Below are 72,089 nucleotides of genomic sequence, written 5' to 3' on the forward strand. Positions count from 1 at the left end.
GTTGCACCGATTTTTCCAAGTTGGGATTTTTCGGGGACATTTGTCCAAAAATAATTGGGTCAATTTTTATGTGTGTGTGCTAGTATATTTCTCAATTTCTAGTGCTATTATTTTTTGCAGTGATTTATTTGTGAGGATTACAGTGTGATTAGTTCATTGTTGTTGTAGCAATAAACTGAATAATTAATTTATAATTATAAGAATTAATTCCATTTGTTGCAACAAAAATTTTAGTAGTGAAATTTTCAGATGGTTTCAGAGGTAGATTGATTAGGTGGGAAGCTCATAATCGAAAGGAAGAAATCATCTAGATTCAGAGAGAGTTTGGCAACACGATTTCCAGATTTGTGCAAAGGTTGGCTTAGGAGATCAAAATGATGGGAAGAGGGTTCTATTTTCCAATGCAAGTGGTAGGAAAAAATCCAAGAGTCCAGAAGCAGTTCCAATAGTCAGTGGTGAAGCCAGGAAATTATTCGAGTGAAGAAGATCAATATTTTTGTTGAGCATATTCATTTCTTGGGCACATAAGGGTTTTAGAGCAGGAGAATCAGTGCCGAGTGGAAGACAAAGAGAACACATCGAGGGAAATTTCTCTCAGGGGGTTTCAAATTTTAGAAATATGATTTTCCTGTTGCACATTGTCAGGAGTTGTGAGTAGAATTTCTCACTCCATAAGGGAGTGTGTGTAGCATAATCAACAATTGAGCATGGGGAAGGAGGGGGATTTTTTACTAGATTCAGGGATGGACACAATTGGGCTTAGAGATCATGAGAGGTTGGAGGGAGCCTCCAACTTTTTCATATGGAAGGCTAGGATATCCTTCCTATTGAATGAACATGGCTTGAAACCCTATGTGGATAATTTAGTGGTAGTACCCCAGGATGAAAATTAGCTAAAGGATTACATGAAAGAGATGGAAAAGGTGAAGTGGTTGATCGTGGATGGAATCTGGGACCATATAGTCTCAAATGTGGTAGAAAAAGAAGTATCTAGGAAATGTGGGATACTCTTGTCGAGTTGTATCATAACACTTCCGAGTAGCGGAAGATTTTCCAGTAGGAGTAGCTGAGAAGAATCAGAATGATGAAGGGTGAAGGCATAGACTCCTTACTCACCAGGATTTAGGAGATTTGTGATCAACTTGTAGCCCTTGGGGAGGCACCTCAAATAGAAAATATTGTACATTTTGCCCTCAATAATGTATCATAGGAGTAGCAGGTGTTTGTCCAAAGTATCTTAGGCAGAGACACATTTCCTAGATTGGATAGGATGTGGTAAGACTTATAGTAGGAGGAGTTGAGGCAAACTCTATTAAAGAGCACCATCAGTGGAAGCAGTAGCAAGGGCACAAAGGGTGAGAAGGAAGAGGAGAATGTGGCCCTAAATCGAAAGGTAAAGGATAGAAAAAGAAGAAGAAGGACATATCTAAGGTGAAGTGATTCAAGTGCGATGATTTTGTGTTGGGACAGGGTCCCCTAGGGTCAATTTTGGGGCAAAAATCCCAAGTTTTTGTTGTATAAAGTGTAAAGTCTTCACAAGTTGTGGTCGTGGAGTGTGTAGATAGTAAAGTTCCATAAAGGGTTTACCCTTATTTTATGTAAGTTGTGTCGGATTTTATAGATCTACCCATGGTCCACGGACCATGGGATTGTATAAGTAGGAGAGTCTTAGAGAGTCTAAGGAAAGTAAGTGATGATGAAGATGAATGTAATGGGTTAGTAGAAGAAAGAGCGAAGAAGTCTTAGAGTAGAAGAGAGGCTCTACAACTGTGTGCGCAAAGGCCTAGAGTAGAGTCGCAACTGAGTGCACAGACCCCTACAGTTGAGTGCGCAGTGAAGTCTTGAGTCTGTAAGCAGAACTAAAGTATTAATAAAGAGATTATTCCATAAATTCTTGTGTTTGTCTACTTCCTTTTGTTATGAATGAATGTGCTATTATGTTATGATGAATGATGGGTTTATGAATTAATACTTTATTGATGCACGTTTTTACATGATTTATATTGTCATATGAATGCAAGTAATAGTAATTGTTTAGGCGAAGAATATCTTGTTGCATGTTAAATTTATCGAACAATTAAACCGATCTGGGTAAATAAGGGATTAAGAGTAATCACAAAGATGCGTAAGTGGTTGATTCGCCTGTTTAGGGTCCGTGAAAGACAATCATGAATGTTCGCGGAGGTATAGAAGCAGATCAAGGAAAGTTATATCGATAAGCCCTAAAGGCTTATCGATATGCACGAAGGCAGGTTTAGGGAATAAAATGACATTACACTAATCTGTGTGGCGGAAACTTGGTTCCAGCATCCCCCCATACTGCTTCAGGTGAGACTTCAGTCCGTGCTTCGTGGATTGATGCCGAAAGGGCCAGTAGTGTAGGGATTTGTTTGGAAAACTAACTGTGAACCTGGGTGAGGACCCACTAAGCCAACAATTTGGCCACTACAGTATGCTGTGTCCTCTTAGGAAGAAGGAAAAGCCAGAGAAGCAAGACCAGATGGCAGCATCCGTAGAGATAGACAAATTTTCCTATAGGTTGGAGGCATATTTCACTATGTTTGCAGTTATACCTCTAGGAGTGAGGTGGGTGACATGGATCTATAGTCTTAGAGTTGCAGAATTGGGTATGGTCCATTGAGGTGTCCTCCTCATGGATTATTACCTTGCTACAAGGGCCCACAATATTCAGTAGCAGGATGGATCAGTGTCATTTTTGCAGTCATATTCTGGAGTGACAGTTGCAAACTAGTAGCAGTCAGGTGTTGAGGAGCATAGTGTAGTGTTGGCAGCAATGCAAAGTGGCACAATGTAGAGTTAGTAGCAACACATATTATTTAGTAGACAGTGCAGTGGTGAGTAGCAATCATAACATAGGAGATAGATGCAACAAACATATTTCATTTGGTATTTAGGATGCTTCTCAGTTGCAATGGTTACAATTGCAGCAACAATAATTAAGAGGGACTAGCAACACATATGCAACATCATAGTTGAGCAGTGGTTGGTGGGTAGTGGTAGGCAGTCACAGTGGCCATACATTAGCAGTGTGAAAGATGGTGATATAGAGACAGGGTGTTGTAGCAATGGTGCAGCACTAGAACACCTTCCTTGCTAAGGAGTGTTAGTTTTTTGTAGCATCAGAGGTGTTATAGTATCAAAAATTTGTGGAGAGGTTAAAACATAGGATTTCTCCATAACCCAGAAATCGTTTCTGGAAATTTCACATAGAAGTGTCTCAATTAGATTATTAGCCTATTTTTAATTATTTCCTAAGTCTAAACTTTGGAAAAGTGGTTAATTAATAAGTACTAATTGAGATAAGGTCTGAATTATCTAAAAACTCACATGGATCGACCTAGATATGATCTTATCCCTTGATTAGGTTTTAATATTGGACATTGGAGGTCCAATAGAAGATTACAAGAAGAAGTCGATGGGTAGATGGAGAAACACACTTGAGATCAATTTCCTTAAAGAGTTCGATTTTCCAGAGAGCAGTAGAAGTTGTCAGAAGAGTTTGATCTAGAGAAGGGAGCAGAGACAGAGAGGGGCAGGGATAGTGAGGTCAGGATTTTCTCCATGAGGAAGCGCAGAGGCAATGCAAAAGCCCCAAAGGGCAGTTTGATACTTTACAAATTTATTAAAAATTAAAAATTAATACAAATTATTAGAAATTTATACTTTAAATTTGTTTAGTAATGTATTATATGAGCAGAATTGTTGTCACAATGACAACGACCCTCGAATTTTTTTTGTGTTATTCAATTTTGGAACCTACATATGTTTTCATGAGCTGTCGCTTCAAGCTACCTTGTTTCTTGTCATTTGTTCATGTTTCCTAAGTATTGACCATCCTTTCAACATCTCTAAGTGTTGCTTTTCCTCCTAGGTCAAAGATTCCTAAGTGTCACTTTCTTATATTTAGAAGTGTCATGTCACCTTTCTAAATATACAAAAAACACTAGATTTTCTTCGACTTAGTGTTAACTTTCTTCACTCAACCTTTCCTCGGGCCACAAACCTTTCCTTATATTTCTCAATACTTCCATCAACTCCATGCTTGATCTTGAATGACCATTTTGAGGTCACCATAGATTCCCCATTTGGTCTCGACACAACATACCATACGTCATTCTTCATAATTGATTCGTACTTTTTGGTCTCGACACAATATAAGGGAAGTGGAGGAAGTAGAATACAAATAAAAAAAATACATGGCTAAACATCCACCCATGGTAATGGATTCACATCCATAGGAACAAACATCCCTTTAAGGCACAAGAACAATATCAGAACTCCTTTCTTAAGGTTGTAGGAATGATGTGGATGCAAAAGTTTACCAATTCCTCTTTACATGTGGCATACCATTCAATGTTATTCGCTCACATTATTGGAATGAAATGGTTACTTCCATCAATGATGCCCATAAAGGATACAAAATCCCTAGGTATGAAAAAGCTAGAACCATGGGACTTGATTGGGAAAAAGCCAAAATAAAAAATTCTTTTGGGTAAATTCACAAATGCTTCAAATGAATATGGGGTATCCATTGTATCTGATTGTTGGAAAAATGTAAAAGGAAATCCATTGATAAGTGTCCATGGTGTGTCTTCTACTGGTGCAACCTTTTTTTCATCACATGACTGCTCAGATAAGTTCAAGGCCGACATCAACATTACAAAACCATTAATTCTAAAAATTGAAACTATTGGGCCATACAATGTCATCCAAGTCATTATTGATAATGCTTCTAATCTTAAGGTAGTGGGAGTAATCATTGAGGATATATACCCCAACATATTTTGGTCTAAATGTTTGGTTCACACAATGAACCTTTTGATGCATGACATTATTAAGATAAAGGAACTTGAATACAAATGGATTGGTTCATTGTACAAGAGAGGAAAGTACATGATAATATTTATTACCAATCATAGTAATTCCCATCTCATTTTTCACAGTCACTCAAGGTTGGAGCTTTTGAAGATTGAAAAGACTATATTTGCTAGCTATTAACTTACCTTTAAGCGCCTTTTCAAGGTAAGATAGGCATTGGCTAGCATGGTATCAAGTGAACCATGGCAAGTATTAAAGGATAGGGCTGCAACTGCATCTCATAGGGAATATTTTCAAGAGGTGGGGGACATTGTTCTTGATGGTTAGTTTTGGGCAAGTGTGGAGTATGTTTTGTAGTTCACCAAGGCCATCTATAACATGATTTGTTTTGTAGATAAAGATATGCCGGTGATTAATGAGGTGTATGAGAAGATGGATAACATGCTAGGGAAAATCAATGATATTGTTTAGCCAGAAAATGCCACCTTGTATGATCATATTCACAAACATGTGGTCAAAAGGTGGGATAATATTAATGTTCCACTCCATGCCTTGGCATATGTACTTACGCCAAAATACTACTCTTCATCTTGGTTCACCAAACCTACAGCTAGGGGTGGGATTAGGAGAAAATCCTCATACAAATCCAAAGGTAGAAAATGGGTACATGCTAGCATTAGACAAGATGGTCCCTGACAGGGAGGAGTGTGTTAGAATGTGTGAAAAATTAGGAAAATACTTCAGTCAAATTGGATTTTCAAGTACTTTGCATACAATCGATGATATAGATAGATTGAATCTTGTTGAATGGTGGAACATGTATGGCTCTTGGGGACCTTTGGCGCAATTGGAAATTAAAATTCTTTCATAGCTTGCTAATACTTCTTATACAGAGAGGTGTTGGAGCACCTATAACTTCTTCTAAAATGTCAAGAGAAACGACCTCAATGAAAACTAGGAAAACACTTGGTTTATGTACAGAAAAACTTGAGGTCGTTAACACATTTTTGTGAGCGAGCTCGGTTTGATAGAGCATATATCACTTGGGACAACAAACCAAAGGAGGATAATTTGGAGATGGAGCCTTACATTTAGAATAGATGGAAGTAGAACTTTTGGATGATGAGGATGAAAATCATCAAGTAGCAGCAATAGCATCAACAACAATGCCACACCCATCCACTAGTAGGGCTCAAGTTGCACTAGCTTTGTTGCCACCTCCATCTGCAACATTACGTGGAATTCATGTGTTCTCTGGTTCTGGATGTGGTTAGACTATGTGAGAGGAGACTCCCATTATTCATAGATCACGAGAAAAGAAATTAGAAGTTTCTCGTGGCATGAAGAAATATAAGTAGATGGTACATTTAATTGTTTTTTCTAGTTTCTAGTACTTTTTATAACTATTGACCTTTTAATATTTATTATGGTATATTTTGTAAACAATATATGACAATTTAAGTTTGAAGTTTGAAGTTGACAATTATAACTCATTGGTAGCAAATTATGAATATGATGCTTTGTGAAACATTTCATTTCATGATTGATATTCTTTGTTATAGTTGCAAGCACAACTTTAGTGATGACAAATGTTATATATTGAATTTTGAAACTTTAAAACTTTAAGGTTGATGAGAATCGAGATGTGTGTGGACGCGTGGTTGATGAAGATGATCAGTGCTAGATGATTGATCTTATATGGTTTAATCCATGTTTTTATGCTTTTCAGATCTAATTCATCGTTCTGCATGCTTTTGTTGACATATATGCATAAAAAATACAAAAAAATATTCTATAAAAAATGCTCCCAACTTGAAAGCTTTTGAAAATTGTCTCTCTCACACTCGCTCCCACTTCCAAGCAGCCTTGCATTGACTACCTACAAATTCAAATGTGAACCATTTATTAAGCTAACAAGTAGATAAAGACCACTAGATCCAAATGAATTTCCCTACACAACACATCAAAAGAATGAATTTGGGGTACTCACTACACAATAGAGAAATAAATGCTATAGAATGAATACACTATATAGTAATGAATGCATAATAACCTCACCAACTATTACCTATTAAAATACATTCTATGAAGTTTATGTCGCCTAACCACCAACCAATCATAGTATAACTACAAGTTTTTTATTTAAATTATATATTAATAAAAAAATTACCATATCAATGTTAGTAGCATTAAATAACTTATCATAAAATAACTATTATTTCAAGTTCAAGATTTAAAATGGTTGCTATATATCCCCTTGTAAGGAATAACAATTTCGCTTAAATTGTATTTATTACTTATTTCTATATCCCCTTGTGAGAGTTTCGCTTGCTTAAGTTATATTTTAGAGTTGGGCTCGACCGCCGAGCCATGTGATGTCACCAAAGCAATCGTTGCATGGAATGGGATATGGATACTCTGGGGAGGACCTACAATCCACATAGATGATTATAACTTCGCGCCTCCTGGCTAAGTATGCCGTGTAATAGAAAATGCGAGAGTACCTCCAGAATATGCCGTGCAATAGAAAATGGCGAGAGAAGCTAGAGAACCTGTCACCATGGAAGTAGAAGATGACAGGAAAGCGGGACCCCAACTCCTCTTTCTTTCTTGTCTCCTCCAACACCTTCGATTCCCCATCTCGAGCACGAACAGTTGAACCCAGACTCCCGTCTTGCTATCGATGACGACGTCCTTGGTGTGAACTCCGTGTGGGCATGCTTGTGGTCTGCAGTCAGCTAATTGAACGTTTCGCACTTTTTCAGATTCCACGGCACAATTTGCAACCACATACACGAATTACAACTCACGCCGACCCACCAACTTCTCGCATGCGTTTCGCACTTTTTCAGATTCCACCGCACAATCTGCAACCACATATTTACGCGAATTACAACTCACACCGACCCACCAACTTCGCGCATGCGTTTAGCTGCAGAGAGTGCAATTCTTCCCACGTATTACGACTGCACAAACCGTCATTCTACATTCTGAAAATTCCTTTCCTCATTATTCACTCAATTCTCGTATACCTAATCCGATGAGGTTTCTTGCCCTATCCATTCTCATTATATTTCTGATCCACACAGATAAGATATCATGCAATTCACCTCCGCCGCCTGTGAGATGCAGGCGTAACGATTCTACCGATTGCATTGTGACGAACGCCTATGGAATCTTCCCGGACCGGGCCACCTGCAGAGCCCGGTCGGCAGTTTTCCCTTCGTCGGAAGAAGAGGTGGTGGAGGCGGTGGCAGAGGCCAACAAGAAGAAACAGAAGATGCGGGTGGTCACCAGATGGTCTCACTCCATACCCAAACTCGTCTGCCCAGGAGGGAACTCCGGTCTTATCATAAGCACTCGAGAGCTAAAGCGCATAGTTGGCGTGGATGAAGCGTCAATGACGATTACTGTAGAAAGCGGAGCGTCTCTGAGAGAGGTTATAGATGCTGCTGCCCAACATAATTTGGCTCTCCCTCACTCGCCCTATTGGCAGGGGATTACCATCGGAGGGCTACTAAGCACCGGGGCACATGGCAGCTCTTTGTTCAATAAGGGAAGTGCAGTTCATGAGTATGTTGTTGGCATGAGATTGGTGGTACCTTCGCCTCCGGGTTATGCCAGTGTTGTGAGCTTCGATGAATCCCGCCCAGACCTGAATGCTGCTAAGGTTTCTCTCGGCCTTCTTGGAGTCATTACGCAGGTATCATACTCTCACAGCCTGGATCAATATTTTCAGTTATAATTTCTTAATTTATGCAAAACCTTTTATTTAAAGTAGTTATAATTTCTATTTAGGTTATGACCACATTTTTGTTCAACCATATGGTTCTTGAGACTCTATGAAAAATGTCTGATATATAGCTCTATGAGTTCTGTCGTGATAAAATGTCTGATATACAGCTCTATGAGTTCTGTCGTGAATAATCATTGTGCTGTAAATGCTTATTTATATATAATAATAATAATAAAGCAATTAAAGGTAAATTTTAATTACTTAAGTAAAATATGATAGTTACCATAATTTTAATTAAGGTAATGAACATGTATATTACTGTTGTGGAATTGAGGCTTCTGATCTATATTAAGTTTTGAGAAGATTTTTGGTGTAAATTACATTATAATGTTTTTGTCGACAGGTGAGTCTGGTTCAACGTCAGGATAATTTGAAGAATCAGAGCCTTGTTGCATGATAAATAGATAGAGCAAAACACCCAATAGCTGGTCTTTGGATGTTCTGCTCTATCTATTTATCATGCAGCCAGGATCTGATTCTTCAACTTACCCTGTCGATGAACCACACTCGTTGGTTCAAAACTTGCCCACAAAAACATTTTAATGTGATTTACCCAATTTTCTCAAAATGTATATTACTAGTTTATAATAAATTTTATAGTATTTTTATTTAGTGAAAAATTTATCTTAATTTAATTAAATTGTTAGTGGGAACCATCATTATTAACTATTATTAACTAATAAAAATTGATTCATCATTATTATTTAAAAAAAATCATATTAATTGTAATTAACCCGTGTCTTTATTTTAAAAAAATCAAACTCTTAATTAAATAAATACAGTTTTACAGTTTTAAAACATACTTGGAAACTTATATTATTAATATATCACACCTTTAATAAAAAAATATAAAAAAATTATAGAATTTCTTTACATACAATTATAAATAATATATTTTTAATATTTCTCACTAACTGAATATCCACCTTATATAAAATAGGAAAAGGATCTGGAATTACCTCTATATTGAATATGGATGTAACACGTAATCGTATATACATTAAAAATAGAGAACGTACCAGCTTATCCAAAAATAGGAAAGGGATCTGGAATTACTTCTACATTGAATATAGATGTGACACGGAGATCGTACCATCTTATCGTTCAAAATAAAATTATGATTATATATTATTTTTTAAATTAATTATTAAATTATTATTATTATTTATTATTTAAATTAATTAATCATATAAATAAATAAAAGTAATGTTATTTTTTCAAATTGTGATTATGTTTTTGTTTTTGTTAAATATTTTTTTAATATGTGAATAGAGATTATATTTTTTTTGTTATAGTTATGAAATTGTAAATTTAAATAGATTAGTTAAAGCACTGCTTTCCAATCATAAAAAACGGTAAATTTAAATAGAATAGTTAAGGTACAATATTCTAATAATAGAAAACACTTATATATGTAAAATGTATAAGTAGCTGGATGATAAATATATATTATAAAGTCTAAAACATTAAGTTAATGCTTAAAACTATTAAAGACAACTATGCATTGTAATGATATTTTATTTGTAATATGCAATAATCATATGACATATTCAACATACTAGTTCATCTAAAACATTAAGTTAATGTTTAAAACTATCCAGGAAGAGGATGCCTTCTAATAATATTTTACTTTGTAATATGCAATAATCATATGACATATTCAATATACAAGTTCATCAAAAGAGGTACTATATAGACAAATTGAATTTAACATAAATCTTTGTACTTGTGAAGATGCTTGGGGAAAATTCACACTCAACTTTGACATTTAAAAGAGTAATACATATAACTTTGAATACTTTATAGATGCAAAAACTATGATTTTATAAGAAATATATTGAGACAAAGCAAAATTATAGGTTGTATGTAGCTGAAATGAGATTGATATTAAAATATTATCCATAGATAAATATAATACAATATTGTTTTTTCAAAATCCAATATTTCTTTAGAGTTTCTTATTTACATTTATACAAAAGTATTACAATAAATGTTTGTTGCAGCAGATGCAACATTTAAGGAACTATTCTATAAAATAAAATAAAAGTTTCAACAAATTGAACTAATAATTTCCCAACTATTTCTAGATTAAATTGTATTTTGTTGATGTGATCTTGGAAGCTTCATGGATCAAACTTGACCAACCTGTCCCAATTTGCACCAATTGGATGATGAAATGTTGACACTTTTCTCTAGGCTACTTCTAGCCTAGTATATTTCTTGTAAGTGGAATAATTGAAAACAAATTTTTTACTTGAAAGAGGAGGTAAAAATCATCAATCGAATTGTCCATAATAGTTTTCCCTTTGAGAGTTCTTGCTATGTGTGAAATATTATCCACTTTATTCCCTTCTCTCCATAAGCATCCAAAGATATCAAAATCTTATTCACATCCCAATAAGATGGGAGACCGAGTTCCATCAAAGAAATAAATCTACTAGTAAATTCATCAAGATTCTTTTTTACTATTTTGCTTTAATCTTGGGTTTGCTAAAGTAAGTTTTTTTTTGCCAAGCCTTTGTTTGTTTCCATTATAATTGAAGTTAAGTTCTATTTTGAACTCCCAAATCATGAAGTTGTTCCCAAATCCTGAAATTGAGAAATTTAACAATCTTGTTAGCTATGTGTTGTTTGATCCCTAATTCATTTTGGGTTTTGGGATAGCTTGTCTTGTAGTATAAACCAAATGATTCATCTCCCACCACTTTAAAACAATTCCACATGTCTCCCAAATAATGCACCTTGCTTTAGTCAAGGCTCCTATTCCTACCAATTGATTTTGTGGCTACTTCTTTTACTGTTGAAGTTTAACCTTTAAACCTTTACTTCCTTCCTAATGTTGAAGTTGACATTCCTACTTGATGTTCTTGATTGGTTGATGTTGTTGGTAGAAACTCCCAATTGAATGCAGGGTTTCTTGATGTTTCCTCTATTGCACAAATTGGTACTTTTGTTTCTCCTTATTCTTTTGTCCCTTTCCTTCTCTTGGATTGTTGATCTTCTTTCTTTGTCTCATAAATTGTTTGGAGGCTTTGTGTATAATCTCTTTTTATACTTTTCTCATTTGATTGAGGTGTTTCTACAACAAGTGTTTGATATGATTCCACAACTTCTACAATTTTCTCTATAATATGAGTTGGTTTCATTACCCAAGTGTCTCTATTGTCCAATCTTTCAATATTTGGTTTGGCAAGATGTATATAATTTGCAAAACCATGTTAATTCTTTTTTTCTGATATAATTTCATAAAGATCACAAGGCCAAACCTCTCCTTGAGAAAAATTAATTTGTCTGATAAATTCCCCCATCTCCTGGAGAGCAATTCTAGTTTTCACTAGGAATGGACCCACCTCTTTCTTCAATTTAAACATAGCTTGATGATTTTTGGAAATAAAATGCAAGTGATTTGAATTTAGACTTTATCCAATGTTTTCTATAGAAAAAATATTCATGGTCAAAAAAGTTGAGAGTTGATATGGTGGAAGCTCACAACCATATACTCTAATCTCTTTGAAATCCTTAAGTACCAATCATTTACCCTAATATCTGGGTTGATTTGAAGAATTTTCTCTATCTCAAGAAAAAATCTAGGACGAGATTCTTCAACCATCACATAATAGAGAATTTTGATGAATTTAATGTTGTAATTAGAGAATCATGAATTCTAAGGTTGTTTTCTAACAATATGAGTCCAATGGATAACAACATTTGGGTTTCCTCCTTCATTTTGAAGCTTTAAATGTAAACTAAAAAATTTCTCAACTTGGAAATGGAGGAACAAATAAAGTAAAAAGGATTGATACCTAAAAATTCTTGGTTGAGACTGTATTGAGAAAATTGGAAATTAATGGCATTTGCAAGATACTTGCTGTAGTGAAACCTAATAAAGAAGTGTAATACCCCTTTTCTTCCGTAATAATGTTTTTCTTTGCTTAGACTGAATTATGATTAGTTGAGGGTGGAAAGGCCATAAATTGGTTAATGAACAATAAAGTGGTTATGATGTAATAGGTAAATTTTATTAATAAATAAAGTGTTGGAACTACTTGGGAAAGAGACACTAGAGTTAAGAGATTGTTGCCAAAAAAGTGCAAAAAGTCTCATTGATGAATGAGATTAAGATAAATCTTCCATAAGTGGGACTCCTAGATAAGATTTAATGAGATAGGAGATAAAGATCCATTAAATCACTTAGTTGGAGAAAAACACTAAATATGAAGTAGAATAAAGCACCACAGAAGAGAAACTTGGGTTTTAAAGAAAAAAAGAAATGAAAAGAAGAAAGCCTAAGCGAGTGGGTTGGTAGACCCACAAAAGTGGGGGCCCCGCTAAGAAAAAAAATTGCAAGGGAATAAAATGTATAAAAATACATAATCAAGGGATCAAAGGGGTTGTTGATTCCATTGGAAGGCACATCTTAGCTCGGGGGGAACTAGTGGATTATGCATGGTTGGGTGGAAAACGTGACTTTCCCAAGTGTGTTTCCAACAAAAACTACAGTTAGATTATTCATTCGAAATTATGATTGCATGGTTGGCTTGTGTATGATACTTTTAGTGAAAATAATTTGATACATGATTAGCGAGTTTATATTAGTAGAGAAATTGAATGGATGCAAAGATTGATTGTGTTGATGTCTGTTCATTCGTATATCTTCTCTTCCCTTAGATTAATACTCATTAGAAGTATTTTGTCATTTTATGAGTTGACTATATATAACAACCTTAAATGGAGTGAGTAAATGGTCTAAAGCTAGAATTATTATTTATAATGAAGAAATGTTGGTATAAAAAATTATATCCTCTCTTATCTGTAAAATATAGGGTTTTGGTATGTAGAAAATTCTTGGGGTAAGCACTAGAAAGAACGAAAATAAAAGAGCTTCAGTAAAACCACATGTTAGTCGGAATTTGTAGTTAGGCGAATTGATCGAGTAAGATCATGTAGTCTTGGTTTTTTTTAGGGATGGAATTCGGGAAAGGTAAAAGCATGTGCAAGCGAAGTGACAAAATTCGAGGGATGGATAGTTAATTATGCTAATGCTAATAAGAATAACCAGAGTCAATGCCATGATGTCATATATATATATATATATATATATATATATATATATATATATATATATATATATAGGAGACTCTTGAAGGGTAGTGCTATTTGAAACCCTCTCTGGGTAGTCCTAAAAACCACCATACCCGGTGTGACAAGTTCAAGATGTGTAAAAACTAACAAAGGCCAACATATGTGGTTAACGAATAGTTCAACCTCAAAGAACAACTTAATTTAAACTAGGTTGCAGATAAATGTAAATCAAACGAAAACAAACTTTAGAGATCTTTTATAGTATATTTAAGTTTAGGAGATGGAAATTATTGGAAATTCCTTGTATTGTTATTAGAGCAGGAAAACTCTACCCATGGTATAGAAAAAGAATAGGATAAGTAAAGTTTAATACATATGCCCAAATTCTCAAAGTGTCCTTGGTAGAAATATCTTGGGGATGAGAGGATTCTTTGGAAGATTCCTCTTAAAGCCTTGTGTCTTGAGACAACCCAAACAAACCCAATAACTGAGTGCCATCTTGTTATAACGCAGTAGAATTAACCTAGGAAAGAAATAGAATAATAGTGAATATCCTAAATTTATAATATTTGAACCATACACCACTCGCTCTAGCTTACTATTAGAAATCAAGGATTTAACAAGCCTTAGTTAGATATGCAGAGAGTATATGCGGTAGTGAAAAATAAATACATGGCTACAATAAACAAGAGAGGCTAGACGAGTTGTAATAAACTCTAATTACTCATGTAATCCAAGTAAATGACTATAGTAGTCATTTGTATCAGGAATAAATATTAAACCAAGGAACTCATCGAAAAAGACTAAAGGATTTTCCAATTCGGCATATGGAATGAACAAAGATATGTCATTTTGTATTAAACCCAAAAATTAAGTGAAAGACAAAATGTCCAGTTTTGTATATGGAAATAATTTTGATACATCCATTTGTATTAAAATCCCAATTAATTAAACGAGAGGAGAAACAATATAGTTCTGAGGCCATACAAGCCAACAATTAAATGAATAACGAAATACACAATTTTATATCTAGAACATACACACCGTTGCCCAAGTCATTAGAGGAAATTTCATCCTAAAAGTGGCCTCCTAAAGAAAAATAATAAAATAATAGTTAAAATAATAAAATAAGAGTTATGAATTTTGGAGGGAAAAGATAAAAACTATTTTTTTTTAATAGTATTTTTGGCTTATCTCCTTATAGGTTTACTCAAATTTCATGTTTAGATCCTCATTGGATGCGAAATTAAAGTCCACATCCAACGAGTACCTATTACACATATTTCTGAGAAGACTCGCATTGATAATAATTGAAGATACATTAAAAAACGTGTTCAACACATTTTTAAATATATCTTCAATTTTTATCAATGCGGGTCTTCTCAAAAGTATGCATAATGGGTAATCGTTGGATGTGGAATTTAATTTCGCATCCAATGAGTGTCTACACTTGAGATTTGAGAAAACTTATAAGGAGATAAGTCAAAAATACAATTAAAAAGAGTAATTTTTCTTGTTTTCCCTCCAAAATATTTACATGTACCTCTTTTTAAATTTAAAGGATTTTGATTGGTTTACATATTATGACATGGAAATTACGTGAAAATTTCATGGGCACTTTTAGGTTGAAATTTCTTCTAATGGAATTATACATTTACGAAAGCTTTTCTCTCCCTTAAAAACTTAAGGCTCCTCCGAAGCGAATGGAACTGGTAGGATTCATCCTATAACCATATGTAGAACAAGGTTTGAACCTAAGCATTGGTGTAGAAAAATATGCACTAAGGGTTGGCGAATAACAAAACAAGCACCGACCTGTAAAGCCACGACAATGGTTAGTGGTTGAGAATGGGTCTGGTGCCTATTATTGTGTCATGGTCCCCCAAGCCAATTACCTGTAAAATCAACTAAAGAAGGGTACACTTGTTAGAGTTGTTACCTTGGGGAAGAGTTCATTAAGAATAACAATTAAGCAAATCTATTAACTAGAAGGAAGGGATATATATCAATTTTAATATACTTGAGAGGTATAGAAACTGGGATATTCCTTACTGCGAGTGCACCATCTGAAAGATGGTAGCGCCGAAAAGGATTTGTCAAAACAAAGAAAAGCGATAAGTTTTCAAGGGTATAGAGGAATGTTACACCCATTTATCATGAAAAAATTGAACCCAACCAACTTACCTTTTTACTGTGGCACTATGAAAAAGGGTTCTTTTGACCAGTTAAATAATCTCTCCTAAAATTTGGTTGCCATCCTGATATCACCAAAAATAGGGTTAACTTGTGAGGAGGAGGTAAGAAACGACACTGCAAGAGTAAGGACACACAACAATTATGGATAACTTATCCGAAATGTGAGAAAAACAAAAAGAAACATAGACAAGAATAGAGGATAGAAACACACCTAATAGTGGAGGATTGCAATTTGTGGAGACCCAACGAAACACGAACTTCCTATGACAAGTAAGTTGTCCGGTAGTTTTCATCCTTCAATTCCATAGACTCCAACTTCTACAAATAATGGACACGAAGAAGGTGATTAAAATTACATCTACATATAGCCAAGAAGGGTAATACAGGGCAGGAAAGAATAAGTCTTTGGATTACACATGCCTGAGCGAAAAACAATGTTGCCACACATAGCTGGAGTCAAGAAGGGATACACCACAACCAACACATGGCTATCTTCCTTGGAGGCACTATGAGCATATGACACTTCCTAGAGGAAAGAAAATTTGACAAAGAACCATATGGAAGGGATAGACCCCATGAGGAGAATTAGGGTTACCAAAAGAAATCTCCACCCTTCGATTGTATGAACCATTTCAACAGTTCACGGTTCCCCACCTTTGACACATCACATGGAGGTCACTTGCTTTGCGAGGATGTGGCACCCCACCTTTTGCACACAATTTCCATTGAAAGCCAAGAACACCTTGTAAACCATGCCAACGTATCCCATATATAAATATAAACACAAGTGAACATAATTAAAATCAAGTGGAGGTACAACTATCAGATAGGATATCTAACCAACAAGGGGACTCAACCCTCATTGCTAACACTTCAATAAATTTTGAGTATCAAAGTTGAGTTTAATATTAAATAAGGATTTAATTATTTGTATTCATTCCCCTAGTATCAATGTTCCTTAGTGGAATTATAAGAGGCATTAAACAAACAAATGGACACCATGGTGTTGAAATGAAAAAAAAATCTTGGGTAAATTAGGGTTGTGATAAGGGGGGTCCTTTCATCAAGTGACACTTCTCTAACTCTTACGTATCCCTAGCATTTTATCGCCTCGACAACATATCAGATTCCCCATGTTAACCTTCCTTCATGTTTTTTTTTTTTGGGGGGGGGGGGGAGGTTCATAAATGATTGTGGGTTGTTGATTGTGATTGTTGGTGATACATTTATTTAAGTAACTAATTGTTTAACATACATAAATGACAAATTTTTAAGAATTTGGAATTTTATTTAATGAAAAATATTTTTTTTTCCAAATTTTAAACAATAGAAAACCATAAATGTTAAAAATTCAATGCCACAATAGTTAATAAATATTTAACCATTTATTCATATTATTGATTATAAAATCAGATTATTCATCAAATATATAATAAAAACAAATATACAATGATTACTTTCTCTATTAAATAAAAAATATAATATAATATAATATATTTACTAACCAATTTAACAACACTTGAATTTGAATTTAAATATTTTTTGAAATGGTGTATACCCTATTACCAATTTAAAAACATGTGAATCTAAATAAATTACAATGAATATATTAATATATAATAAGATTAACTATCTTAATTTGATCAAATGATATATTGAATAAGATTAAGTATATTAAATTTATTAAGTATAAAGTGAGTTTTGATTACCGTTTTTTTCAAAAATTAATATATTAATTTTTAGTGAAATTATAATAATTTAATATTGAAATTTGATTTTTAAATATAAAATATATTTATTTTTTGGAAAATTGTTTGGCACTTAAATAATATAAATATAATTTAAAAATAAAAATAAAAATAATATTAAATTAAATAAAAATGAAAATAAAATATTATCTATCAAATTTAAAATTTTTGAAGACAAAAAACAAATAAGTTTTGTATTAGATAAATAAACTATTTTATAAGTCTGATGCATCTAATAAATAAAACATGAAGCTGAATCTAAAAATGTATGCATAGAACTAACATCTCCTAAATATACAAATATAAATATACCATTGTCTTTGACGCCGCAAATTAGCTGTCCATTAAAGATGTACCATATGTCTTTGAAAAAAAATAAGCTAGGTATTAAAGATCTAACATTCATATTAGCAACTAAAGCCTCTCAAGAAAGAGAAATGTTTTTTTTATAAATAATATAGTAATGTTACTGCTTTTTAATATTAAATGAATAATAATTTTTATGATGAATTATATTTTATTTTCATACATTTATATAATTTTATCTTTTAAAATATTAATAAAAGAGGTTTTTCCTATTTTCACATTTGTGGGAATTTATGAATGGGAACAAAATCTCTCTGATCGCAATATTTTATGTAATAACAATGTTATTTTTTAAGATTAAATGAGCAATAATTTTTATTTGTGTTATTTTTTATAATGAATTATATTTTATTTTCATAAATTTATATAATTTTATCTTTTAAAATATTAATAAAATAAGTTTTTTCTATTTTCATATTTATGAGAATATAAAATAAGTTTTTTCTCTTTTCATATTTATGAGAATTTAGGAATGGGAACAAAATCTTTCTATTTGGTTGGAAATAGATTTGGAAAATTGGGAGTTTTCAAGAAAATGGGAATTGGAAACTAGTTTTTGAATATAAAAAATTTTAAATTTAAATTTTATTTTTAATATAAATAAACATTATTTTTCAATTCTATTAAATTAAAATTAAATATTTTTAATCTTATTTAATTATTACATTTATTTTATTATAAATATTTTTTAATTGTATTTATTCAAAATATTATTATAAAATAAGAATTAATTAATTAATTTTATTTTGGATGGTTAAAACTTGGAAAAAAACCCGGATGCGGGTGGTATCAAGTCATATCAATGACGAGCCGCATACCAAAGGCAGTTGGCAGGGCAGACGACAGGTGGAATGTTTGCCGAGGACGCGTAGCAGGTGGGCAACAATGCTTAAGGGTATGTGAATTAATTTCTTGGCAGTCTCGAATGTTGGTTCTGCAGGTCGGAGTTAATGCAGACATGCGTGATCGGCAGAGAATTTGTTATATTGCCATGGATTGGTTCATCACACCTGGTTCAGTCACTGGAGCGATTCATAGTGCGACAGAGCTGTCTCAGAACCTCTGTCTAGTGTTCCGAATCTGGCTATTAGCGTGGATTGGTAAACTCCTCGAAGCTATTTGCGTTCCTCAGGTAATTGATCTTCTCTGTTTCAATCTTTCTGCTAGTCAATTTGTGCTTTTGAGGATGCCTCGACGCCGCGGTGTTCCTTGCAGAGGTAGTCATACAGGGAATAGAGGACAACCTTCTCGCCCTGTTCCTCAAAATGTCATTCCTATTGCCTCTGCGTCTCCTTCTTCTCCGCCTCTGGAACAAGCCAGGCCCATTCCGAACAGTTCATTCTAGACCGCCAGATTCACTTTCCAAAGCCAGCTTAATAGGCCCATTTTGACTGCAAGCCTCACTATTGTTCTCGCGGAGGAAGACAGTAATCAGGGGAGCTCAGCTAATACTACCCCCTCTCAGTCTCAGGGAGACAACGTGCTTCTCGGGGACCTGACAGGGATGGTGTTCCAGGCAGATAACCAGCAAGAAGGTGGCCATGTCTCGGAGGTGCCACAACATCCCGTGGATCCGGCTCAAAGTGATATTGTGCCTTGCGGCCCGACTCAGTGGGCAGGTGGTGTTTTAAATTTGGTGACCACTCCTGATGGTGGCGAACCTGTTTATGATGACAGTGGGTTTGTGACCTGGGTTGCTTCTACCAGTCAAGCGGAAGCGGAAATGCCAGACTCATCAAAGCATGCAGATTAGAACTGTTTCCTCTCTGCTGGGGGGTCTAAGTAATTTTGGGTATGTGTCATTAATTCTGAGGATAGATGTCTCTGTCTGTTCCATACTCTGGCTACGGAGAGGGGCCAATGCCATTTCAGTCTCTGTTTTCTGTTATAGATATGGTTATGTTAGCTGCTTCTCAATTTTTGTGGTCAATACAGGGCATGATGAACTTAGTTTGGGTAATCTTTTTAAGTATGTCAGTGCCCGAACCAAAAATTTTGCAGTATGTTTTGTAAATTCGGCATCAAGCCTGAACTGTAAGGTCCATGAGTTTTTGGTAGAGGAATGGCCGCGGCCTCCTCAGAGGTTCTAACCTCTTTGTATATATTTTTATTTTTCTTCAATAGAATTAGCATTTACGGAGAAAAAAAAAAGTTGGAAAAAAAAATGGAATTTTTTCGCCTAGATTCATTCTCATATCCGATGTTGAAAATATTAACCACATAAGTATATTCATCGTATGAAATATACATTGAGAAAAATAAAATAAAAATAAATTTTAGTTTAAAAATTATTTAATTAATAATATTATGATGAGATTTCTTCCCCTATCCATTCTTGTTATATTTCTGATCAATACAGATAAGATATCATGCAATTCTGCTATCCATTCTCCTATATTTATGATGTGGTTTCTTCCCTTATCCATTCTCATTATATTTTAGATCAATAGAGATAAGATATAATGCAATTCACCTCCTCCGCCGGTGAAGTGCATGCTTAATCATTCTACTGATTGCCCGATGGACGGTTATGGAATATTCCCAGATTGGGCGACCTATAGAGCCCTGTCGGTGGTTTTTCCTTCACCGGAAGAAGAGATGGTAGAGGGCAGCTAGAAGAAATAGAAGATGGGGGTGGTCACCAGATGGAATCACTCCATTCCCAAGATGGTTTGTGTAGGAGGGGACTTTGGTCTTATCATAAGAAATCAGGAGCCAAAGCGCATAGTTGGCGTGAACTAAACGTCAATGACGATTATGATAGAAAGTGGAGCGTCTCTGAGGGAGGTTATAGATGATGTTTCCTAAACTAGTGACTATTATCCTTTGACCACACAAATTCCCAAACAAAATTTCCCTGATCTTAGGATCTACAAGATTCAACTCTCCTTGTTTGAGACCAGGGTTGCGGGGGAGCCCCCCCCGCTCCCGCTCCGGGTCGGAGTGACTTCAGAGTGCCTTGGCGGTGTGCTCTCTAGAATGCTCCCGAGGAGGGGGTGCTTTCAGGAGCATGCTCCCTAAAAAAAATGCTCCCTGCCTTTTCGAGAGCATTTAGTCTTTTTTGCATTTTTTTTTGCAGTAATATTCCAAATGCAGTTTTTTTCAAAGAAACAAATAATTTTTGAGTGGGGTAGCCTAATGATCAAGGCTATGGCCCTAGTATTAATATGCGATTCATGGTAATGTTAAATTATTAAAGTAAAAGTGACATTCTCCTTAATATTCATTTTTATCATTTTACTTAAATTTTTAACATTACCATGAAATGACTCAGGATGTTTGAGAGTGGTTTCGACCTCATTGGATTTCATATGGAGAAAGTAGGATTTTAGATTTCATTCAAAACCCAGCAGACTTATCAATTTTTCAGGATTTCAAGATTGGGTGTTTGCAATGTGTCCATTGAATTTTGTCACATATTAGGGTATGGAACTCTTATTTAATCAAGAGCACCAATCCCTCTATGTACCCTGATGTTAGTGACATTGGTTGTCAAACTCCTCTATCATGAACCTCCTAAAAATGTACGCATCACTCAAACAAAATCTTGACTTGACATGCTATGCTTTTTCTATCTTATGTTAATGCTTAGAGGGTGATATTAATGACAAAGATCCCTATACAGATCTAGAGGTAATGACAAAGATACCTATGGATATTAATGCTTAGAGGGTGATACTAATGACAAAGATCCTAATTTTCCAACAAGATTATAAAATTAGATATTTCTCGTGGTGGCAAGAGGCCCAAGCATAAGCAGTAGATAATAGATTTACTTGTCTTTTTCTAATTTCTAGTAGTTTTTATAACTACTGACTCTCATATTTACTAAGATATTTTTTTAAACAATATATGACAATTTAAGTTTGAAGTTTGAAGTTGGAAATTATAACTCATTAGCAATGAATTATGAATATGATGCTTCATGAAAGTTGAAAGTTGTTTCATTTCATTTCATTTTATAAAATTTCATTTCATATTAGATATTATTTGTTGTAATGGTTACACTTAGCTTACAAGTACAACTTTGGTGATCAATGATGATAAATGTTATATATTGAATTTTGAAAGCTTGAAACTTTAAGATTGATGAATCACGAGACTCAATATGTTACTAACTTGTGGACGTAGTTGATGAAGATTATAACTTCTAGATGATTGTTGTTATATGGTTTAATTTATGTTTTTTTTATATCTAATTCATCATTCTACATGTTTTTGTTGACACACATACACACACATATAAAACGCTATGAGATTCACTCCCAAACTAGGAGCTTCTGAAAATGTCGCTCCCGCTACCCTTTTTCGCTCCCGCTACCCTTTTTCACTCCCGCTCCCAAATAACATTGTTTAAAACCATGAAAGTTGAAATTTATTATTTTTACTCCAACATATAAATACCCAAAGATAATTTAAATTTTAAATTAACGAGATATTTTAAGAACCATAGATATTATAATGGTTAAATGCTCCAAACAAATCTTAAACTAACTAACTACTAAAAGGGCCTTTGCTCAACGACTACTAAAAAGGCCTATGCTCAACTACATAACTATTTTTTTGGGCTGTAATGATTTATTATAAAGATAAAATACAACACTAAATTTCCTTAATATGGAAAAAACAAAATAAAACTAAAATATAAAAGACATGTCATAGAATACCATGCATACAATTAAATATTTAATGTGTCTAAAAGCTTTATCAAAATGAAGGATTGTGCCCTTTCTCCATTATAAATTATGAGCATAAGGAAAAACACATAAAAGCAAGTCGTAGAGCTATGGGATATGTTATAGTTTACGAGATTTCTTTTTTACCTTTCTCTTGTTTCCAATTATTATGGTTACTTTGCTATAAAATAGGAACATTAATACCTTTTCTTAGAACTTAGGGATGGGATTTTTGGGATTTTAAAGTGTTTTTAGAAATTTCTAATAAATTTCCATGCACTAATAATTTCACATGTTAAAGTGTTTTTAGAAATTTCTAATAAATTTCCATGCTTCACACTAGTGAATTATAGTTTGTGGCTTTCACATATAGAACAAAAATAAATATGGATTTGTGGTTAGTGAGGAGCCTAATTCTCATATAGATTTTAGATGAAGAAATTTATGGACTTGTAAAATATAACAACGATGAAAGGGAAATATATTCGAGGTTAATGAAGTCAACCTTCTATTCCCGGGAACACAAATAATGTTATGTTAAATGTTACATTGTAAATAAGGTAGAAACACAAATAATGTTATGTTAAAAGTTACATTGTAAATAAGGTGAAATTAAGGATTAAGAGTATTGATGATATATTTTTCTGTATAAATTCACTTTCTCTAACCAAGTATGAGGGAGGTGCGTAAATTTTCTCGGTAACACAAATAATGTTAGGTTAAATGTTACATTGTAAATAAGGTAAATAAGGTAATGTTATGTTAAAAGTTACATTGTAAATAAGGTGAAATTAAGGATTAAGAGTATTGATGATATATTGTTTTGTATAAATTCACTCTCTCACCAAGTATAGGGAGGTGCGTAAATTTTTTTAGTGCTTATTGATTTGGCAAGTCACATTAAAAAAGAATAATAATATTTCAATGTATTATAGAAATAAATATTTCAAGGTCCATTTTTAATTAAAAAATTTACTATTCTTTAACTTGTCCATAACTTATTTGTCATACCCTTGACTTAACGTGCCCATAACTTCTTTGCTCATAAGATTTGTAATTCCGCATCTAAAATAATTTGAAAGATAAAAGAATATTTTAATGTGAGCCAAAATCATATATATATATATATATATATGGAAAATAGTAAAGGAACGGATATGGAGTCCTACACCGTTGTTGTGTCGCAAAAGGTCATAGTTGTGTTGTAGAAGGTGAATCTCTTTTGAGTGTCACTGTCAAGATTCTTGTGTCAGGTTGTATTTGTCATATAGGGAAACAACACAATAAGAGAGTTGATCCACGAAAATAGGAGTGATGAGAAACATTTGGGGTTTGCATTTTTCTATGTAGATGCCACCGACCCTGTTGACACCTAATCCGAAACGGATGGGTGAACTGGACAGTCATCTAGAAGATGAACTGATCCGTTTTTATTTTTGTATATAAACATGAGTTACCTAATGAATAAGATAAATCAGTTTTGTCTCTTGTTCAATGTGGAGTTACCCTGGCCTGACATGGTATTAGAGCACAGGTCCCAAAATAGTGTAACTCCTGCTGAGCGCTGCCTCATCCTGAGCGATTCCCTGATTGCAATACGTTTTTGATTTTTATTGAATGCCCTGCGCTCTCTGACTGCCAGAGACTGCGCATTGTCTTTTATAAACGTTTGCCCCTCTCTGCCCATACCTGAATTCGCTGCAGGAGAATTGATGCCGACCTGCAGCACGTTACTCTCAGGTACATTCCTGACACTGCGTCCTCTACGCTCTCTATTCCATTTCCGATTCAATAGCTGGGACCACCTCTCTTTTGTTTTTCTCTTCTGCGAAATTTGAACTCAGCATCACTTATCTGAGAGACCGCGGCCTTGATTATTGTGAGTGCTCGACTGATAGCTGTGGTAAAATCCGTGAATGCTGATTTGCATTCTTGGGTTTTTCGGATGATTTCAATGTCCCTGCGTCCTCCATCGATCCATTCAGAAACCATACGCTCAATATTTCGGGGTTTTATGAATGAGTAAAAACTGTGATTTGTATTCCTCTTGCTCTGGTCAGGGTGCTGGTATTTGGGGTTGTGCTTTCGATTGGTTTTTTGGCTTGCAAATTGGCCCTGTTTGGATGAAAGGACAGGCAGAGCCCAATGCCTAAGTGGAGAGGTGCATGGATGTGGTATCACTCAGTTTTTTAAAGAGGCCTCAGTTTTATTATTCGCTGCGTTTTTTTAACTGTGTTATCGCTGCGTTTTTTGTAAAGACTGTGGTATCGACTGCGTTTTTGTAAGAACTGTGGTTACGCTGCGTTTTTTGAACTGTGGTATCGCTGCATTTTTGATGAGATTCTATTGAAGCGCATGCTTGTGTATCTATTGGTATCGTAATACTCAAGATTTCCCACTTCAGAACTGTGGTATCGCTGCGTTTTGCATGGAATTGCTATAACATGGTTGGTATATGAGCAGAGTGTTGTCATCAGTATATACAAATGTTTATATACATAATGTCTGTTTGGTTGGTATATGAGCAGAGTATTGTCATCAGTATATGTAAGCGTTGTGTTTTTATGAGTTGTTGATTTGGCAGCACGAGCCTTTAAATATTCCACAACCTTTTTTTTGATTGAGCAGTTTTATGTGATGATAGCAGTTTTTGGTTGAGCAGTTTTGGGTCTAAAGCATCTGTAGTATTACATGATATGCATTGATATATATTGCAGTGATATATGTTGAAGAGATACCTTGAGCGCCCTCTTTTTTTTCTCAAAACATAATATTGTGGAAGTGATATAAAGAAATGGTGATATAAGAAATGCTGATGAAATGTTAGAAGAAAAATAAAATGCATAAGGCTATCATATAAGGATTTTTTTTTTCTCTCAACAGAAGTTTTTTGGCAGAGATATTTTTTTATAGAATGCATTCAATCATTTCTATGGTAGGAATAGTTCTCACTGGCAAGGAGAACTATTCAGAATGGTCTCGGATGGTAAAACACACCCTCATCTACAATGAGCTGTGGAAAGGAGTGTGTGTCGGAGAAGAAGACAAAGACCCTGTGCAGCCTACATCAGATAAAGAACTTGTTATTTGGGAAAACAATAACATCAAAGCCTATGCATTAATCGCAGCATCTGTAAATGAGGAAGTAAGTCGTCATATTTCATCCTATTCCAATGCCTTTGAAGCTTTACAAAAGCTGAAAGAACTCTATGATACACATTCTGCACTTGAAGTTGTTCAGCTTATGATTAAACTCTTCACTCTTGAACTGAAAAATAATGATCCTCTTGCTCTTGCATCTGAAATAAAGTCTATAATGCATGATATTAAATCCACTAAGGTTGAGCTGGATATCTCTCTTATTGCCTTTCTCAAAGCACTCTATCCTACCTACTCTAATTATCTTGAGTCTTTACAAGCAAATGGAAATCTTAAAGATATAACCTTTGACACTCTTGTGAAAAAGTTTGCTGAAAGAGAGAAAGCCTTTGGAAAGAAAACAGTCCCTGAATCTTCTAAAGAGACTGTTTGCCTTGCTCATAAAGAAAAGCATCCTGCTCAAGATTCTACAAGAGGAAGAGGTGGACGAAGAGGAAGAGGAAGATACTTCAGAGGCAGGGGGGGCAGACATCCTCAAGCAGAAAAGGCAGATCTGCATTGCATTCGCTGCAAACGAAATGGATCACATGATGCTTCTACATGCAAGCTACCATGGGACAAGGTTGAGCAGAGAAGAAATCAGCAGAAAGGTAAAACTGATGACACAGACAAAGGTAAAGCACCTGAATCCGCTCACTATATTGAGGCACAATGTAACATTGGAGTGAATGAAGATTTGTTTAATGCTTCACTTGCTTGTTCGAAAAATGACTGGTTGCTTGATTCAGGAGCATCCTGTCATATGACTCATAGGAAAGATTTCTTTGAAGATTTCACTGACAATGTTGATGGAGCAGTATACTTTGCAGATCAGTCAAAAATCAAGCCATCAGGGCTTGGCACAATCAGGCTTAAACTGCCTGGTCTTCCAGACTTTCTTCTGGATCATGTTCTATATCTCCCACAGCTCAAGAGAAACTTGTTGTCCCTGGTCCACATCCGCCAGCAAGGTCACTCCATTCACATGTTTGATGGCAAGCTTGAGGTAAGAAAGGCATCTGACCACTCACTTGTCATGAGGGGTATAGAAGAAGAAAGACTTCTTAAACTGCAAGGAACCTCTGCTCATGCACAACATTTCTCATATATTTCTCATCATGAAGAAGGTGCACTTCCATCAAGTTTATTATGGCATGCTAGATTTGGACATTTAAACTATGATAGTCTCCGCTTGTTGAAGAAAAATGGTGTTGCTGGTTTGCCTACAATTCCTAGAAAACATAAACAATGTGATGCTTGCATTCTAGGAAAGCACAACAAACAGTCTTTTCATGATTCACATTCAAGAGCACATAGGAAGCTTGAACTTATTCATTCAGATTTATGTGGTCCAATGCCTGTTTCTTCTGCAAATGGAAATAAATATATCATGACATTTATTGATGATTACACCAGAATGTGTTGGGTTTATTTTTTGAAGAACAAATCTGATGCTTTTCAAACATTCAAGAATTTTCATAAATGGATTGAAAATGATGCACAATCTCATATTGGGTCTATTCGCACTGATAATGGAAAAGAATATACATCAAATGAATTTGAACACTATCTTCGCCAACATGGGATTAAACATCAAAAAACTGTGCCTTATAATCCTCAACAGAATGGTGTAGCTGAAAGAATGAACAGAACAATTTTGAATATGGTACGATCCATGCTTTTCTTCAAAAATGTAAAGATAATGTTTTGGGCTGATGTTGTTCTATGTGCTGCATATATAAAGAATAGATGTCCATCTAGTGCTATAAGAAACAAGACTCCTTATGAATTGTGGTATGGACATGTTCCTTCGGTAAAACATCTCAGGATTTTTGGTTCCACCTGTTATGCTTTAATACCAAAGGTACATAGAAACAAACTTGGTGCTAGAAGTCGTAAGTGTATCTTCCTGGGGTATTCAAACACATCTAAAGCATACTGCCTCTATGATGAAGAAAATAAAAAGTTTGTTTTATCTAGAGATGTCATTTTTCTTGAATCATCCAAATCTGACAGTGTTGTTGAGCGGCAACTTGATCGCTTGGATAGATTCACAAAACCGAAATCATTCCAAGAGTTTGATAATCAGATTCCACATCTTGAAGGGGGGATTCCTATACTAGATCAACATGTGGAATCTCCTTCTGAAGAACAATCTCCCCTGCATGACACTCCAACAACGGATGATGCTTTAAGTGATGTAATTGATAGAATTGGGAGACTTAATCTTGATTCAGTCCCAACTCAATCAACAGAACAGCCTGGACCATCTCAGAAAGGTCCCCCAAAGTGGCTGACAAAGACACTTGAAAGTGTTCATCCTGATGAAATTGGAAAAACAGGAACCAGAAATACAAACCGACAAGATGGAGGTGATGTAGATAACTCTAATTCACCTGTTGATATGGATGTTACTTATGATTGTGAATTGAACTTGTCTACAGATTTTGAACCAACTTCCTTCAAAGAAACTGCTTCTCATGATGAATGGAAAGAAGCGATGCAGAAGGAGTATGATGCCCTCATAAAGAATGGCACTTGGAAGCTGGTTGATCCTCCATTTGGAACCAAACCAATTGGCTGCAAGTGGGTCTACAAGAACAAGTACAAAGCTGATGGCTCACTTGACAAGCACAAAGCTAGGCTTGTGGCAAAAGGTTTTGCACAGAAGGAAGGGGTCGATTATGAGGAAACTTTTGCTCCCACAACAAAATGGGCCACCATCCGGACACTCTTTGCACTAGCTGCTCAGAACGGTTGGAAAGTCCATCAAATGGATGTAAAAACTGCATTCTTGAATGGAGATCTAAAAGAGAATGTTTTTATGTCCCAGCCTGAAGGATTTTCTGTGAAAGGACATGAACACAAAGTATGCAAACTTGTGAAGTCATTGTATGGCCTCAAACAAGCACCACGAGCCTGGTATGAAAAACTAACTGAGCATCTTCTGAAACTCAACTTCAAACATTTTGATCTTGATGATGCAACTTTATTTGTCAAGAAAGTTGGCAAAACAGTTGTATATCTTGTGGTATATGTAGATGATCTTTTAATGACAGGGAACAATGAAAGCTATATTGCATCCATAAAGAAAGAATTAGGAATTTTTTTTGAAATGACTGATTTGGGCTATGTTCATTACTATCTTGGCATTGAAGTAACCCAACATCCAAAGTCCATATTTCTTTCTCAAAAGAAATACATTGGAGATTTGTTAAACATATTTGGCATGACAGAGTGCAATCCCCTTTCTACTCCAATGGAACAAAACTTGAAGCTCACATCTATTGAAGGAAAGGAATTTGAGGATGCAACAAAGTATAGACAGCTTGTAGGAAGTCTCATCTACCTCACTACTACTAGACCAGACATTTCATTTGTTGTTGGAATCCTCTCCAGGTTTATGCAAAAGCCTTGTGAGGGACATTAGTCTGCTGCAAAAAGAGTTCTAAGGTACTTGAAGGGAACTCAAGACCTTGGAATCAAGTATACACAGGTGGACGACTTCAACTTGATTGGATACTCTGATTCAGACTTCGATGGAGACAAAGAAACTGGAGTATCTACTTCAGGATATGCTATGAGTCTTGGATCAGGAGTTGTCTCCTGGAGATCACGCAAACAATCAGTACCAGCAGATTCCACAACAGAAGCAGAATATGTGGCAACAGCTGAAGCAACGAAAGAAATTGTGTGGCTCAGGAAAATTCTTGAAGATTTGCAGGTAAAACAAATACAATCAACTCCACTCATGATTGATAACAAATCTGCAATAAAGTTGGCCAAGAATCCAAAGTTCCATGATCGTACTAAGCACATCAATACTAAATATCATCTGATCCGACATCATGTTGAGGCCAAAACAATCCATCTCCGTCATTGTTCCACAAACGAGCAAATTGCAGACATCTTCACCAAAGCGCTTGGAAGAGAAAAGCTTGAAAGATTCAGAACGATGCTTGGACTCACCAACATCCCTTCAGATTAAGGGGGGAATGTTGACACCTAATCCGAAACGGATGGGTGAACTGGACAGTCATCTAGAAGATGAACTGATCTGTTTTTATTTTTGTATATAAACATGAGTTACCTAATGAATAAGATAAATCAGTTTTGTCTCTTGTTCAATGTGGAGTTACCCTGGCCTGACAGACCCTAGATCTCATTTTTTAACAGCTTTAATGTGATCTCATGGTTGGATGGAAAATATGGTATTTTTGGTCAAGTTGCAGAGGGTATGGAGGTTGTGTGTGAAATTGTGAAGACACTTGGTCCCGTAACAATGCAAAATCATCAAGCAAGGGACTTTCAGACTTAGGCATGTGTATCTCAACATCATATATACTTTGAGGGTTTAGATCTAAGGTCAATCCAAATATAAGGGAGTTTTCAAGGTACAAATATGATTTCAGTGTCTACAGTTATGGCAAAAAAACCCTCAAATCATGCAGATTCGGGGATGAGACAATAGAGGAAGGCGAATTTTATTTTATTTTATAAAAAACCTTAATGGATCATCCTCGATTTTTTGGATTAGGGAAGGAAATCTTGTGGAAAACTTGAAGTATTTAATCCAGTCACATATGGGTATTCCAATAGATTCTCAACTTATTGTATATGAGGGTAGGGTGCTTCAAGACCAATTAATAATGGAAGACTATGCAATAGGAAAGGACTCCATCATTTATTTGAGTTTGCGGATGATGGGAGGGTCTTCCAATCAAAACTCAAAGAAATCTAATATATCTACATCTATCAAAGATTCTCTTAAAGGGAAGATTGAAGGTCCAGCAAAATCATATCAAAATCTCAATATTCCCAGCCCATATATTGTGGAACAACTAAGTCAGATCTGAGAAATGGCGGTAGATCTTTCAGAGGAAAATGTTATTAGTGAAAATTTCCAATCTCAGACAATTATTTGCAGATTTATGTTGGGTGTGGAGCATGATTATTTAGAGGTCTTTGTTTTAGCTGGATGTATACCCTAGGAACTTTGTACACCCCTCCACGTGGGGGGGGGGGGGGGGGACTTGTCCCCCCCGCGAGGGTTCAGGGGGCCGATCCCCCTGGTTGGGGGGTTCGGGGGCCAACGGTCCCTCGGCGGAGGTTGCGGGGGCAGCACCCTCGAAGCTAAAAATAGATGTAAAATTAACTTGTAAAAGTATAGTAATTTCTAGTCAATTGGGCCATTCATTAGGCGGATGATTTGACGGTAGAACTTATGTTTAGTTTAGGGTTTTTACCCTAGAAGGCAACCCCTCTCTTTGTATGAGGGCATTGTATTGAAACTGTGTAATAGAGGTGTATTCTCCTAGCGAGAAACAAAGAGGTGAGACTGTGAGAGAAAACATAAAATATTACAGTGGATTTGCTGTAGGTTGTGTCTCTTCAATTTGCTAGATAATAGAAAGGAAGAATTGGCTGTTCGGGGTGGGCGTAGCCCAAACTGGGTGAACTACGTATATCTGTGTCTCTCTGGTTTTATGCGTTCTCTGTGTTTATATTTATGCAATATTCTATGTGTTCCATTGCTCTGTAACATATAATTTTCTAACAAGTTAATAGCTTTTGGCCAAAACGAGTGAATCTCTTTCACTAGGTCTTTCATATATGGACGAGAAATTGTGATATTCATCTTTGTTTTAGAGGTTTTTTCATTGTTAAATTTGAAACTTAGAAGGACAAGGATTTTCCCTTGAGCAAGGGGCCATGGTTTTGGGCATCTGCGGGTCTTTTTATAATCCCATGGTTCCCAGAATGTGAAGCAATGCAATGATCTTATCTAAGATACTTGCGTGAGTCAGACTACGAAACCTCCCTCTTCATTTCTGACATCATAAAGTATTAGAAGAAATTAGAAATAAGTTGGGTAAGTACTTAAAGTCAAATACAGAGAAAACTGAAGAAGTAATCTTCACTTTTGCGAGAATATGTGTAGAGATAAACCTTAATAAAAGTCTCTCTGATAGCATTCATTTGTTACATGACAAAAAAATGTTGGATCCAATTTTTCGATTTTGAAATACGACATTTAGATATCGAATTTATCTACAAGTAAGTCATCTACAAAATTCATGCACCGAAAGCCAAAAAAAAAAAAAAACAAAAAAGAAAAAGCTACCAGCAGGAAAAACCCAGGGTCGGCAGTTTCGAGAGCCAGAACTCTGAGAAGAGGACGAAGGATAAGTGGATAGTGATCTACAGGATACACGATCGTGTTTCGGTTGATGGAGGAAACGGCATCAACGACTTCATCGGCTTTCGCTCCACGCCGAGGGCAGGCTTAGCCATTGCTCGCTCAGCAGGTGCCTTTTAACAAAACCGACCGGTCAAAATATTCCATTTTGTTAACATATTCAAAATTGCAATAATTGATTGGGTTTTCTGATCCTCTGGGTTTAGATATATTTTATGTTGGCAGAGGAGCTCCAAGAAGCTACAAGGGATGCCGACGGTAAGTGCACGACAGCCAAGGTTCAGGTTGGGGCTATTATAGGATATCAGAATAATCTACAGGCCTCTGGATCATGTCTCAAATCTGCAGAAAACGACCTGGAGACAGCTTGTCCATGGGATGCTCGCGTCGACCGCGAATTCTTCCATCAGACAACGATTGGCATTGGTCTCTCCAAGACTAAAGATTTCATCACAGACATTAAAAGGCTCCGGGATCTGAACCCCAGCAGTTTGTGTGGGATCGAGCTATACGGGGCATTCTGATGCGTTTTGTGAAAGCTTCCAGTGCATATTTAGGTTTAGATGAGGATTCTGTGGACTTTGATTTGACGTATTACCGTTCTCGAGATCCCATGACACCCAGGCTGAACGAAGACGTGTTGGAAGAGATTGAGCAGATGGGTTTTTTCAAATATGGAGGTACTCCTCACTGGGGCAAGAACCGAAATATTGCATTTCTGGGAGTCATGGGTAAGTATAGTAAAGCCCAGCATTTCTTGAAAGTCAAGGAAAATACGATCCTGAGGGATTGATGTCGAATGAGTGGACGGATGCCATGATGGGAACAGGGCAGGAAGGGTTGGTTATAGTAAAGGATGGATGTGTTTTGGAAGGGCTGTGTGTACTGCTCTGAGGACAGACACTGTGCTCCCGAGGAGGGCTATTTCTGCAGAGCAGGAAGAGTATCCCGGTGCGAGGGTTTGTAGATATGAAGAATAAGAATCATTTGCATAACCATGACATGTGCATGCAATCACTCCAGCTGAATTTTTGAAGTTTCGTTAATTGTCCGTTGAATAAAAATAGAACTGAAATGTTTGAAAATTGTAGAAGTCAACTCAGTATGTATGGTCTGTTTCCACTGACGGAAAATACATCTGATATGGTAAACTAATGTTGAAACTACAAACCATCTATACTCCCGAGGGACAACTAGCCACCCAAACCACGAGGGTTCTTTATCAGCTCGATATTTTGTAGTTGTTATCCACACAATGTTACTTACTTCTCGGATATGAAAGGGTTCAACGGGCTATATTATGTAACATTCTTAAGTCCAAATTTCCCTGCTAATGATAGAGGCTTCTAGATTTTAAATGAATAGTAATTAATGAGTACATGATCTACTGTGTGGTGGCAGTTTAAGATTAGATTTTCATCTTTGTTTTAGCGGCACAAGAGTCTTGTTTTATTAAAATCATAAGATCTTAGTATATCGACTTGCAGGTAGTTGGATGTACTCTTGGCTATATTATACAACATTCTTAAGTCCAAATGTCCCTGCTAATAAAATAGGCTTTTAGATTTTAAATGAACAGTAATTAATGAGTACATGATCTGCTGTGGAGGCATTTCAAGAGCAGATTCTCATCCCTGCTTTGGCAACACTAGAGTCTTGCTTTGCTAAAATCATAGGATCTTAGTATATCACTTGCATGTAGTTGGATGTACTCTTGGAGCTACGAGAATTGATCCTGGATCTCCCATAGATTAGAACTAACAATTACTGATTCACCATATAGTTAAAAATAAAATAAAAAATATGCATATTATTTAATATATGTATTTTATTTTCTGGGCATTTAATTAATTATATGAATATGTTTTCAAGTTATGGGATTGCTGCAGTTTAATGAACAAATTCATAGAATTTTTTTAGGGTTTTAGTGATATTGTAAATTTATGATGAATAATGGAATAGAGTGGATTTAGTGTTTTTAGGGTTTTAGTGATATTGTAAATCTATGATGAATAATGGAATAGAGTGGATTTAGTGCTTTGAGAAAAACATTAGAACAAACTTAACTTTTTAAAAAATCCCTATTAAATTTTGAATCTAATTAATAAAAAGGAATCAACATTTATATGATGTGCTTTCCATTTACATAATCATTTTATAATCCAAATGAATTATCATCATTGCAATTACATTATTAATCATTTTGCTTTCCATTTATATAATTAATCATTTTATATTCCTTTTATGATCCAATGAATTATGATCATGTATTTGGATTGGGTTAAGTAGATGATTGTTAGTTATAGCTAGTTGCTTTAGTAATTTTAAATAATTTAATAATAAATTTATTTATATTTTTAATTTTTGTTATATATATATGGATTTGAATAGATAATTCATTATAAGAAATGGTTTCAGAATTTACTTTATTTTTATGTTATATATGAATTTATAATTTTTAAAAATATAAACATATTAATTTTATATTTTTATTATATATTGAAAATAAGTTTATTTTTAATTTTATTTTAGTATTATAATAAATTATAAATTTAATTTTGATTTAAAATAAAGTTTAGTTTTCTTTTCCCTAATAACTTTTCAATTTAAATATATATTTAGAAGATTGGTTTAAATTTTTTTTTTTGAAGTAATATTTGTTTTAGTTAATTTTATAGTGAGTAATAATATTATATTATATAATATTTTAATTTTATCTTATTTGCTATTTTAATAATATGTTTGTATTATATTATATTGTAAATTTTTTTATAGAGATAGATTAAGGGTGGGAATTAATTATGGAATATTTAACTTGATTGAGTTGGGTATTTAATTTAATTGAGTTAAGTGTAATTTTTATAGCATTATCTCATTAAATTAGAGTTATCATTCACCTAAATTGATTTAGAAAAAACAATTTTATTATGAACTAGCAATTGCACTAGATGTTGCTAAGGAAACACCGTAAGGCAATAGTGTATAGCACTAATTAATACTTTTTTGACAACTGTTGAAAGACACAAAAATATCAACAAAAGGCAAGGACCATGCTACAATGAAATTTTATTGAAATACTGCTTAATCATACAAATCATGAAGTCTATGTTGAAGTTAAATACCTTGTCTGATTATGCCAACCTGAATGACTTCATAAATAAAGAAATAGATCGTGATTTGCTATCTTCAAAATCACAGGTCATTTTGGTACAATTCCTCCATATTTCTTCTTGATCACTTCCTCATACTATAAACAACCTTAATAAGAACAAAACTTTTTTCCATAGTTTAAAGCATGTGTCTACAAAGAACTATAACAATTTTTTAAATAAATTTTGAATTTTTATGTGAATTAAGATATACCCTTGAATAAAACTACATATATATCCAATCTAAAAATTTAACCCAAGAATAGCATCAACTACAGTCTACACCTCTTCTAGAGAAATTTTCTTGTGTTTCTCTTTTGATTGTTGATTCACCTTTGTGTTATTTCATTCATGATCCTTGAAAGTATTTGAAAGATCACATTGCTCTTTACCATTAATCTGCTTGGTGCTTGCCATGTTTCTTGTTTTAATCCAACAAGTTATGCTTAAGAAAATCTAACCCATGTCATAAAATTGAAAATAATGTATAGATCATTCAACATCATTTAAGTCATTCTATCTTGAAAATCAAGCATGTATGGTCCATAAGCACCACAATCAAAATATTGTTTTTTTACATCAAAAGACCACACCTCACCTTGGTTTTAAAATAATGGCCCCAAAATATATGCCAACATGAATGCCTCGTAAATAAAGAAATAGATTGTGATTTGCTACCTCAAATATATTCACCATAAATCACAGTAGTGAACACTGAAAACAAATTTCTCAAATTTACCAAAATTATATCATCAGTACATGCTTCACATGATATTAAAAGCTAGTTTCAATGCTTCCAAAGTCAAACCCATATTATTATACATCATAAAATTAAATAGTTATTAGCTCAAACCATGCATAATATCCACAATCTTCTCAAAACATTTTGAAGCTAAAAAAAATCTGCAATCTGACAGTTTACAGTCGATGAACCAATTGTCCCATGTGAACCCATAAAAATGTACACTGCAGTCATGTCATGAATATGCAATGTGGTATACTTTTTGTATATACAATGTAATTTGATGCATTTTAGGGCTCACAAGAAATTTAGAGTGAATATCAAGTCCAACACACTTAATCTAAATTCATAATATATAAAAAGTCTCTCGAAAGATTCACAATCATACTAATTGAGGAGACACTCCAAATGCACAAAATATAAAGAGAAGCTCAACTACTGATCACCTTCACTAGTCAACTTGAACACGGATTGCCTTTTTTGAAATAAAGATGACAAAATGTCAACATTTAAAGAAATTTCTCCAAAGAAAGACGAACAAAGATAAATCTCCAAATCATGAGAGAATTGACTTCCTACCAGTGCCAAGAGATCAATCTCTTTTTATGTGCTCCTTGGTTGATTGAACTTGTGGCAACAATATCTAACTCCTCGGTGATACATAATTGGGTTTCCCATTAGGAGCTACTAGAAGAGAATTTCTCCTTATTATAGGAGTTCCCTTCTCCTCAACATCTAGACTTGACCTTGGAGAATGACCTTGAAGCTTTTCTTTTGCGGAATTTGTAGCAATCATGTAACTTGGAATCGATGGACTACCTTGAGAAGGACGTTTAGTATACTCAGTTTTAACAGATCCAAATAAATTGTTTTCTGGGTTCTTACTTCTATAATATTATTTATTTCAGCTTGTGACATCCCTAGCCCTTTCCTTTGATTGTGGATCAGGTTATAGGCTACAATAAACCCTCTCTTGCACCCCTCTAAAGAGGAACTCGAGACTATCACAAGTGTTTCATAGAGTCCAATCTCACCTCAAAACACTTAAAACCCTAAGCTTTTTTCATGTGCGAAGAGAGGCCAACAGGTTGGCGGACAGATTAGCCAATGAAGGAGTGATCTACAAACGAGAAAACCAGTGCCTAGTTTGTGACACTGTCTAGGCTGGATAGTTTCGTGAGCACTGTAGTACTCTGGCACGTGAAGATAGGGAGCATCACCAAAACTCCAAAGGAAATCAGTTAACAGAAATCTTAGATGACGAAAGTTAAAGGCACAAATGATAGATAGGCTAAGTTCTGGGCCTTAAATAGGATAAGAAGACAGAGGAATGGCAAGCAGAGTAGAAAGAGAGGAAAACCAAAAAATGGATCCAGGGCTTCTTCTCAGAGAAGGGGGGTTTGGCAGCCATTACCAGAGTTATCGGAAGCTCGAAGGTGCCGGAAGCAGTTTCACCAGAAAGCCTCCGATGCCACAAATGGATCTACAAGTGGCCCTCGGCAGGTTGAGAATATGCCTTCATTGGCCTGGTACACCCTGCACATCTCTTCAACCCGAGATCAGGTTCAGCCGTCGGATCGGGTGGTAGGAGATCTAGGGCTATGAACGGTAGTGCTTGTTGGCGGTGGGACCGGGGCAGTTTTACTACAGTAGCTCGGGTTTTCGGGCGGCTCTATTTACTTAAGCGATTTTTAGGGAAATGCATGCGATGCCAGCTCCAGACACAAAGGAAATATCGCCTTCATCGCATGAGTAACAGTTGTGAAAGTAGTCCGTGCAAGTAGTCCGCGCGATATTCTTCGCAGCCATCAGATCAGGAGGTAGAAGATCGAGGGCTGAGGTTGATAGGGCTAGTTGGTGGTGGGACCGAGATGGTGTGGCCATAGTTTCCCGCGTTTTTGGGCATCAAATCAACCACAATCAGACTTTCGGTAAAGTCAATGACCAAGTGACAAATAGATCTAGGATCGATGTGCATCTTGGGCAGCTGACTCCCATCAATTCTGCGAACTTCAATGGACGGAGATCGTCGACTCAGATTTGCAGATATATCTGTACTTCTAAGGGTGACACTCCTAAGCTTTGGGGTTTGTAAAGTGAATGCGCATGTGACATTTGCTCTCATGTATATTATGTAACTTTTTTGTTGATTTAGTTGAATAGAAGGTTCGATTCTTGCATGAGTAAAAAAAAAAAACTTTAGGTAGTTAATGTGATTTAATGGGCATGAGACCACATTAATTGACTTTCTGCAGTCGAAAAATTCCTCCGCTCATTATTCAATTAAGTCTCGTATACCTAATCCAATGTCGCTTTTCCCCTATCCATTCTCATTATATTTTTGATCAATAGAGATAAGATATCATGCAATTCACCTCCTTCACAGGTAAAATGAGGGCTTAATCATTCTACCGATTGTCTGGTGGATGCTTATGGAATATTCTCAAACCAAGCGACTTACAGAGATCGGTTGATGGTTTTCCCTTCATCAGAAGAAGAGGTGGTGGAAGCCGTGGCAGAGGGCAGTAAGAAGAAACAGAAGATGCGGGTAGTCACCAGATGGTCTCACTCTATTGCTAAGCTAGTCTTCCGAGAAGGAGACTTTAGTCTTATCATAAGCACTCGAGAGCTGAAGTGCATAGTTGGCTTGGACGAAGCATCAATGACGATTACTATAGAAAGTGGAGTGTCTCTGAGGGAGGTTATAGATGATGTTGCCTAACCTAGTGACTATTATGCTCCAACAATATAAATTCCCAAACAAAATTTCCCATGATCTTAGGATCTACAAGATTCAACTCTCCTTGTTTGAGACTATGAGAGTTTAAAAGGAATTTATTTTTCTCCAACATATAAATGCCCAAAAAAAACTATTTTCAAACTAGTAAGATTTTTGAAATGTCATAGATAACCTTTCATATTCCAATGGTTAGATACTCAAAACAAATCTTAAACAAACTAACTACTAAAAGGCCCTATGCTCAACTACTACTAAAAGGGCCGTTTGCTCAACTATAAATTTCCATGCACTAATAATTTCACACGAGTGAATCATAGTTTGTAGTAGTGGTTTGTGGCTTTTACATAAAGAACAAAAAAATATGGATTAGTGGCAAGTGAGGAGCACAAATCTCATATAGAATTTAGATGAGGAAATGAAATTGTTTGAGGTTAAAGAAGTCGACAATTCTATCCCTATGAACACAAATAATGTTATGTTCAATTTTACATTGCAAGTAAGGTGAAACTAACGATTAAGAGTATTGATGATATATTATTTTGTATAAATTCACTTTCTTTAATTAAGTATGAGGGAGATGTGTAATTTTTTTAGTGTTCATTGATTTGATAAGTGACATAAAAAAATGATATAGATATTTTAATATATAAATAAATAATTCAATGTCCATTTTAATTTAAAAAATTACTATTCTTTACTTAATTTGTCCATAAATTTTTTGTCATATACCCTACATAATTTCTTTGCTTAGAATATTTGTAATTCCTCATCTAAAATAATTTTAAAGACAAAATAATATTTTAATGTGAGCCATAATCATATATATATATATGGAAAATAGTAGAGGTTTGGATATGGAGTCCTACGTCGTTGTTGTGTCATAGAAGGTCGTAGTTGTGTTGCAAAAGGTGAAGCTCTTCCGAGTGTCTTCGTCAAGATTATTATGTTAGGGTGTAGTTGTCATACAGGGAAACAACACAAGAGAAGAGTTGATCCACAAAAAGAAGAGTGATGAAAAACATTTGGGGTTTGCATTTTTCTTTGTAGATGTTCTCAGCCCTAGATCTCAGTTTTTAACGGTTTTAATGCGATCATTTGGTTGGATTGAGAGCATAGTATTTTTGGTCAAGTTGCAGAGGGTATGGAGGTCGTGTTTGAAAGTGTGAAGACGCTTGGTCCCCTGATCTCTTCTATCACGTTGCTTGGCGGAGCCGAGGGTATTCGCATAGATCTACTATTTCCCTTCTTGGATCTATTCGTAGAGAAGGAGAGGCCAAAAAGAATGCAAGATAGTAAGGGACTTTCAGACTTACACGTGTGTATCTCAACATCAAATCTACTTTCAGGGTTCAGATCTGGAGTCAATCCAAATAGAAGGGAGTTTTCAAGGCACACATATGATTTCAGCATCTACAATTCTAGCCAAAAAAAACCCTCAAATCCTGTAGATCTAGGGACGAGACAATAGAGGAAGGGAAATTTTCAATTCTTTTATAAAAGACTTTAATGGATCATCCTTGGTTTTTTGGAATCGGGAACGAGATCTTGTGGAAAATTTGAAGTATTTAATCGAGTCCCATATGGGTATTCCAATAGATTCTCAACTTCTTGTAAATGAGGGTAGGGTGCTTCAAGACCAATCAACAATGGAAGATTATGTAGTAGGAAAGGACTCCATCATTTATTTGAGTTTGCGGATGAGGGGAGGGTCTTCCAATCCAAACTTAGAGAAATCTATTGGATTTATATCTATTAAAGATGCTCTTAAGGGGATGATTTAAGTTCCAGTCAAAGTAGATCAAAATCTCAATACTCCCTGCCCATAGATTGTGGGACAACTGAATGAGATCCCGAAAATGGGAGTAGATATTTCAGAGGTAAATGTTATTAGTGAAAATTTCCAATCTCAGACATTTATTTGCAGAATTAATGGCTTTTGGCCGAAACTAATGGATCTCTTTCATTGGGTCTTTCATACTTGGATGATAAATTGTGATATTCATCTTTGTTTTAGAGGTTTTTTTCATTGCTAAATTTGAAACTCAAAAGGATAGGGATTTTGCCTTGAGTGAGGGGCCATGATTTTGGGCATATGCGGATCTTTTCATAACCCCATGGTTCCTACAATTTGATGCCAATAAAATGGTGGTATCCAAGTGCATGTGTGAGTCAGATTACATAACCTCCGTCTTCATTTCTGACATCATAAAGTATTAGAAGAAATTGGAAATAAGTTGGGTAAGTACATAAAGTCGAATACATAGAGAACTGAAGAATAAATCTTTACTTTTGCCATAATATGTGTAGAGGTAAACCTTATTAAAGGTCTACCTAATAGCATTAATCTGTTACACAACAAAAAAGTGTTGGATCCAATTTTTGGATTTTGAAAATACAACATTTAGATGTAGAATTTATCTACAAATGGGTCATTTACAAAATACATGCCCCTAAGCAAAGAAAGACACAAGAAAAAAGAAACAAGTAAAAAAGCCCAAGGGCTTGCAATTTCCACAGCAAGAATTCTCAAAAGAAGAGGATGAAGGAGAAGTGGGTAATCCCACCACTAAGGTCAATCCACAAGAAATAATATTTGATGGAGGAGGAAAACAAGAAGGTACATTGGTCCCAAATTTGACAAGCTCAGAAGGAGGAGGATTTTCAATCCCAGTCACGCAGAAAGAAACGTTTCCCAATTATAAGGAGATAGGGGGTTACAAACGGTATCATGTATCTAAGAGCTCATATTCAAATAAGGAAAATCTGTTGATAGTAGAAGGAAATCAGCTAGCAATTATAAATGCCACTCCTAATCAAAGAGGTTTGTGGAAAGTGGAAAATACTAAAGGCAGGAAAGGGTAACCAAGAATTTTCTTAGCCCAATGTTTGTTTCTTCTTGTTATAGGTCTTGAGTGGTATGTTTGAATGCTCTTGGAGCATCTACAACATGTAATTTTGTTTTTAAATAAAATTACAGTTTTTCCATGGGGAGAAATATATATATATATATATAACATGGACATATTCAAAATATACATTTTACAATGGGTTGTTTAATTCCTTTCATGCACAACATGGAATTAGTATTGACAAGTGGCATGTTAACAGTGAATATATATTCTTCTTAAATTTCTTGCACCATAGGGATCAAAAAGGAAAGGTTTGGACCTCTAAAAATTTGATGGCTCTCTATGTATGATGGTTAAAACATTTCAATTGTGTTGCTCGTTATGAATAAGATATGTAAATCTGTTTATACCTGAAGTTGACTCTTAAACTATTATTTTGGTATTTAGCAGTGGCCATTGTTATTATTCTTCAAGGTAGCAAATGTGGTCCATACAACAAAGAATTAGAGGCTTTCTTCTTCCCTTTGTGTGAGCTGAAGCATCTATTTATACCTCGACAGAATCATAGTTTAGTTTTTGCCTGCAGGTAACTCTGAAACTGCAACCCATGTTTAAGCGCTCCATCACAAACATAAAGAAGGACGATACTTATCTAGAGGAGAGTATACTAGACTTTGGAAGGGCACATCAATTCGCAGACCTGACATGGTTTCCCGGGCAGAGGGCAGTGATCTACAGGATAGACGATCGTGTTTCATCAGAGGAGAGTATACTAGACTTTGGAAGGGCACATCAATTCGCAGACCTGACATGGTTTCCCGGGCAGAGGGCAGTGATCTACAGGATAGACGATCGTGTTTCGGTTGATGAAGCAGGAAACGGCATCAACGACTTCATCGGCTTTCGCTCCACGCCGACGGCAGGCTTAGCCATTGCTCGCTCAGCAGGTGCCTTTTAACAAAACCCCAAGGTCAAAATAGTCCATTTTGTTAACATATTCAAAATTGCAATAATTAATTGGGCCGTATTTTATGTTGGCAGAGGAGCTCCAAGAAGCTACAAGGGATGCCGAGGGTAAGTGCACGACAGCCAAGGTTCAGACTGGGGCCATTATAGGCATGGCTTCAGGCCTTAAAAACTACGGTCCATTCTTCACAAACTATCCTGTGATAGGATATCAGAATAATCTACAGGCCTCTGGATCATGTCTCCAATCTGCAGAAAACGACCTGGAGACAGCTTGTCCATGGGATCCTCGCGTCGACGGCGAATTCTTCCATCAGACAACGATTGGCATTGGTCTCTCCAAGATTAAAGACTTTATCACAGACATTAAAAAGCTCCGGGATCTGAATCCCAGCAGTTTGTGTGGGATCGAGCTATACGGTGGCATTCTGATGCGTTTTGTGAAAGCTTCCAGTGCATATTTAGGTTTAGATGAGGATTCTGTGGACTTTGATTTCACGTATTACCGTTCTCGAGATCCCATGACACCCAGGCTGAACGAAGACGTGTTGGAAGAGATTGAGCAGTTGGGTTTGTTCAAATATGGAGGTACTCCTCACTGGGGCAAGAACCGAAATATTGCATTTCTGGGAGTCATGGGTAAGTATAGTAAAGCCCAGCATTTCTTGAAAGTCAAGGAAAAATACGATCCTGAGGGATTGATGTCGAATGAGTGGACGGATGCCATGATGAGAACAGGGCAGGAAGGGTTAGGTATAGGAAAGGATGGATGTGCTTTGGAAGGGCTGTGTGTGTGCTCTGAGGACAGACACTGTGCTCCCGAGGAGGGCTATTTCTGCAGAGCAGGAAGCGTGTATCCCGGTGCGAGGGTTTGTAGATATGAAGAATAAGAATCATTTGCATAACCATGACATGTGCATGCGATTACTCCAGCTGAATTTGTGAAGTTTCGTTAGTTGTCCGTGAATAAAAATAGAACTAAAATGTTTGAGAATTGCAAAAGTCAACTCAGTATATATGGTCTCTTTCCACTGACGGAAAATACATCTGATATGGTAAACTAACGTTGAAACAACTAACCATCTATATCCCATCTATAACCAGAGGGGCAACTAGCCACCCTAACCACGAGGGTTCTTATCAGCTCGATATTTGGTAGTTGTCATCTACACATTGTTACTTAGTTCTGGGATATGAAAGGGTTCAACGGGCTATATTATGCAAGATTCTCAAGTCCAAATGTGTCTGCTAATGATATAGGCTTCTAGATTTTAAATGAATAGTGATTATGCATACTGTGTGATATATGTATTTATTTTTCGGGCATTTAAATAATTATATGAATATGTTTTCTAAGTTATGTGATTGTTGTAGTTTAATTATTTGATATTTTTGTTAATTGGTTAAGGTTTAATAGTTTTTTTTTTTTTTTTTCTAGAGTTTTGGTGATATTGTGAATTTATGATGTATAATGGAATGGATTTAGTGTTTAAAACAATATAAGATAATTAGATTTTGTAGATTAAATTTGGAATAAAATTGATAAAAAAAAGTCAATAGTGGATTTAATGGTTAAGAGTATGTGTTTCTTTCTAAAAGGTCATATGTTCAGAACTAGAGAAGTAGAATATATATGCTTTCAAAATAAAAATCATTAAAAATGAAAACTAATCATTTTATAAGTAAATTATAATCATTATATTTACCTAAAATTTTATGATTCAAATGAATTATAATAATGTATTTGGATTGAGTTAAAGAGACGATTGTTAAATTATAGTTGATTGTTTCAGCAATTTCAAAAATATTAATAATATATTTATTTATTTTGTTTGTTTATTTAATATTATTATCTCTATATAGAGGTTAATATCACATAACGATTTGAATAACTAATTTATTATAAGAAATGGTCTCAAATGAATTTACTTTTATATTCATTATCAATCCACAAATTCCATAAACTTTTATATGAATTTACAAAGTTTTTAAATTTTATTTTCTTTATATAAATACATTAATTTAATATTTTTATTATATATTGAAAATAAATTTAATTTTAATTTAATTTTAATATTATAATAAATTATAAATTTAATATTGATTTTTTTTTTTTTTTTTTTCCTTAATAACTTTTCAATTTAAATATATATTTAAAAGACTAGGTTTAAATTATTTCCTAATTTTTTTTAAGTAATATTTGCTTTAATTAATTTTTATTGTGGGTAATAATATTAAATTATATAATATTTTAATTTTGTATTATTTGTTATTTTAATATTATGTTTGTACTATATTTTATTGTAATTTTTTTATAAAGAGAGATTAAGGATGGGAATCAATTATAGAGGTACAATGTCTTTCAAGAGTATTTAACTTGATTGAATTGACATTTAATTTGATTGATTTAAGCGTATTTTTATAGCATTATGTTTATCTTTCACCTAAACTCATTTAGAAAAACACTTTCATTATGAACTAGCAATTGCACTAGATGTTGCAAAGGGCCATAAGGCAATAACATGTAGCATTAACTAATGCTTCTTTGAGAACCGTTGAAAGACAAAAAAATATCAACAAAAGGAAAATACCATGTTACATTGAAATCTTAATGAAATAGTGCTTCCTTAAGCCTTACAAATCATGAGGTTTATGTTGAAGTTAAAGACCTTGTATGATTATGCCAACATGAATGACTTCATAAATAAAGAAAAAGATTGTGATTTGCTACCTTTGAAATCAAATTTCATTTTGGTACAATTCCTCCATATTTTTTCTCCTGTTATAAACAACCTTAATCAATACAAATAATTATTTTTATAGTCCCGAGCATGTGTCTACAAATAACTATAACAATTTTTTAAATAAGTTTTGAATTTTTATGTGAATTAAGATGTACCCTCGAATAAAATTGCATATATCTCCAATCTAGAAATTGAACCCAATAATAACATCAACTACACCTCTTCTTGAGAAATTTTCTTGTGTTTGTCTTTTGACTGTTGATTCACCTCTGTATTATTTCCTTCGTGATACTTGAAACTATTTGAAAGATCACATTGCTCTTTACCACTAATCTCCTTAGTGTCTGCCATGTTCTTGTTTTAATCCAACAAATTCTTCTTAAGAAAATCTAACTCATGTCATGCAGCAGAAAATAATGTAGAGATCATTCAACAAAATTTAAGTCATTCTATCTTGAAAATCAAGCATGTGTGGTCCATAAGCACCACAATGAAAATATTGTATTTTTACATCAAAATACCACACCTCACCTTGGTTTTAAAATAATGACCCCAAAAGTGATGCCAACATGAATGCCTCGTAAATAAAGAAATAGATTGTGATTTTCTACCTTCAAATATATTCACCGTAAATCATGGTAATGAACATTTAAAATAAAGTTCTCAAATTTACCGATATATTAATACATACTTCACAAGATATTAAAAATTAAAAATTAGTTTTGATGCTTCTGGAGTCAAAACCATATTATTATACATCATAAAATCGATCCGATATTAGCTCAAAACATGATTAATATCCAAAGCCTTCTCAAAAAAATTTGAAGCTAAAAAAAGTCCGCAATATCACAATTTACAGTCAGTGAATCAATTGTCCCAGGTGAACCCATAAAATTGTCCCAGGTGAACCCATAAAAATGTACACTATAAAAATGTACACTGGCAGTCACGTCCTGAATATGCAATGTGTTATACTCTTTGTATATGATATAGGCTTCTAGATTTTAAATGAAGAGTGATTATGCATACTGTTTGATATATGTATTTGTTTTTCGGACATTTAAATAATTATATGAATATGTTTTCAAGTTATGTGATTGTTGTAGTTTAATTATTTGATATTTTTGTTAATTTGTTAAAGTTTAATAGATTTTTACTTAGAGTTTTGGTGATATTGTGAATTTATGATGTATAATGGAATGGTTTTAGTGTTTTAAAAAATATAAGATAATTAGATTTTGTAGATTATATATATAGTTTTTTAAGAAATTGTTATTAAATTTAGAATAAAATTAATAAAAAAGGTTAATATTTATATTATATGGGTTTGAGTTAATTTTGGCATAGCTTAAGTGGTTATAATGGTTAATAGCATGTGTTTTCTTTTAAGAAGCCACGGCTTCAAAACTAGAAAAGTAGAGTATATATGCCTTTAAAGTGAGAATCATTAAAAATGAAAATTAATCATTTTATAAGTGAATTAGAATCATTATGCTTACCTAAAATTTTATGATTCAAATAAATTATGATCATGTATTTATATTGAGTTAAAGAGACGTGTGTTAAATTATAGTTAGTTGTTTCAGCCATTTAAAAAAATATTATTAATATATTTGTTTTTATTTTTATGTTGTTATTTAATATTGTTATCTATATATATAAGTTAATATCACATAAGATTTGTATAGCTAATTTATTATAAGAAATGGTTTCAAATGAATTTACTTCTATATTCATTATCAATCCAAAAATTTCATGAACTTTTATATGAATTTGCAAAGTTTTATTTATTTATTTTTTCTTTTATATAAATATATTAATTTAGTATTTTTATTATATATTGATTTTTAATTTAATTTTAATATTATAATAAATTATAAATTTAATATATATTTAAAATAAAATTTTGTTTTTGTTTTTTTTTTTTCTAAAATAATTTTTCAATTTAAATATATATTTAAAAGAGCTTGTTTAAATTATTTCTTATTTTTTTCCTAAAATAACTTTTCAATTTAAATATATATTTAGAAGAGATCGTTTAAATGATTTCTTATTTTTTCCTTGAAGCAATATTTGTAATGATTAATTTTTATGGTGGTTTGTTTTTTTTTTTTATTAAGTAATATTTGTTTTGATTAATTTTTATAGTGGGTAATAATATTAAATTATATAATATTTTAATTTAATCTTATTTATTATTTTAATATTATTTTTGTAGTATATTTTATTGTAATTTTTTTATAAAGAGAGATTAAGGGTGGGAATCACTATCTTTAAGGAGCATTTAACTTGATTGAGTTGGTATTCAATTTGATTGAGTTAAGAGTGATTTTTATAGCATTATCTTATTGAATTATGTTTATCTTTCACCTAAACTCACTTAGAAAAACACTTTCATTATGAACTAGCAATTGCACCAAATGTTGCAAAGGGCCATAAGACAATAGCATATAGTATTAACTAATGCTTCTTTGAGAATTGTTGAAAGACAAAAAAAATCAAAAAAAGAAAAGACCATGCTACAATGAAATCTTAATGAAATTGTGCTTCCTTAAGCTTTACAAATCATGAGGCCTATGTGAAGTTAAAGACCTCGTGTGATTATGCCAACATGAATGACTTCATAAATAAAGAAATAGATTGTGATTTGCTACCTTTGAAATCAAATTTCGTTTTGGTACATTTCCTCCATATTTATTCTTGATCACTTTCTCCTACTATAAACAACCTTAATCAATACAAATATTTTTTTTTTATAGTCTCAAGCATGTGTCTACAAATAACTATAACAATATTTTAAATAAATTTTGAATTCTTATGTGAATTAAGATGTACCCTCCAATAAATCTGCATATATCTCCAATCTATAAATTGAACCCAACAATAACATCAACTACACCTCTTCTTGGGAAAATTTCTTTTGTTTGTCTTTTGACTGTTGATTCACCTCTATATTATTTCCTTCATGATACTTGAAACTATTCGAAAGATCACATTGCTCTTTACCACTAATCTCCTTGGTGTATGCCATGTTCTTGTTTTAATCCAACAAATTCTTCTTAAGAAAATCTAACTCATGTCATGTAGTAGAAAATAATATAGAGATCATTCAACAATATTTAAGTCATTCTATCTTGAATATCAAGCATGTGTGGTCCATAAGCACCACAATGAAATTATTATTTTTTTACATCAAAATACCACACTTCACCTTGGTTTTAAAATAATGACCCCAAAATTGATGCCAACATGAATGCCTCGTAAATAAAGAAATAGATTGTGATTTTCTACTTCAAAGATATTCACCATAAATCATGGTAGTGAACATTAAAAATAAAGTCCTCAAATTTACCCATATTATATATTAGTACATGCTTCACAAGATATTAAAAACTAGTTTTGATGCTTCTGAAGTCAAAACCATATTATTATACATCATAAAATCGATCGGATATTAGCTCAAAACATGCTTAATATCCAAAGCCTTCTCAAAACATTTTGAAGCTAAAAAGAGTCTGCAATCTCACAATTTACAGTTAATGAATCAATTGTCCCATGTGAACCCATAAAAATGTACACTAGCAGTCACGTCATGAATATGCAATGTGGTATACTCTTTGTATATACAACATAATTTGGTGCATTTTAGGGCTCACAATACATTTAGAGTGAATATCAAGTCCAACACACTTAATCTAAATTCATAATATATTAAAGGTCTCCCTAGAGATTCACATTCATTACTAACTAAGAAGACACTCCAAATGTACAAAATATAAAGAGAAGCTTAGCTACCGATCACCTTCACCAATCAACATGAACATGGATTTCCTTTTTTGAAAGAAAGAAGACCAAAAGTCAACATTTAAAGAAATTGCTCCAAATAAAGATGAACAAAGATAAATCTCCAAATCATGAGAGAATTGACTTCCTACTAGTGACAAGAGATCAATCTCTTTTTATGTTCTCCTTGATTGATTGAACTTGTGGCAACAATCTCTGAGTCCTTAATGATACATAATTGGGTTTCCCATTAGGAGCTTCTAGAAGAGAATGGCTCCTTATTATAGGAGTTATGTTCTCTTGAACATCTAGACTCGACCTTGGAGAAGGACCACGAAGCCTTGATTTTGTTGACTGAGTAGCAATCATGTAACTTGGAATCGATGGACTACCTTGAGAAGCATGTTCAGTATGCTCAGTATTAACAGATCCAAATGAACTGTTTCATTTTGGTTCTTGCTCCTATAATGTTATTTATTTTGCTTGTGACATCCCTAACCCTTTCTTTTGATTATGGAGTAGGTTATAGACTAGAATAAACTCTCCCTTTAGAAGGTTTTGTAGTATCTATTGGATGTAGGGAAAGGTTATAATAAAATTTGTACAAAAAACTCCTCAGGGTTATCTCAAGTTTACTTTGTGTGCTGTAAATACTCAGTTACAAAACATTTTTCATATAGTTGCTCACTTGCTTAGAGGAGAAATTGAACAAGCTATGTAAACTTTAAACCATTTAGATCTTTAGGCTCTATTATTTTTTTCCTTGTTTACTGTCAATCCTCATCTTTTAAAGTTGTAAAACATCTTTCATATAACTACTTTTTTAGAGGCCAAACTCAATGTGCTATATAAACTATTCAAATCTTCATCCATCGTTAATTTTGTGTCCTTCCTGATATAAAATACTCACAACATCACATGCACCTCATCATCAACTTCTCCTTTCTTGGAAAGAAAGCATAGACTTTTCTCGATTAATATCTTTCTATCTCCTTGTTTCCATTGCTAGGTTATGAGAGTTCAGCCTGAATTGATAATTTTTGTCTCATTCATGCATGGAGATTTTTTCTCTTGAGAATATGTTGTTTTATGTTATCTTTTCTTTAGGTACTCTTCTAGCCAACTTGAAGAATCTTAAGATTGTACTATAATGAACCTATCTTTGGTACAAATCATACTTCCATATTGATGCGGGTTTTATATGGATGGTGTTAACCATTTTATGATGATTTGATTTCATACTCAATGAGTACGCTTTTTTCTTTGCAGGTTCTTGACCTATTAAAGATTGTTTATTCTACTAATTTTTCATTGCATTTCTGAGTGTATTAAAATGAACTAATTTATATTTTAGTAGTTGATATGAAGTTGGTTGTTTTTTTTTGTTTGTGCAGATAGTAAAAAATATATGTTGTTGTGGCTTTCATCACTTCAAGAGTAGTAAAAACAACTCTAGCATCGAAAGAGATTTGGTAGTAGCTGTGGAATTGGTGAAAATGTATTTCTTTGTGGCGTTGGCTACTAGGCATAGCTTTATTTATCTTGTATTGAACAATGTAATTTGAATTTAGCTTATACTACATCAACCATGAAATTGCTAACATTCAGGGCACACTTGCCATCACATTTGTAGAGAAAATTATAACAGAGTATCAAGATTTTATTATCAAATCTAAATGCTCCTATATGAAACAACGATGGCTTTTAGCACTTCAAGAGAAATAAAAAAAATTCTATTGAGAAAATAACTCCAAAACTGAGAGAAATTTGGTGGCAAATGTGGAATTGGAAGACACGTCTTGCTCTATGGTGTTGGTTATTGGGAATAACTTTCTTGATCTTGTATAGAAGACTATAAATTTGCATTTATATTATACTACATTGACCATGAAATTGGTAACATTCAGGGCACACTTTCCATCACATTTGTAGAGAAAATTACAACAAAGTATCACACATTTCTTATCAAATCTAAATGCTCACAACTACCTTGTGCCTCATAGTTTAAATTTGTGCAAGGAGGAGGAGCATCAAGGTGCAAGATACAATAAGAAGAGGGGAAGTCAGGATTGAGAAGTGTATGAAGAATCTCATTTGGGACTTGTGATACATTCATTCTTAGCACAACTAGAGTAAATATTAATAAATAAAAAACTCACCGCACTTTGACTTGTATTTATCGTGCCTAGATTGGGATTCATCGTTGTTGGTAGTTACTTTGTTGCGATATAGTGGCTAGCCCCATCATTATATCCATAATGCATTGGAGGAAGAAATAAGAAAGATATTTTGCTATCAACGATGAGCATCTGATTTGTTTACTGAAGGACACGAACTAGGGGTTCGGTAGATGTGCAGTGGAAATAAAGGTAGATTTTGGGAAAGGAATAGCCATATTGGCTCTAACAGTCGATCGAGTAGATACAAGAAATAGAGAGGTAGAGAAGTAGAGTTGTTCTCTCTCATTCTTCCTCGAATTCCTTAGCGGAAAAGTTTCCTACAAAACAATAGTAATACAACTTCAAAAATAGGAAAAGTCATGAAAGAAAGAAAGGGTTTGCTCATAACCCAGAGCGGAATTTAGATAAATGGTTAAAAAAAAACAACAACTGTTTTACACCTCGAAGACCAATGCCATGGACCACGGTCCATTCCAATTTCTTCAACTTTTCTATGGAATTCAGAATATTTGAGAGTGGAGCAAAAAACCATAACTCCAACAGTTGCAACTACTGCCAGGCAAAAACCCTATTTTGTAAAACAAAAACCCTAGCGTGAACTGACATTCGGACTAACTTGGAACAAAAACAAGGAAACAAGATTCAAAAACTGGAAAAGGGTCAAGTTGAGAGGCTCATTGAAGAACTTTAACAACTGCAAGGAATGAATTCATTACCGACAAAGTACCTGCAATATGTTCATGGACTATAATAAATATCAACAAGTTGAATTGCACAAATCAAGATTCAGTTGAAGGTTAAAACAATGGGATCTAATGGTGGAAAAGCTTTAAATAGTCTAACATTATATCTAACAATGCAAAGGAATTCAAAGGAGAGAAAGTTCTTCCTAAAAAAAATGCATTACAACATAATTATTTAAAATATACCAACGTATTCACATAATAATCATTTATTCTTCTAAAATTATAAATATATCAATTTTTTCATAAACGTAATAGAAATAAATGATTTAATATCACATAATAATAATAAAAGAATAATAAATATATTGCATTTAACTTTAACCATCTTTCGAACACGAAGAAAATATGAATGTATGTTGCATTTTTATGTGATTACTATCGTCAAATGCATATCATTTATCCGATGTCTCAATAAATGAAAATGAACTATAAATAAGGTAATTAACTAACAAAATTGCTAAATTTAAACAAATATTCAAAATTTTATTAGGATAAAAATATTAATTATTTGGTAATTATTAAAATTTAATATATAAAATAAAATAACAAAACATAAATATAAAAGAATTAAAGAATAATAATCTAAATTATATATTAAAAGAAAAAAGGAAATATATATAAAATAACTTTTCATATATTAGGAAAATTATTAGCATTCATCTATTGGGCTTACATTGGGTGGATGGGAAGAATGATTAAGACCATCTCAACCTAAGTTCGATTTCCATTAGTGGTATGATGAGATTTGATTTTATGTGGATGGCACGAACGATTGGGACCATCCCAACCAACATTCAATTAGTATTAGTGATACGATAAGATTGGTTGTAATGGTTGTGACACATTATATAATGGATTGAAATATGTATATTCCACGTCGAAAAATGTAAAATCATTTCTTTAAAATGTCCTATAACATATACAAGAATTTTCAAATTGAGATAATGTAAATATAGACATATAAGAATTAATTACTTAGTGGTGTGTAAAAGTTAAATATATATTACTAATTTCTTTTAACCAAAAGAAGAATATGAAGAAGCCTATAACTTCTAAAGATTAGTTGCCATGTGACTATTAGATTAGATATAACTATTTCATAAATGCAACTATTACATTAAATACAAATATTTCGTAAATGTCATAAACTAGTGAGCTAGGGAAAGAGTAAATAGGAACATTAAAAAAATAAAAAAATCTTTAAAACATGATTTTTTTAAACATATTCTTAAAAGTAAATCATTAAAAAAATAAAAAATTAACATATTTTTTTATATTCTTATCAATCTAAAAATAAATATAACATATATATATATAAATATATATAAAAATAATTTTAAAATATAATAAAATAAATAAATAATTTAATAAAACTAAATGTAATTTATAGTTTTAATATAACTAAATTTGACATATAGTTCTTGTAAATGTGACTATTAAAATTATTGTATGAACAAGATAAACTAATTTCTTTTAACCAAAACAAGAATTTATGGAGAACCTGTAACTTCTAAAGATTAGTTTCCATGTGACTATTACACTAGATATAACTATTTCATAAATGCAACTATTACATTAAATACAATTATTTCATAAATGTCACAAACTAGTGAGGTAAAGAAATAATAAATAGGAACATAAATATAAAAATAATTCCTAAACATAATATTTTTTAACATATTTTTAAAATCAATCTAAAAATTAAAATTAAAATATTTTTATAAATATTGAAATTTTTATCCCATATATATATATATATATATTATTTAAAATTTATTAAATTAGGGAAAAATCATTTTTAAAATATAATAAAATAGACCAATAATTTAATGAAACTAAATTTAAAATATAATTTTAATATCATTAAATTTGACATATAATTCTTGTTATTGGTTAATGTGATTATTAAAATAGTTATATCAATAAGATGAACATACGAATATATTTAAAAAATTTGATGAGACTAAAACAGTTAAAAGATTTGATAAGATTAGATTCAAACTATTGTTTCTTAAAGAACTAGAACAAACATATTATTTAAGTTTTGGTTATGTTATTTGTATTTTAACATATTATTCAAAATTTAATATACAAATAACATATTGTTCAAAATTTAACAAATATAAAAAATCTATTGATTTTGGCTTACTCTAACTTATGGGTATGGGGTATATATATATATATATATATATATATATATATATATATATATATATATAAACAAATTACTAAATTTAAATTATTCAATAAACCATGTCTTAACATAAATTATTTTGGAATGTTTTTATACATTATAACATATCAAATTTTTTGTGAGTTACTTTATGTTAGATTTTGTTTATAATATGTTCATTTCTTGTAATACATGAACCCACACAACATTAACAAAATTATTCAATAAACCATGTCTTAACACATATCATTCTTGAATGTTTTTATACATTATAACCTATCAAATTTTTTGTGAATTACTTTATGTTAGATTTTGTTTATAATATATTCATTTGTAAGTTACTTATGTTAGATTTTGTTTATAATATATTCATTTGTAAGTTACTTATGTTAGATTTTGTTTATAATATATTCATTTTCTGTAATACATGAACCCACACAACATTAACAATTTGCACAACCTTTCGCTTAAACATAAGAAAAACCAGTAACAAAACAACCTGCATTCACTGTTTTGGAGATGGTAAAACCTAGATTATTTTCTAAACACATGTTTTGAGACAATAAAAGCTAAATTAGGTAAAGTTAATTACTTTGAGAAATAGAATAACAAATTTTATTTCCTGTAAAACATGAATTGAAGGCACACGGTATTAAGAATTTGCACGGCCTTTTGCTTAAACATAAGAAAAACTAGTAACATAACAAAGTGCATTCACCTTTTGGAGGGAGTAAAATCTAAATTATTTTCCAAATGCATGCTTGAGAGATCGTAAAAACTAAATTATTTTCCAAAAGCTACAAATAAATAAATTTCATTACATTGGGAAATAGAATAACCAATCAAACATGAATTGAAGGCACACGGTATTAAGAATTTGCACGGCCTTTTGCTTAAACATAAGAAAAACTAGTAACATAACAAAGTGCATTCACCTTTTGGAGGGAGTAAAATCTAAATTATTTTCCAAATGCATGCTTGAGAGATCGTAAAAACTAAATTATTTTCCAAAAGCTACAAATAAATAAATTTCATTACATTGGGAAATAGAATAACCAATCAAACTCAGCGAACCAAGGTCCAACTTCCTCCATTCCAGTGCTGAGCAAAACAAAGGTCTATAAGGGGATATGCTCCGAGAGACTTACTTTCGGGAAAGTAGACAAACCAAAACTCCTCCCTACAGAAAAACACTTTCCACTATGAATCCACGCCACCAACTGTTTTTATCGTAGGTTTCTATTTATAATCCTTCTGGTCAAGGAACATGCAACTATGTTTGATGCAAAATAGGTGTATACTACAATGACCGTCACGACTACTAGGAGTTTTGATAATTTCTTCAAGCCAGGCTCTGTATACTTTATTATGGTTGCGAAACTCCACTTTCATTCCTCCGATCTATTATTGAAGTTAACAAAATATTAGTGGCCCTGGCATAAATATGGAAAAAAAAACAAGATTCATGATTACATTCAATATGTTCATGGATTATAATAAAGATTAACAGATTAAACATTTACACAAATCAAGATTTAATTGAGAGTTAAAGCAGTGGTATCTCACAGTGATAAACATTAATAAATTGAACGGTTGAATAAATTAAAATTTAGCTGACAATTAAAGCAATGATATCTAATAGAAGAAATTTCAATTGTATAATATTAAATCTGACACGAGTTCATCCTAGAAAAACACCTTACAATTTAAATATGTAAAACTTTCTAATAAAATTGGATTTACATATACTTATCAATAGGATTTTAAATAATAAAGTTTGTTGCCTTATTTTTCATCCACATTTTGATTGCCTTATGTTGCTTTAGGATTTTAAATAATAAAGTTTGTTGCCTTATTTTTCATCCACATTTTGATTGCCTTATGTTGCTTTACATAAACTTAGCCTAATCTTTCCCAAAAATACAAAAAAACACTTTTATTGTGAAATTTCAACCTAAAACCTTCTCATAACATCTAATTTGCATATTCTTGTCAATATAATTTTACATAAGAGATTTCTTTTTGGTTGTTAAATTTTTAAGGATATCACACAAAATTCGACTACTTCGTGTCACAACAACCTTCTTATTAATTTACTATAATTGCTTATATCATTACAAATGGCCTTGGTCTTAGAGTTGTTTTTATATTTTTATAGGTATATATTTGGAATCTATAAAATGAGATCTATTAGTTCATATAATTTCATTTAGAATAAATATGCTTTATGGAAATATGTTTAGTATATTACTATATATATGGCTTTATATTATAATATATTTTGAATCTACAAATAAGATTGATTAGTTCTTGTATCCTCTTGTAAAATTAATATGGTTATTATTTTAAATTATAAGTATTAATAAGAAGTATCCATGTTAAACAAACCTATAAGAATTGTGTTAGCCTAAAACATTGGCATGATATTAATTTCATCTTAGTAGCATTATGGAAATCTTAAATCTAAATAAAAAAAAATTTCTAAATTGAAATCCCCGTAGTGATTTATGTATCTCACAATTTTTGTTTTTTTGGTTGTGATTTATATATGATAAAATGCTCATCTTTAAATCTCATTTAAATCTATATTAAATATTGTTTGTGAAATAAATATTTTATGTGTTTTTTTGTGAGGTCCCTTGGTAGGGTACTCTACAAGATTTATATTCTCTTATTTTCAATGCAATAAAAGGGAAATAATTTAATTTTCTGAAAAGACATTAAAACAATGATATTTTAATATTTAAAATCTAATTCCTACAATTTAAATAGTGAACATTTAATTTAAATCATTTACATGAATAATCTATGCATAGAGAAATACCTTTACCGATAACCCGGTGGAGATGCCTTTGAGTTGCTGCTACTGCTGGAACGCTCCTCTTGACTACCGACTGGATTTACCTCCCAGCCAACTAGGAAGTAATTCATAGCCAGGAAACCTCCACAGGTTCCCTAACCCTCTGAGCCCAAGTCCAACCAGATGTAGTGTGTCCAGGATGAATAATACTCCTTTTCTCTCTTTCAAAAAATTCGTCCAAAACCTCAGCGAAACCAAAACCAAAAGCAAGACCATGCATCTCCTTCCTCGCCTCATCCTTCCCCTTTTATGCCCCCTTCTCTTTTTCACCTCAACCACCTCTCATTAATGTCATAACTTCTCCCTCATCCTTACATTTGACTTTTCTTCTCCCAAGTAAACATGAGAGGACATTTGGGAATGTGATGTGAATATAAAATTGGGTAATTAATTAGAGAGGACCATGTCTTCTCTCAAGTAAATATTTTGGGGATGAGAGATGAATATATAATTTGGTAATTAATTGGAGAGGACCATGTCTTCTCCCAAGTAAATGTGAGATGACATTTCGGGGATGAGAGATGAATATATAAATTGGTAATTAATTGGAGAAGACCATGTCTTCTCCCAAATAAATCTGAGAGGACATTTGGGAATGTGATATGAATATAAAAATGGGTAGTTAATTGGAGAAGACCATGTCTTCTCCCAAGTAAATGTGACAGGACATTTTGGGGATGAGAGATGAATATATAAATTGATAATTAATTGGAGAGAACCATGTCTTCTCCCAAGTAAATCTGAGAGGACATTTTGGAAATAAGATATATATATGTATACATATACATATACATATACATATATATATCATTTGGTAATGAATTGGAGAAGACTATGTCTTCTCAAAATTTAAAAATTTGGGGAGGTAAATAACAAAATTTATATCAGTACAAATTTACAGTTTCACCAATGTAAGTATGTACCAATATTCCTTGATAATTATAAGTCCATATTTTAAGGAAATTTAAACACTTAGTAAAATTTACAGAATAAGATTAAATAAAGAATTACATTTTTTATTTAATGATAACCTTGTTTCTTTCAACAAATGAATTTAATTTATTAGTTTATTATGTTAAAAACTCATTATCTTGTCTTTATATAGTGGTAACTAACGCTTTGTCTATATCCTGTGAGTGATACATGCATCCATTAATGAATATGTCATTAATGTATGGTATCGAATCATATCACATAACATATTTAACTAGTGTTCAAAGCTTAGATTGATATAACTTATCTGGTTTCAACAACGGACATATAGTTTTATGGATAAATTTTTGGTCCATCAATCACTTCTTTACTACTACAAGTGAGTGTACGTTCATAGTACAATCAAGGAAAAAACATTATACCAAAAGGTTTTATGGCTTTTTGGGGCTTTATATGTCGTTGACAACTTTGGGACATTATTTTTTAGCTTGTTCCTTGAGAACAACCTATGTGTGAAAATATTTAAAAATGTTGATAGGCACGAAATAATGCCTATGCAAATTATATAAAAATGTTATGGTATAGGTTGTGGATTTTAGATCTAAACAATGGCTTGACTAAGATAAATAATTCTATAATGCTTTGTGTTGAAGATTTGTAAATGACCACAAAATGTGTGATTATTTGTGGATTTGTAGAAGGCTTATGAATAACATAATACAATGGATGTTGGCCTTATACCATGGAATATATACATCAATGATTATCTTTACTGTGATAATACTTAATATGGCAACTATATCTCATACATAAATTAAAGTTTGCTTGCATAATGGATATCTAGTGGTCCATGGAATTACACATGGTTCATAAGATCTAGAGGAAATTTGTAGGTAACTAACCTTATTTTTTGACCTTAAAGCATGGTCTAGACCCAAAGATCCATCCATGGTGTTTTCAACCATGAGATGTTCACCATATCACATTTGCAAGGTAAATATTCCCTATACAAGGCATGTCTAATGGTCAAAGGCCCCACATGTGACCCATGAGTTCCCTAATTAGATTTTATGGTTTGTGATACTTCATTTTTAACCTAACCCACGAACGAGGCCATGATATTTATCCATGGCTAATATACCTTGAAATGGTGACCATGTAGGGCTTATATGGTGGGTTGAGGCACCATGCATGGCCCATAAGCTCTCGAGGCAATGTTATCGCCCAATGCCATACATTTTGGAAACTAACCATGGCTTAAGTCCTATGAGCCATCCTTGGAATTTAAGCCCTAAACGGAATCCATGCCTTACATTTTGACTAAAAATATGTCCTATTTAGTTTATGCACGATGGCTTGTGGCCATGCACATGACCAATGAATCCAAAAGGAAAATTGTATGACCTAATATATTGATCTTGGTATTCATCCATGACATAGGCTCCAAATACCAACGTTGGTTGGATACATATATAAATGTGACCATATAACACTCCCAAGTTCATTTTCCATCTCCAAGTTTATTTTCTTCATATTATATTTAGAGTGTAGAAGTGTGGATTTCTCTATCATATTTATGTTAGATATAGATCAAATTTTCTTCCTGGGCTTTTGGATGTTTATGATTGTAACACCTCAAAATTTGAACCAATTTCTTGTTAAAAACTTCCATCTACCCATATGTATAAGGATGGAAATCTATGGATCTCTTCAATTTGGTTTTAATCTCTTCCCAATGTATGGTCCAAAAGACATCATAAGGGGAATTTCGAAGTCAAAATATGCTTTAAAAAAAGTCTCTTAAAATCAATTTTAAAAGAACAAATAGGATTCAAGATTATGATGTGAACAATAAGGGGAAATATTTTTGGAGGAAAAGGAAAAAACCATTTTTCGTAATCATATTTTAGCTTATCTCCTCAAAGGTTTAGCCCACTTTCATGTTTAGGCACTTGTTGGATGTGAAACTAAAATGTGCATCCAAAAAGTACACAATGTGCATACTTTTTATAGACTTAAAATGAGATGAAGTGGAATACATAAAAAATGTGTTTATTTTTAATAAAAATGTTTTATTCATGCATTTCAAGTTTCTCTTAGTATGGGTCCATTAAAATTGAGACAATATATGAAAAAAACTTTTTCATTTCAATAAACATTTTTTTCGTGTATTTCCAGTTTGTCCCAGTTCGAGTCTATCTAAAATATGTAGAGTTGGTATTTGTTGGATGTAAAACTTAATTTTCCATCTGATGAATTCATGCACTAGAATGATGACTAAACCTATAAGGAGATACGCTAAAAATACAATTAAAAAAATATTTTCTTTGAAAATTCACAACTCTTATTTTATTGTTTTTTCTACTAATTTATTATTTTAGGAGACATTTTAGACCTATTATTTCCTCTAATTCTAAGATGATTCTCCTTGGTATCCCAAAGTTCACCCATACCTAAAGACATGTTTATTGATTTTTTCTTTAATGATGGTATTTTGAATTAGACATGAGAATGCATATCTTGTTGAACTTGTAAAGTACCAAAAGTAAACAATCATGTCCCTCTCTATTTATTGAAAAACCACCCAAAAAATCTATGGAGATGTTATCCCAAGGTTGAGTGGGAACAACTGAGGGATGGTAAAATCCTTTCTTTCTATTACTAGTCTTGTTAATATAACAAAGTATGAATCCTACAATATTCTCAGCTACATATTCTTACATTCTAGGCCAACACACATCCCTTGTAAGTTGGAAACAATCCTCAAAACACCAAAATGTTTTACAATCTTAAAGGTATGTGCCCCTCTGATAAGTCACAATATTTTAGCTTAAGGAACATGGAGTTTGTAGAGAATCCCATTCTAGAGATGATTTCCAACCTTACCCTCCCATATTCTACATGAATTTGGCTCTATCATAGCTAAAACACCTCTTTCAAGTCCTCATTTTTCGTGTATGCCTCTGTGTATGTAAACAAGGGATTTAAATTAGGTCTCATATACCTAATCCGATGAGGTTTCTTACTCTATCCATTATCAATATATTTATGATTGACAGAGATAAGATATCATTTAATTAACCTCTTATGCAGGTGAAATGCAAGCTTAGTATTTCCACCCATTGCACGATGACCAACACCTATCGAATCTTCCCAAATTATGTGATATTCAAAGCCTAAGAAAAGGTTTTCCCTTGAATTGTAATGTATCCCGACCCCTTCAATTACATTGTAGGAATGTGGTAAAGATTTTAGGAAAACTTTCTTTCCCTTGATTATGTAATATGGAACTTTTGTTCCTTTCTTCGTACACACACACACACATATATATTGTAGTTTCTATGGGTATCTCAACTACCACCATATGGATTCCCCTTAGAAACGATCTGCCTAGCTGATGTGTCACATCTTCAGGACCTCATGATACTTCAAGTTGTCGGGTTGGACCTCCTCCCTAGAATCCAACCTACCGACTGATGGATTTCCACCTCTATGGGCAACTTCCTAGTCATTTCTTTGTGCTATCTATCATGGCTACTTCCCCACAAATTTCCGTCCTTATGGGGTTCCAACCTCCATGACCTGACCTTGCCCATGTGACGTCAACCATGCCTTGAGTCCATTCCAAAATAACTCTGTGTGTCACCTGTAAGTGGCCCACTAGACACTCAAGATGCCCCACTACTGACCACGTGCCCCCAAGAAATTATTCCATTATGGTCTCCACACGAAAGGAAAAGGAATCCATTGGAAATTGATCTCATATTCGGTCCCCATGAGTGGTCAGACCCACGAACTCAAGATGCAATAAGGAATTGTTCGCACAGTTCCCCGGGGTTTTGACCTCTAGGGTTCCCAGGGTGGCCCCTACTCACGTCAACCTTTCCTCACCCAATGGTCCGTGTAATTGAAGAAATTTCATCACCATCTCTTGACAAAACCTAGTTGCTCTTTCATCATTAGGTCACTAGTTCGAAATTCAAATTACTTTTGGCTTCTGCCCTACGACCTTCTGCCCCACCATTCTGACCAATCTCATGAATGGAATCTCCTTCCACCAATCAAGAGTCTCCTTTGACTAGGTTTTTAACCATTCTGAGGATAATATTGGCCAAAATTTTCCTATAAGTTCATGCCCTCCTACCCTTGAGCTCCAACATGGATTTCCTACTCCTTTCCGCCATGACTGGGTTGAAGGCTCCGAGATTAACACTGCACAGTGCCTTAGAAGGTGGACTTGACAACTCTCTTGGTTGCCAGCTCCGCTACTGTGTAGGATTTCCTGAACAAACCTTGTAAGTTTTGAATTTCCCTCAGGAGTCTGGTAGACGTCCATATGAGACTTACGAGTTCACTGTGATGATCTTTAATTCGTAGGGTGATTTATGACATTATCCCTCTCAAGCTTGAGTGATCGGTTCTCTAACGAGTTCCTGGTTTATGAGTCTACCCAATCCATGAGGAGGGAGTGTCCCCATGGGAGATGTAGGAAATCCTGCGTGTATTACCTACCACGAACTTGGCGTAGACTCAAGGTAGGATCCAACCTTGCCTGCCACATGCTAACAGTGCCAAATCTTGTGCTAGGCTTGTAAACAAATCCATGCAATAAGTAGAGCCTTTAGGTACCTCAACCATCGCTTTACGACGCCAACATCATATATACAACCTATTGAAAAGGCAAGGCTAGAGGAAATTTGGGAAAATATGGTGGCTCAACTAATACCAAGGAAAACTCCCTCGAATGTTAAAGTCGTGCTCATTGAGTAACACATCAACTTGTAACATGACCATGAATGACTCACAAGTGAATACAGGTCCTGCTATGCAAAAGGTCTCTCTTTTTGAAATTTTATATTAATAAAGGGTCACAAAGCTCACTATTAACCCAAGCTTTCATGGATTGATGTTGTATTATGACTTGGTCTTAGTTATCATGCAATTAATATGCTTTTATGTACCAGCTATTTTGTGCCTGCCGTTTAGCAATTGTTAACATATTTTCGCTTTTTAGATTTCTTACACATTTGAGGATATATTCCACACAGATACATACACAAATGCCACCACTTAATACATCACACAACACACAACACACAACACACATGGGATATAATGCATAAGCGAGTCTTCATTAGTACAATATAATCCTTACATTTAAACCATTATCCATAAATACAGTAGCATCATTCATTATACGTTAAACATAATACATAGTTACTTATCTTGGAGTAGGCAGGGAAACAGAGTCCAGCACAAGGACTCTCCAACCATCCATAGACAACTGTAACCACACTTACTTGCATCTATAACCCCTGAGCTAGATTCCAAAGTCTCGGGGAGATGCTCACTTCAGGGACTAACTCGCCAATCTATCGCTAAATTCTAAGATTCTAGAGGACCACTTTCCTCAATCCCATTAGCTGGAAGCTTCTTGCTTGGTCGACATAGAGGAGTCTAGAGGTGCCCAAACTCACCCCCGAGTGCTCACACAGTAATTCATCCCCTTCCAGGGAGTCCAAAAATCGTTGTGCCATATGGGCATTAACAATTAATCTTCATTTTGGTCTTCCTCAACTTCTACTTTAGGATGGCATCTACCCAAGTTGTTACAAAGCTCCAAAGTTTGCTATCTCAACGCACAACCTCCAAAGGACCCAAGCTATTACAGGGATCCAGAGATTCTATCCCAACACTTAGCCTTTATAGACCTAGGCTAATACAGGGCTCCAAAGAACTTTGTCTCAACCCATAGCCTCCAGGGACCCAAGTCGTTATAGGGCTCCATGTAACTACCCCTCCCATATTTACCCACCTTCACTGGCCTACCGGGGTAAACATGAGTTGAGGGCTACTCTGACATGACTGAACCTCCTAAGTATAGTTAATGAAGTGGAATTGACATACTAAAACTTTACTAACCTTCCTAAGGAGCTACAAGACCCCCATGAACCAAACTACCACTCCAGGTGCCATAACCGTGAGTTAACTTGCCTTTTTAGTGATATATACTCCCAAATGCTTGCATAAAAAGCAAATCCAATGACTGTAACCCTCGAGTCATATGGATAACCATGCCTCCTAGTGACTCCAATCTAAAATCCCTAGTTCTGTGCATGTGACCACGAAATCTGAGCCACTTTTTCAGGGCTAGGATCTAGACCTCTGCCCAAAACATGATAGAACTTTCCAGAATGATGAATGACATGAGGAAGAATCCATTGATGAAAAAATTAGTCAAGAAATTGAACTAACCAGGCCTAACCATGATATATATTTTAGCAAACACACTTAAACATGTAATCTATAGGTTATAAATGCATATATGAACATAGGGGTCTCATACTTATCTGATAATCATCAAGAAGGTTTGATGCCCTCTCATAATAGCTAAAATAACATGTTTTAGGTCATGTATTCAATAACCATTCATTTTCCAATCAAAACATGTTAAGAGCCATAATTAGATTTTGTCATGAAACCATGCTTATAACCAGCATATAACTAGAATGATAACAATGATAGAAGTGTGATAGAACAACTATCAAAGCCACATCATAGAAAATACATTTACTCATGAAATACAAGTGGAAAAGAGCTCTTATTAACATATGCAAAAGACAACCATGTCAAGGACTTCCATGTACCGCCTGACCATAGATTGGGCTGAACTGAATATTTCTTTCATCCAATCACCCCCGTGCCATATTCCAAGCATGAATATGGGACTCACAACAAAACAAACAGGGCTTCCTTGAGCTTTACCGTAGTTTCACCAAAATCAATCAAGCGACTTTTAGGCTTGAAACCACCATCTATACAACCAGACTTTACAACAATCCCGCCATTATCGATCAAGGGATTCCTAGGCCCAAACAAGAAACATACACTACCAGGCTTTATCACAATCTTTCCATTACTGGTTAAGGAATTCCTAGGCCCCAAATAAGAAACATACATTACTAAGATTTACCACAATCTTGGAATCAGAAACGGTTGTAGCACCATCCTTCTTCTACACAAACAACACTGGTGCACTCCACAATGATACTCTTGGCCTAATGTATCCCTTGTCGAGAATTTCCTTCAATTGTAACTTCAATTCCACTAGCTTTGGAGTGCTCATCCTGTAAGGTGTCTTTGATGTTGGTGTTGCTCCTAGTACCATCTCAATAGAAAAGTCCACTGCCCTATGAGGCGACAACTCTAAAATATCCGCGGGAAATAAATCCTGAAATTGCTGCAATACCATATACTTCTTGAACACTTCTACATCCTAAACATCCTTACCTTTATCACTGAAAATATGCACTACACATATTACACACCCTTTCCTACGACTTCCCTTTACTTGCATAGTTGTAACCATTCATTCTAATTGATGTTGCCTTCTTCTTACCCTGTAATATTCTATGTTTCTCATTATCATCCAAGCACTCAATATCCTTTCCATAACAATCTACCTTAGTCTTGTGAAGATATAACCAATCCATATGCAGAAGCATCCTGTATGATCCCAATGGAAGTACATTCATATGCATTGATGTAGGCATACCATTCAACTCAACTACACAAGATCTTATCGAATGATGCACTCTTTTCTTAATACCTGTAGCCAACTGCACTAACCAAGACTTTGCATGCACTTCTTTTTTCAAACCACACTTATCCACCAGGTCAGGGTTAACATAAATATAATTAGATCCAGGAACAATCACAATAGAAACAACTTGATCAAAAATATTACCATCCATCTTGATAATAGATACCTGGTGATCCACCTGTCTGTTATCCAATGATACATAGATTCGAGGAATGTTATTCCCAACATCCCCAACTGTTTGTGCATTATGAGCACTATAGATCGGAGGCCTACCACCCTGATATGGAAAACAATCCTTCTTGACATGCTCTTTTCCACTTATCCAACACTTCTACTATCTCCTACCATCACCTTTGTTCCGTTGCTCTCCAGGATGAGACCCATGTCCCTTCTCAACTGCATTAAACTTCTTGTAAGGAAAAACATTCTCTTTCTCACCTGCATCCTGAGGTCTTATTCGCTTCGATGATCATTTACCTTTAGTCTTGTCATTCCTTTTCCAACCTTTCTTAGATTCGGTCTTACATTTGATTTCTCATAACAATACTTCAACTTCCCAATGAATTCTTCCATCAATCGAAGCTCATCATACTCAATCTGATCGTTAAATGCTAATGGAAATGGATGTTGGTCGGAAAAAATTATGACTCTGGCCATCAAGTCTGGCAACTTCAAAAAGGAGTTTTCGACAACTTCTGTTCTGATAGCTCTGACTCAAGCTCCCTGCATGCATTCAATGCCCATCTCTGCACCAAAATTTTCAAATTTCAAATATTATCCTCTCGCCTTCAAACTAAAGGGTTGTGCAAGGTGTTTTCGTGACATCGTAAGAATCCAATACTCATCTTCCACCATAAAAACTTGAGGGTCGCCCATAGGAGGTTGTATTAGCCCAGCCGAAAACCAACATATTGCAGGGTTCTGCCTCTAGCAACACTCATGTCGTTATTTTTATTTCTGTCATAGTTTGTTGTGGGGTCACATAGTTGGTGACATAGTGGAGCAGGGCTTGGGCCATTGCCTTAGGAAGCTTTTCGCAGGTAGGAGGGTTTTCGATGCACAGGGCCTCGAATTGGGGATGAGATTTGAACTTCTGAAGGTACCATGCATTCCGAGGTACTTTATCTTCTCTTTTTATACTTAAATATTCAACGCAAGTGCCATATCATTATTCATTACAATGGGCTCCTCTCAGGCCCATTAAGGGGTTTCCTATTCTCTTTTTCTTTATAGTATAGTTCAATGTTAGTACAACAGGGGCGCGATATTGGGAAATCTAGCATTCAAGCAATAGTTTCAATAATATTTCGCTGAATGCAAGGGGTAATAAATTCGTCAAAAAATTGTAATTATTCGGGTGCTTCTCAATACTAGCTCTTTACATGTTTTCTATGTCTAAATGTGTGTAGTTTGGGCACAAATTTCATTTTTATTTTTATTGGGCTGGTCTCTATATTCACCTTCAGTCTGATTTTCTAAATTTTGATTTGGTTCTTAAAGAATTTGAGTGATATCTAGGTATAATTCTAGGTTTTCTTCCCCTAGTGTTGGTCAACCCTATTTTCAAAACTTTTCATCTTTCAAGAGATTGTGAATAGGCTGAGTAAAAATTTCAGAGTCAAGCCCAAATTTCATATGTAGGTATGATATTGTGAATTTTCATTTGAATTCATTACAGTGCAATGTTCAATGTGAGTTAAGACTTGCCAAGGACAAAGGACATCATATTCTATCTGTAGATTGGGAGCATTTTGGGAGGCACACTACAAAGATTGTCTTTTCAATCAAAAGTTGGTATATAGAACCAAGATCTACAACCGTGAAATCCTTTAGAATTTAGGCAGCCTATTCGAAGCCTTTTGTTGGTTAAGCTAGGATCTCTAAAACAAATTTGGTATCAAAGTAATTTACAGATTCTTTAAATAACCCTTGCAGGTAGTTGGCAGGGCAGAGAGACAAGTGTCATGGACCAAGGTGATTTTGCAGGGGCTATAGAGAGTATTTCATTGAGACAAGGAAATGAGATATGTAAATAGAAAAGCTATTCTAGTTGATTCTACTAAACAGGCACATATAGTGCAAGCAAGAAATGATCCATGTTAATAGAGAAGTTATTTTAGCCAATCCTAATAAACTGGTAGATATAGTGCAAGAATGTTTAAATCAATATAAAAAAACTGATCAACTGAAGCAAATGACAGCTTCTAATCTAAATATGGTAGGTTGTGCAATCTCACATAAATGAGAGTGTGGAACCTTTTGTATTGCTTGCAGGAACAATAGAAATAGAACAGAGAATTCACTTCAAGTTTTGGTAATGAAGGGAGAATTTGTTAATTCCAAAGGGAGTGAGGGAGATTGAAGGAAAAAATCTCCCTCATTCACATAAGATGGCAGGAAGGGAAAAGGATAGAGTGCATTTAATTATAAAACCATGTATTTTAAATTTATCTGCTGAGGGAATATATGTGAAATAAATCACTTATCGACTATCCTAGAGCAAACAAGCAAACAATATGCAGTAACTGTAACTTTTTTTGGTAATATTCTCAAAATCACCACGTTTAAATTTGCATGTATCATGCAAATTGATATTTGCTGAGTCAACAACCTCTTTTTTCTGGAATGAATATAGAATATTTTTTCACGTAAATATTGATAAGAATACAAAAGAAGCACAACCAATAGCTATAACAGTTTATACGTTTTCAAACAATGACATTTATAATACCATTTCAATTTTACTATTTACTATTCGAATTACTATTTGATGACACCATCGCTTAACCATATCCATTACAATGGAGCTATTTCAAAAATTTATATTCTGATTCAAATGAACAGTTAATTACCAAATTTAACTTTGAGAAATGGGCATAAATATTTAACCAAAAACCTTCCTATCCATGTTAATATAGATTTACGTTTATAGATATTGTAATTATTAAGTTAAATAAAATTAAAGTTTCAAATGATATTGCTCATTTATATATATATGGTTTAATTTGGCATTTTCCTAAAAATTTAGTAATAAATATACAAAATGTATTCAATGTTTTTAGAAACCATGAAACATTTGGATTTTGAGAAATATACAATCTAAAATTATGATTTTGAAATTTTTTTATTGGATTTGGCATATAATTACTATAACAACTAAAATTAGCAATTGCACCAAATGTTGCAATGGAAGTCAGTAGCATATGAAAAAAGACCATAGATGAAGAGACCATAGATGAAGAGTGATTTCTCGCCATAGAAGTAGATTCTTTGAGGGAACACCCACCTTTGTTTTAGAGTGAATGTTTGTGTATCCTTCTGAAGCAACAATTCAGACTAGACATTCCCCATTGGTTCAACTTCCAAAAGCATATCATTGTAGTATTTGATTCCCCAAAACAATGCATTGTCATCTGTAAAGGCACCATCAAAGACATAAACAATATTGGGGATATCTTAACTTATTAGCATTTAAATGAAAAATTGATAAGGTGTTGTGAGAAACAGTGAAGTGTGAAAACATAGGGGAAAAATATTGAGTTACTTACTGAGAGATGCATATGGATCGAGTGGCTTGAAGTTGAAGCTGCAAAATTAGGTCAATTTATTGAAGTTTGGATGTTGAGAAACAATATTCCAATCACTCTAGCTCATCATGTAATTGAAGTTTGTGATAGGATTTTCACTCCCCAATACTCTTTGTAGTTGAGCTTGACATGGCAATGTATTCTAATTGGGCACATGTGAAAAGTGCAATGTACGAGAGGATATGTATGTTATTAGTGGGCGTTTGTACACCTAGACTCGTCATATGTGGGGAATCTCTTGTGTAATTAATTGAAAGTGTGTGAACTTTGTATCATGTCAATTGATTCAATTAAAAAAAAAATTAAGAGGACTCTGCCAAAGTGGATAGGGTTGGTATACTCAATACAAGCTCTAGGAGAAGTGAGATTGTTGTGGCAGTCACAAGAACGTGTAGGGAAAGAGATAATAGTGTCATATTTGTGACACAACAATTGAGAGTCCTCTCAGCCAAAAACTATGAATATGTACAAATCACATTCTAGGTAAATGCAACAAAACACAATTCACCACATTACACTGATTTCATAGGAACTCTAAATTCAAACTGATCCAACTTTCATTAATGAATTAATCTTGCCAATGTTATTAATTACTAAGCCATAAAATAGGGGATGGTCACTATTGAGTTCTGCTCAAATTTTCAACTACACATAAGGTAGGGTTTTCCTTTTTAAGGCATGTAGAGATAAACTATTGGATTTTTATTGGCTACTATCATTTGGGACATTAGTTTGGAGTGCATTCAACATTGCCATTAAAATTCTATAAGGAACTTCTTAAACTTCAACTGCAAATCACATGGGAATGAACCACCAAGTTCTTTAATTTGCAATATGCACATGGGAATGGGCCACCATGTTTGTCGTCTTTGGTAAAATGGGGTTATGCTTGTGTGATCAATGAAGACATGCCGTAGATAGTCAGGATTAAGAACTCTTATCCTAGGACGAAAGGAGCATACACATTTAATGTAACAAGATTTATGGGAACATATGGACCTATGCGACGACCTCGTTAGAGTTGTTCACAAGGTTGAAGCAACGCTTGGAATAACATCCTTCAACATGGTAATTTGGAGGTAGCCATTGTAATGAGAATGGAGGCATTGTAGTTCTAGCGGCTGAACTAACATCCACATTGAACCCAACCCCAACACCAACACCGACACTAGCATCGGTCTTCGCCAATCTGACAACTTTGTTATCATTAGCTGGGTCATTCATTCTTTAGTCTCTTCGAATCCAACAACCTGCTTACAGTTCTACAAGAATAATAAAACAACACAGAGCAAGGTATTACAATATTTGCAAAATATGATACTGCATTTTCTTCTCTCCAAAAGAAAATGCTCACCAATTTGACAGTCGATGAGAAGAAAGAATTGTTGTTGGCCCATTGCATTTCCAAGTTCTACACATTGAAAATTTCTAGGACTTTAACAACCATGCCAACACAATGGAGACTGACAACAATGGGGGGAAATACAATTTGAATATCACTGGAGATGGTGGGGTTGTGACTGTGTCCTCTGGTTCTATGACCACACCAATCATTAGCACTGTGCATGTTACAAATCCCCTAACACTTTACACAAGATTGATTTGTAGGAGTTGTTATCACTCCCCCTGATCTCCAAGGCTGAGGAAGAGTCTGGCTGAGGTAACCACAGACCAATATTTTAGCTTGGTAGCTAGCCATACCAAGCCGGAGAGGGCTCTCTCCAAAGGATCACAACCAGGAGTGCTGGATAGTTTAGGGTTTTAGGCTATATGTAAAGTGCAGAGGGTTGTTTGATTTGATTTTGGTTGGGTAGTCACAAGGATGAGTGATTTAGGTAAGAGGGACTAGGTTTGGGAAAATGAGATATGATTGCAGACATTCAAAAGGGCAAGGTAGGTATGAAGCTTAACACTTAAAAGGTGATTTGATGAGATGGTTTAAGATTGATGAAGAGTTAGGAAGAGCATAAGAGATGTATTCATCCTAAACTAAAGAAAAATGGACAAATTATGATAAATTTCCCAAAACAGAGCATGAGCAAGCATGTATTCATCCTATCAACTTGAAAATTACCATATAATAGACATGAAATGGTTTATGAACCGATAAAACATTCATACAAATGATCACAAAGAAGAAACAATGCTAAAAAGTCATACCACATGCATCCCAGAAAAATAGCTGCAACTCATCTATTGAAAATTGCCAAAATCTGATACAATAGTCTCAGATCACTAGTATAACATCCCGACTGAATCCAACCTTTTCTTACTTCAAATGATGAAGTATTTATACAAATTCTAAACTAAAATATCTTGATAAAAATCTCAAGATATTTTTACAAATATCCTAAACTATTTTGCACAAATAGAAATGAAATGTAGGATATTAAAAACTAATGTATCTACTTGGCACTATCATTATGGATTTTTCTTGACAAGGAAGAGAAATTTAAATTTTATTGCAACTCTTAGTTGATGATGTGGCTAACTGTCTTTGAACATTTTCCTCTCGAAATCCTGCAAAATAGGGTCCAGTCATCCCTTTGTATATCTGAATATGAGAGAGATCGGTAAAATGTGAGAGAGGTCATTGTATATAAATATATTCTTGAGATAAACCTCTCTTAGTTTCCCAAAATTCAGCTCTCGCTGTTCCCAATATGCTCTGCAAAAATGTCACTGAAACAAGACTCTACACAACTCAAACAATAGGCTGTAAAGATGTACATGTGTCTCTCAAGTTATAATATTTGTGTAAAATATGAAGTAGGTTATTGTACCTTGGCATATTAGGAACAACAACCTCCTCCAGGTTCTCAATATTCACCTCTGATTGGCCACAATATGTTCTGTAAAAGTATGGCTAAACTAAAAAATTTGGGAAAATATGTCTGCAAAGATTCATCTGTATATCCTAAACCATAATAGGTTTTAGATAAATGAGAGAGGTTTTTTTAAATGAGGATGTTGGTAGAAAACGCCTCTTTCATT

At 33.9% G+C, this 72,089-nt stretch overlaps 1 protein-coding gene across 1 annotated transcript; it reads left to right on the forward strand.

Moving 5' to 3' along the window:
- Positions 1-7,787: 7,787 nt before the first annotated feature.
- Positions 7,788-43,635, forward strand: LOC149161199 (L-gulonolactone oxidase 2-like). The gene is made up of 3 exons (XM_089436912.1): positions 7,788-8,542; positions 42,107-42,467; positions 42,562-43,635. The coding sequence occupies exons 1-3, from the start codon at positions 7,880-7,882 to the stop codon at positions 43,374-43,376; spliced, it is 1,839 nt and encodes a 612-aa protein (XP_089293038.1). The 5' UTR covers positions 7,788-7,879; the 3' UTR covers positions 43,377-43,635.
- Positions 43,636-72,089: the final 28,454 nt, after the last annotated feature.

The sequence above is a fragment of the Pinus tabuliformis genome, chromosome 5_2 (assembly GCF_031772625.1).
Source record: "Pinus tabuliformis cultivar Carrire ecotype Pingquan chromosome 5_2, CPIR1, whole genome shotgun sequence".
NCBI classification, from domain to species: domain Eukaryota; kingdom Viridiplantae; phylum Streptophyta; class Pinopsida; order Pinales; family Pinaceae; genus Pinus; species Pinus tabuliformis.

Bases quoted from the DNA above. Each gene is read 5' to 3' on its own strand.
- LOC149161199 (XM_089436912.1), top strand. From the start codon at position 7,880: ATGAGGTTTCTTGCCCTATCCATTCTCATTATATTTCTGATCCACACA. The intron at 8,543-42,106 runs GTATCATACTCT...TTTTGCCTGCAG, and splicing joins TTCTTGGAGTCATTACGCAG to GTAACTCTGAAACTGCAACC. The intron at 42,468-42,561 runs GTGCCTTTTAAC...TTATGTTGGCAG, and splicing joins AGCCATTGCTCGCTCAGCAG to AGGAGCTCCAAGAAGCTACA.